This window comes from Myotis daubentonii, chromosome 1, assembly GCF_963259705.1.
Source record: "Myotis daubentonii chromosome 1, mMyoDau2.1, whole genome shotgun sequence".
In the NCBI taxonomy this organism is placed as follows: domain Eukaryota; kingdom Metazoa; phylum Chordata; class Mammalia; order Chiroptera; family Vespertilionidae; genus Myotis; species Myotis daubentonii.
This window is the reverse complement of record NC_081840.1, coordinates 1,968,399-2,039,128: the sequence shown is the minus strand read 5'-3', so window position 1 is coordinate 2,039,128 and position 70,730 is coordinate 1,968,399. Positions and strand designations below refer to the sequence as shown.

The window sequence follows — 70,730 nt, the reverse complement described above, 5'->3', positions numbered from 1 at the left end:
CGAGAAAGACGGCAGCAACAACAACGAATGACGCAGAACACCTCCCACTGTGCGCACGTGCCGGTGCTCCCAGCTCCCAGGCTCCCTCTCCGCTTCCCGAGGCAGCGGGGCGTGCTTCCCCTCCCGTAGGTGACACGCTGGAGCTCAGGGCGGGAGGGAGCTGCCCAGCAGGCATCAGCCCCGAGGCACCCGAGCTGGATGGAAACCGAGGTTGCCCGTCTCCCAGCACATCCTGGTCCCCTCACGCGCTGGAGGCTGAGCGTGAGGAGAAAGGCCTGTTAGGAATAAGGCCAGTGGTGGCCCGTTTTCAAGGCCAGGCATGTAACCCCGAGTGGAAAATCGCTGGTCGCCTGCTGTCATAGGGGCCCGCGGGCAGGACAAAGCTCATGCGCCTGGGGAGTCCGGGCAAGGCTGCTGGGCAGGGGCCGAGTGACAAAGGAACTGAAACTGGGAAGGGAAGGAGGATGCCCTGTAAGGAAATAATGGGACGTAGGGGGCCTCCGGGAAGAGGTACACCCCACAGGGCTCAGCCAGTGGGGAGCCGGGAGGGACCTGCGCGCTGGGGAGTAACATGCTGGTTGTCCCGGCTCTGGGCGGCCTGCCCACCAGGCTCCGATGTGGCGAGGCCGACATTCAGCACCTCGCTTCTGCTGTGCTCTGCCTCCGTGTCCACGCTTGTAAATTTTGGACCGGTGAGTGTGTGCCTCACAGACCCTCACTAGACTTCGGGGAGCAGGGAGGGGAGGAGCTCAGCCCCTCTACAGAGGAGGAAACTGAGGCCCTGGGAGGGGATCATGTGTCCGCGGTCACACGCCAGGTGACATCCGTGCAGCCGGCTCCTGCGTCAGTGCTCTCGGTGCTGCCCATCTTCATACTCTGTGTGCACGCACTTTCTGGCTGCGCCTCTGAGCTCAGAAACGGGACGTCCTGGGGGAGGTTGGGGGGGCCGGTGGACGGTGTGGAGCGCGGAAGGGACGATGGCGGCAGCATGTCCCGTGCTTTGTGGTTCATTTCCGTCCACGCGCTCCCTGGGCTTCCTATGACTGTTAAGTGGACAGCAGTTTGGAGCTGTACCAGCCCCTTATCAGCCTGTGCTATTCCGGAGAGGTGGCACGGGGTATTTGAAAAGACACAGCAGGTCAAGAACTTTTCATTAAAAAAAAAAAATCAGTCGAGAAAAATAATTGAATCCGAACGTCTGTCCCACATGTGGGCTGGGCACCAAACAGGCTTTTCACCGAATGTGGAAGCGCTCCACGCAGGCCAAGCCCCCTGGCACGGGCTGAGTGTGCGCCTCCTGGGGTCTGGCCTGGCCTTGCAGTGGGGCCGGACCAAGGCCGCCGGGCACCAGGCAGCGCCTTCAGCGGCAATGTGTCTGACGTACGGACTTGTCTCTTCCAGGGGACGGGAGCTCCTGGCGTTGGCTCAGGTCCGGGCGTGAGCTGACGCTCTGTCATACACGCTTCCTGTCTTTGTTTCTGTAAGATGACTGTCACAGCTCTGGGTGTCCATGCCATGTGCAAGCACAAAAGAAGGAGCAGGGAGGAAAAGGGGTCTCCATCAATCCTTGCTTCTCCCTCCTCCCAGCCTCAGCTATGTCCTCACACTGGCTTCTCTTGTGCTAGCAAAACAACGCCACCACCACCCTCCCCCCGCCCCCCTCCCCCCAGCACAAGGCCTCACCCCCACCCTGCTCTTAAACTGTTGGCTCTGTTGATGCTTCTAACATGAATTAAAAGTTCCTCCCAAGCGGGGCTACTCTCTGCTTCCCAAACACGCCACTCTGCTACTTCCTGGTTGTATCGGTTAGCTATTGCTGCGTAACGAGCTGCTCCAACATGCAGTGGCCTAAATCCACCAGCACAGATGGTTGCTCACAGGTCTTCAGGATAGTCGTGTGGCTCTTCCATTCAGGACCGGGCTCGGCTGGCCTTGGCTGAGCTTGCCAGTGGGGAGCTGGTCTAGAATAATTTGCATGGGATGAATGAATTCTTTTATGTGCTTCTCACATCCCTCCAACAGGTTAGCTAGAGCCTGTTTCCGTGGTGATGGAGGGGGTCTTACAAGCCCAAACATGTAAGAGAACAAGTAAAGCCATGTCCTTGCCATCGAGCCTCTGCTTATATCATATCACATTGGCCAAAGCAGGTCACGTGGCCAAAGTCCAGAGTGTGTGTGGAAGGGGGCTGCAGAATTACAGGCAGAGAGTGGGTGCAGGAGGCCAGTGACTGAGGTAACTGGTGCGGCTGCCGCTGGGTGGAGGACTTTGGGAGGGTAACTTAACCCCGCTGTGCTTCAGTTTCCTCGTCTGTAAAGTGGGAGTAATGACAGTACCTACCTCGTAGGGTCAATGCGTCGTTATGTGTAAAGTGCCTGCCTTTCCTCCCCCTCTCTCTCTGGGCTGGCACTGGCTCATCCCTCAGGTCTCAGGTGCTGGGTTGACGGAAGGAGGGAGGGCAGGGGGCGATGGAGATGATCACTGGACCAGCAGTCAGGATCCTGGTTCTAGATGCACCTCTGCCAATAACTCTCTGCCCTGCTCAACACTAGGGCCTCAGTCTCCTAATCTGTAAAATGGGATTAACACCTCCTTGCCTCATCTCTGCTCGTCCTTGTTCAGTTCATTACTCAGTGCCCCCCACAGCCCATCTACACCCACATGAGCCATGAGCAGAGGAGCTATGGGGGCTCATCCATCGGCCTCTGCCCTCGGCCTCCAGGCAGCTCCCTCGCCACATCCCAGCACATGGTGCCCCATTTTTGGATCGAAAGTAACTGTATCAGTTCCTGTTGCTGCTGTAACAAATTACCACAGATTTAGTGGTTTAAAACGGCACAAACTGATTCTCCGACAGTTGGGGGGAGGGGTCCGGGAGGGTCAGAAGTCTGACAGGAGTCATTCTGGGCTAAAATCAAGCATTTATTTGGAGGGTTCGGGGGAGAATCCTTTTCTTATCTTCTTCAACTTCTGGGGCCGCCCACACTGCTTGGCCTGTGGCCGCTTCCTTGCAACCTGCTTGGCTGAGGCAGGTTTTGGGGATGGACCGTGACCTACTGACTGTTGTGCCAACGCTGCCCACTGCCCACGGAGTGCCTCCTGCAGGCCAAGGGCTGCTCTCGCACCTTCCTCTGTTGCCATTTGATCTCCACGGCTCACGGCCTGTGGACGAGCGGTCTTATCCCTCGTTCACACATGAGAGAGAGAGACTCAGGGAGTGAGAGCCCCTCCCCAGGCCACGCAGACCCCTCCACGTGGCTGCAGACCCCACTCGTGGGCGTGGTCTGGCTGCCGTGCACAGCCCTTATGTTTCACTTGTTAGTCTCTGCAGGGCCAGTGTGGGAACCCTAACTGGAGGACACCAGACGATCCAGGCCAGTTTGCCCGACACACGCGTGCAGGCGAGGACGGAACCTGTGTGGAGAATGTAGCACGAGCGTCAGGACCCGGCACGAGGCCTCGTCTGTTTGCGTGTGTACGTTGCCCCTGAGCAGCCAGCTGGCTGGGCTGCTTTGAAGAGCTGTTCTGTCTTGATGGCTCCCGTAGTAGCAATGGCTACTCGCTCTACAGCGAAGTCTCTCCCGTAGGTGCCCACGGCTTCTCGTGTCTCCGTCTAGTGCCCGGCGTCCGAGGAGCTGTGCCCCCACAGCCTGACACTCGGCAGAGCTTGCAGAGGGAACAGCGAATCACGTTATCGTTGTAACCCTTGCATCATGGCACCTTTGCCCCGTGTTCTGTGGGTTCGGGGCAGGTCGCAGGTCACACCCACACTCCAGGGGAGGGGGCTGTGAACGTGAGGGGTGGGGATCACTGGGCGCCCATTTAGAAGCTGCCTCCACACTGTACAATCTGGGTTTCAGCTCCATTGCCCTCTGCCTTTGCATATGCTGTTCCCCTGCCTGGAATTCCAGCCCTCCACCTGTTCTCAGCTGAGGTCTGTGCTTAGATGTTATTTCTTTTGGGCTCAGCAGCACCCAAATTGGTGCTTTCTTCCATCGTAACACGTATCACCCTGCAGTGGAATTTTTCTATTTCATTGTCAATCCGCCCTTCCCTACCCCCTTCCCCTCAGCCCCCACCCCCCCACCTGCCACCAGGGCCTAATGTAGAATCTACACAGGACCTGGCACATTGTGGATGCTGAATAAACACTTATGAGCGAATGAAGCAATGGGCTCTAGCGTGTAACCCAGAATCCTGACTCCCAGGCCTGGTCCCTGCCCCCTGCCCCCTGCCCAGGGCCGGCTGCTGGATACCCGCTCCCCGAGCCCCAGGCTCCTCAGTAACCAGGCCCGTGCCCTATCTGAGTCCCCTGACCTTGAAATAACTTTCCCCTGAGTTACCAGGTGCACTTTCCTGAAACCTGGCTGTTCCTGCCTCCTCCGCCCCCTGCCTTGTAATGAGTTCCGTGGCCCTGCCAGGACTTGGAAGCTCATGACTAAGCCGGGAGCTGCCCATACTCCCCGAGCGCCAGATGGGAAGCATCAGCCCTGTCTCTGCTGAGAGCTGCCACGGGAGAGGCTCCTGGAGCTGCTGGCGGCCAGGGGAGGATGCAGGTGTGCGTCCGCAGGCCGAACTGCTTCCTGCGTTACCAGGGGACACCGGGTGTCCCTCGCAGACCCATGCCCAGAGGCAGGGGCGCTGCGCGCACGATGGTCGTGACCTTCTGTGCTACCTCTTCTCCTTGGGGTGGTTAGAGCCATGGAGGGGGGGGAGGGGAGGGCTCTGGACTGTCCAGACTGGGAGGCGCGGGAGCCAGGACGGCGCTGGGCGGGGTGGAGGCCGTCCCTGTGGCTTGGGAGGAGGCCGGGAAGGCCGGCCGAGCGAGTGCTGGGCAGCTGTCCTTCCCTTTTCCGTCACACCTGCCTCCTTCTACCAGCCGTCCCACCAGCCCGTCCTCCCAGATGGTCCTCCTCGCGCTCCTCCACCACGCGGACGCCGACCTGAGCTCTAGCCAGGGCGCCCACACCTCCCTGTGGCCTCTGCCTTCTGCTCGCAAATCCTCCCGCTCATTCTCCACACACGACCGGCCGAGCTGCTGAGTCCACAACCCACTCCTGCTTCTGCTGGGTCTCTCGGGCCCTTGGCGGCTCCTGTGGACTTGTCACCACCTCCTCCCCTTGGTGCTCTCCTCCTCATGCTTGTCCCCTCCAACACCCCAAGCCCACCCGCCCTGCACGGCCTCCCGGAGCAGCTTCCAGCCACAGCTGCTTCTGGGCACGTCCGCTCAGTGCCCCTGCAGAGAGGTCCTCCGAGACCAGTGGTCGGCAAACTGCGGCTCGCGAGCCACATGCGGCTCTTTGGCCCCTTGAGTGTGGCTCTTCCACAAAATACCACGTGTGGGCACATACAGTGTGATTGAAACTTCGTGGCTTATGCGCAGAAGTTGGAATTTTGTGGAAGAGCCACACTCAAGGGGCCAAAGAGCCGCATGTGGCTCTCGAGCCGCAGTTTGCCGACCACTGCCCTAGACCACACGGCCTCGTGTACCGGTGCCTCTGGTCCCCTGCCTGCTTTCTTTCCCGAACCCTGGCCACAGGCAGAATTCCACCAGCTGCTCTCTGTCTATCGCCCGCCGTCCCCACTGGCATGGCCGTTGATGAGAGGAGAGAGAAAGGTGACTCTTCCTGCACCACTGGCCCCCCGCCCCCAGGGCTGTGCCCAGCACAACGCAGAGGCCGGCACATCTTTACGGAACGAATTAGGAAAGCGGGTGATGGGAGGCCGAGGAGGGGACCAGGAAAGAGGTCAATTTGGCACCTCAGGGGGTGGACGAGGACACTATCTCTCCGAGATCCAGTAACAACCCTATATAATAAAAGGGTGATATGCAAATCGACCAAACGGCAGAACGACCAGAACACCTGCAGCCCCTCACCCCAGCTGGCCCCGCCCCCAAGTGGGCACTCCCACCCCTATCAGGGGCAGGGCAGCCAGCAAACCGTCCACAGCCCCTTGCCCCAGCTGGCCCACCCCCGATGGCCCCCACCGGGGCTGGACTGCACCAGTGCATGAATTCGTGCACCGGGCCTCTCGTAAGTACAATAACAAGGCCGCTGTTGTGTTTGGGTTGAGATTGTTCAATTTATCCATAGGGGCCGGTTTCAAAGCACTAACCCAGGAGACCCGCCGAGGAAGCTGCTCCCTCAGAGACCCCAAGGCGGAGGAGCTGCTGAGGCTGGGAACAGGGGGCCGGAACAAGAGGGAAGGAAGCGGAAAACAATGCCACACAAAGACAAACCCGCACGCCCCCACGGTAAGCGACTTCCTTGTTCACACTCTCAGTCATCCACGCCTGTCATGTTTTAGAGCTTGGAGCTACAGGAAAAGGAGTTCGCAAAACTTGAGTCTACACAGAACAGAGGGCACTGGCCTGTATTTTAAAGAGATGGAGACAGACCACGGACACAGCTGAGCAATCGCTCGCCTTCCTGGACGGAGGGTCAGGCGCTGAGGGAGAGTGAGCGGACGGAAGATCGTGTGCAAACACAGTCAGAATGGACGGAGACCTCGCACTTCACAGTCCCACAGCCCAGCTAACAGGTAGTTGTGTGCGTGTTTTTTATATCCTCACCCGAGGATTCGCTTATTGGTTCTAGAGCAGCGGTTCTCAACCTCCTGGCCCTTTAAATACAGTTCCTCATGCTGTGACCCAACCATAAAATTATTTTCGTTGCTACTTCATAACTGTCATGTTGCTACTGTTATGAATCGTCATGTAAATATCTGATATGCAGGATGGTCTTAGGCGACCCCTGTGAAAGGTCGTTCGACCGCCAAAGGGGTCGCGACCCAGAGGTTGAGAACCGCTGCTCTAGAGCGAGGAGCAGAGAGAGACAAGCACTGATGTGAGAGGGACAGGACCTGCTGCCTTCCACGTGTGCCCTGACCGGGAATCGAACCCACAGCCTTTGAGCGAACGGGACGATGCTCCAACCAACGGAGCCGCACGGGCAGGGCCCCGCTCACCAGTCTTGTCGCCCAGAAGGGCCAGCAGCTACTTCAGAGCAGAGGCAACATTTTTGCACGGGATAAACCCAGGTCCAAGAGATTGCCTCCTGGTTTAAAAAGCAATAACAAAAAACTACAGTTAATTCGTCTCCTAAAGAAAGATTTCTATTTCTGATTTATTTCCCTCCTGCAGGCAGCGCAGGGAGGGGAGGTCACAACACTGGCGCCCACCACGGTTCCTGGAGACCCAGGGTCCCCGAAGGAAACCGGGGCCCAGAGAAGCTGATTAGCGTGCGAGGCATCCCGAAGCTAGTGTGTGTCAGAACGCAAACTCGGCTTAAAAAAACAAAACCCACAAAAGAACAAATTCAGGCTCCAGCGTCCCCTCCATTTCAGCCCCAGAATGTCTCCTGGACAAGGCGGAGACCACAGGGCCAGAGGTTAAGTAGATGCTGCCCTTCGTTGGGCTGGAGCCGCTGGGAGCCCGTGCCCTGGGGACACAGGTGCGGCTGGACTTGGCCATGTGACTGTCAGCTCTGTCCGCCCCTGAGGCACGTGTGCCCTGCTGTGACTGTCAGCCCGCTTTCCACCCTCAGCACAGAGTCTGCAGGGTGCCCACCCGGGTTTGGGGATCAGACACCCTGGGGTTCAGATCCCAGTTCCTCCACTAACCTGCTCCGTGACCTCGGCCAGGTGACCTGGGGCGGGGTCTCAGCCCTGACGCCTCCTCTCAGTTCCCGTGGGGACCTCGCCAGGCGGTCGCCTCTCTCCCCTCGGCCCAGCCTTTGGGTTGATGCCCGCTCTGTGCAGAGACCCAGCGTTCGCATCGCATCCTGACAAGGCCACCGCGGCTGCAGGGAACGACCCACTTGCAGCCCATGGCGTCCTTCCGGGTCGTCCAGATGCATTCAATGAAGAGCCATTTGAAACCACAGCCCAGGAGCCCGAGGGGCGAGGCGGGGCGCCGTGCACGCATGCGCAGGCCGCTGCCTTCTGCAGGGAGGCTGAGCGCCAGGTGCACAAAGGGGCGCCGCCGCCAATCGGCTCTCACCACCCACCTGGGCAGGTGCGCGCCGAACCGGGCCAGCCAACGAGCAGCCCTTCCAGGAAGACACAGTTCGAGGCCCGGGCCCTCTGTGCGCACGCAGCGCCCAGGCCGCCGCCTGTGCCGTGAGCGCCTTTATTTCCAAGCGCGCTTCCCTCGAGGTCAGCAGGAAGGGGCGCGGAGTGAGTGCCACTCCCAGCGCACCTGTGGGTGCGGTTGCATTGGGCGGAGCTGTTTTGAACCAGGTACAGTGGGGCCTTGACTTACGAGTGTCCCGACTAACAAGTTTTTCGAGATACGAGCCGTCTCTCAGCCGATTTTTTGCTTTGAGTTGCTAGCTAAAATTCGGGTTACGAGCCAGCTTCAGATACCCCACCGCTAGTTGGCGCAGCGAACGCCACAGTGAACGCCACAACATCAGCCCAGCATCACGTGTCTCACTCGTTCACTTTTTGGCATACGAGTAATTTGAGTTACGAGCTCCGTCACGGAACGAATTAAACTCGTAAGTCAAGGCCCCACTGTATTCCCAGCCCTTCCTTTGGTCCCGCCCGACACTGGGAACACAGTGATGAATAGGAAATGGTAGCCGACCTGCCAGCTCATTTCTCTCCATGGCCTGAGGCCCGACCACGTGCCCGGCTTCACCAGTGTTCTTATTCCTCACGACAACCTCACCAGCTGGATGTCGCCTTGTGTCATAGCTGAGGAGTAGGAAACTCAGAGGTCAAGTACTGAGCTGAAGGCCAGGCAACCTGCCAGGGCTGACGCCAAGCTTCAGGGTCAGGGTGTTTCACAGCGAGCCCCACATTGTGCAAGTGCTCGGAGCTGCCTTCCGGCCGCGGAGCCTGGGCCAAGTAGGTGGGAAGACAGAAAGCCCTCAATCTTGTCCAGGCCAGCGAGCCCACGTGCCGAGACTCAGGGGTGGGGAACCTTTTTTTCTGCCCAGGACCATTTGGACATTTATAGCATCATTCTTGGGCCAGAGTTTAAATAGATGATGCCCTTTGTTATCAATTTAAAAATTGATACAAAAGTCTCGACTTAAAAAAATGAGCCTGCTCTATTTGGCCAGACATTTCATTAACCCACTCCTGATGCCTTGGCAGGGCCAGACCAAAGGATTTCACGGGCCTCAGCCCGCCGGCCAGACGCTCCCCACCCCTGCCCAGTCAAGGCCGAGGGAGAGAGGCTGTAACCGAAGTCTGTGCAGGACGGTGGGAGACCAGAGCCTGTCTGCCAGAGGCTGGACACGCGTGCTCCTGGTTTCCTAGCTCCTCTGCAAATGCAAGGGATTAATGTGGCCGGAGGGATGGTGCCACCGTCCCCTCCCCACCCGCTGCTGCTGGAGCCGAGAAGAAATCAATAATGGAGACTGACGTGTGCACGGGCAGGCTGGGCCCGGCGAGCGGAGGGATTGTTGCTTCCTCCATTTGGCTCTAGATGGTCCTGTCCTATGGGGGAAAATAGCTGTCCTTGGGAGAAATGCCAGTTATAGGTCTGCTAATAAAAGAACTGGCAGCTCACAGCCCTTGCCGATGAGGAAACTCCCACCGGAGAGGCCAAGCTCACTCTGGGCCAACAGACTGGAGCCCATCGGACCAACCGCACCCATCCCTCACCCCCTTCCCAGGCTTGTAAGATGGGGCAGCCCCCGGCTGGCTGAAGCCTGCACCCAGCTCTGAGAACAATCCGGCAGCAGCTGAGGACCCCGGAGGGACTGGTGAACTGACAGCAGCCATTGCCACCTGCAGCTGCTGCTTCCTGAGAGCACCTGCTGGTTCCGAGGCAGCTGGACCATGTGGAGACTCGAGGGATCTCACACCCAAGGCTCCCCCCCCAGGGCTTTGCACAAAGGGGAGCAGGTGGGGGTGCTAACAGCAAAGCCAAAGCCCCCAAAGGCAGACAGAACCTCCCGCAGCCTCTCTGGGCTGAGACAACGACTTGCCCGGCTCCTGAGAGCCTCGCAGTAGAAATAGGGCCGACAGGAGGCAAACAGACTGGTTCTTATTAGAACTGAAACCGAACCCTGACTCAGTCAGTTATTGGAGTTAAGCTGTTCAATACTTCACTCCACTCTATCTGCTCCGCAGAAGAGAGGGTTAACTCCGCCTGGCTGGAAAGAAGACATTATCTAGAGCAGTGGTTCTCAACCTTCCTAACGCCGCAACCCTTTCATACAGTTCCTCATGTTGTAGTGATCCCCAACCGTAAAATTATTTTCGTTGCTACTTCATAACTGTAATTTTGCTACCGTTACGAATCATAATGTAAATATCTGACATGCGGGATGTATTTTCATTGTTACAAATTGAACAAAATTCAAGCATAGTGATTAATCACAAAAACAATATGTAATTATATATGTGTTTTCCGATGGACTTAGGCAACCCCTGTGAAAGAGTTGTTCGACCCCCAAAGGGGTCACAACCCACAGGTTGAGAACCGCTCATCTAGAGCCTTTCCTGTACTTTTACCACAATATTTGCTATTTCTTTAAAAAATTACTCCAAAACAGACAAAGTACTAACTGAAAACCAAGAGAAAAAGCAGGCAACAGAAACAGACCTACTGCTAACCCAGAGTTTTCAGTGTGATCTGGTCCAAGTTTATCCAGGTATCAAAAATGTCATTTAGTGTGCCGCGCCAGCACAGCCAAGGGTGATCCCGAGTGGGGGGGTGAAAGGATTAAGGAAAGACAGACAAGAGAACGGAAGCCGGGTCTCGGTGGGACGCTGCTCCCTGATGAGGAGACAGCGCCAGCGCCCACACGCCGTGTCTTTATTTTATAGCAGATGCCACGAGGCAAAGCAGGGGCGTGATCAGGTTGTTTACAGCATTCTCATGAGTTCCAACCCCACTCAACTACATGCACCTGAACTCTATCACACAGGTACCTGGGGCCACGTGTTCGGACCATAGGTTCAAGCTCACAGCTATAGCCGTTGGCTATGATGGTGCTGGGAAGGCCCTGCCCTCCAGCTGGGACTTGCACGTGGCCACGAGAGGACTGTGCCTTCTCATTCGTCCGAGGCTTGAACCTGTCCAAACACTGTAGCCGCGCCCCCTCAATCCCCCTTTATTTTTTTTCTCCTTTATTTTGTTTTTAAACACGCCCATTTATATTATCCAAAAACTCTAAATAAATTACTCAGCATCATCAAAACATCAAAACAGACTTCTGGCTATTAACAAAACCACAAACACAGCAATGTTAACAAAAGAACAAAACTCTGGCTAATAACAAAGCAATACCAGTGCAAAACCAAACTACAAACATGTTAACGTTTTCAGGATATCTTAGAGTCCTTAGATTTAGCTCCGCAAGATTTTACAGAAAACTGACAGTTCACCAACGCTAGCATAGCTTCCACTTGCTTTCCTAACGTCTGCTTGGCCTCAGTCGCCATCTTCTCCAGCTGACTCCATGTTGATATCTCGCCGATGCCAAGATGTCGTTGATGCAAAACTAGTCCCCTGGATCAGGCTGTTTGGGCGGTTGACCTTGGCACTGAGTCCGCACCAGTCCCGGTCACATCAGCCCTGTCTGGTCCCTTCTCAGCCTCTTTCTTTAGCTGCTGCTGCATGGAAACGAGCAGCCCTCGGTAGCTGGAGACCTCCGAGTCTGGCGTGTCACCCAGACCCAAAGTCCCAGGGAGCTATCAGGTCTCACAAGCAAAGATAACCAAAGCCCGAAAACAATGCAACTGCCGCAAGAGCTTACAATCTAGGTCTAAAACAAAAATTACTTCCTTAACCATCAACCACAGCCATCTTTTACTTTATAGTGGCTTAAACAAAAGCTAGATTTCTACCTTATTTTGTACCTCCTAACTACTTATTTTCTACCGCTTATTTCTACCACTTATTTCTCTATTTCTACAGCTTATTTCCTACCACTTATTTTTTACAGCTTATTTCTTACCGCTTATTTTCTATTGATTTCTCTACCTCTAACTATGAGCTATGAGTAGGCTTGGCTGCCCTTGCCCGAACCTTCCTGGGTTGCAACCCCTGCTTATTTCTCTATTTCTACCGCTTATTTCTACATTTCTACCGCTTACTTCTCTATTTCTCTGTGCTAACAGCCATAAACACGGCTGAAGGTAGTAGCTTCCGCTCCTTGCTTTTCTGCTATTTGCTGGGCCTCAGTTGTTGGCGTCTTCTTTGCTGTCATCGGGGCAACTCTCAGTCCCTTGAACGGAGGGACAAGGGGCTTCTCCGGGTCCATGGTGGTGTCGCACACACCGTTCTGGCCCCCAAACTGGCTGCACTGCTCCTTCCGGAAACATACAAACACAACCTCTTCTCCCCCTGTTTGTTTTAGTCATTGCGATTTAAGAGTACGATTGGCTACCAAATCCTGAAGGGTCTTCCCCAGCCTGCCTCGCCTCATACAGAGACCACTGGAGTAGACACAGAGATCCCACTCTTGTTCTTGCTTGTTTCGAAGGCGACTGGAGAGGCTTACGAGTAGCAGTAAGTGGAGTCGGCAGCCTCTGGTCACTTTCTACCATTTGTCTTACATCTCCTGCCACATTCATCCATCTCCCCTCGGGAAGGGGCTCTAGGCAGTCCCGAATCATGGACCACAAACTGAAGACAGAACCAGGAATTTTCGCTGGGCCTTCAGCTATCTAGCAATCTCTAAGTTGCTTCCGCTTATTTCTACCTTAGAAATTAAAAATGCCGACTTTAAAAATGCTTCAATGAAGCACTGTCCCATGTTTTCCACCGAGGTAACTTACCACCCTCCGCTCCGTGGCTTACTTTTGCTTTTTAATCGTACTCTCTGCGCGCGCCTTGGAGCCTCCCTTGACCTGACCACGTTTTAATTCCCCCCAACTCAGGCCTGTTCGGACGCCACTTGTGCCGCACCAGCACAGCCTAGGCCAGCCGTGGGCAAACTACGGCCCGCGGGCCGGATCCGGCCCGTTCGGCTGTTCTATCCGGCCCGCGGAGCCGAAAGAGCGGAGGGTTCTCTTGCTCTCCCCTCCGCTCCTTCACCAGCAGCAGTGTTAACATGTATTAGTTCACACAAACACTCCATCCATGCTTTTGTTCCGGCCCTCCGGTCCAGTTTAAGAACCCATTGTGGCCCTCGAGTCAAAAAGTTTGCCCACCCCTGGCCCTCAAGAGCCGAACCTCCATCTCCAGAGACACCTCCAAGAACCAGTTCTCCCTGCAGCTGAGCTCTATGACCACCGAGGACACGGCCGTGTATTACTGTGCGAGACACAGTGAGGGCAAGTCAGTGTGAGCCCAGCCAGGGGTGGGCAAACTTTTTGACTCGAGGGCCGGAACAAAAGCATGGATGGAGTGTTTGTGTGAACTAATATAAATTCAAAGTAAACATCATGACATAAAAGAGTACGGTCCCTTTTTTTTTTTTTTTTTTTTTTAGTTTTATTCATTTCAAACGGGCATGATCCGGCCCACGGGCCGTAGTTTGCCCACGGCTGGCCTAGGGTGATCCCGAGTGGGGGTGATGAAAGGATTAAGGAGAGACAGACAAGAAAAAGGAAGCTGGGTCTCGGTGGGACACTCCTCCCTGATGAGGAGACAGAGCCCACAGCCGTGTCTTTATTTTATAGCAGATGCCACGAGGCAAAGTAGGGGCGTGATGTTTACAGCATTCTCGTGAGTTCCAACCTCACTCAACTACATGCACCTGAGCTCTATCACAAGGCACGTGGGGCCACGTGTTTGGACCACAGGTTCAAGCTCACAGCTATAGCTGTTGGCTATAATTGTGCTGGGAAGGCTCTGCCCTCCAGCTGGGACTTGCACGTGGCCACGAGAGGACTGTGCCCTCTCATTAGTCCGAGGCTTGAACCTGTTCAAAACACTGTAGCCGCACCCCATAATTTAGGCCAGTGGCCGGCAAACTGCGGCTCGCGAGCCACATGCGGCTCTTTCATAAAATACCGACTTCTGTGCATGGGCCACGAAGTTTCAATCGCACTGTATGTGCACGCCCGCACGTGGTATTTTGTGGAAGAGCCACACTGAAGGGGCCAAAGAGCCGCATGTGGCTCGCGAGCTGCGGTTTGCCAACCACGGATTTAGGACATTACAAACAATTCAAACAATATAATACATTTCCTAGCGACCTTCGAATAGGTTACCCAGAGTATTTTTGTTGGAAAACATTAAAAGTATTTCCCATTCCTACACTAAATTAGGCGTGCAAAAAATCCTGGACACAATATTTTAGTAAGTTTTCTCAAAGCGTAAGAGAAGTGTTCAGTGGGAAAGGAATAGATTCTCCAAACCATGTAGCCATGGGTGGGGTAGGACAACTGGAGAGTGAGCATCGCTTTCCCTGTTTAACGTGATTACAGTAGCCCCCCTTATCCATGAGAGATGTTGCAAGACCCCCCCAGTGGATGCCTGAAACTGTGGATAGTACCACACCCTATATCTACTATGATTTTCCTATACATGATGCCTTTTCTTCCTCCCATCCCGCTGGCCTGTCCGCAGTGGGCTCTTCCTGTATTCCTATATCTGCCCCGGCTTACCCCATCAGGGTGAGAAGGAAAATAGGGGGGCAACTTTGGCTGCTTACAGCCTAGTTCAATATCTAGTTAAATAGTAACCTTACTTCCCCATTCTAACTGACTGAGGGGAGCTGCAAAGCCCACCCCAAGAGGATACATATATCAAAACCTCCCCACCTTGGCAGTTCAGGCTTTGGGTCAAAATCCCCTGGCCTTGCCCTAACCGGTTTGGCTCAGTGGATAGAGCGTCGGCCTGCGGACTCAAGGGTCCTGGGTTCGATTCCGGTCAAGGGCATGTACCTTGGTTGCGGGCACATCCCCAGTGAGGAGTGTGCAGGAGGCAGCTGATTGATGTTTCTCTCTCATCGATGTTTCTAGCTCTCTGTCACTCTCCCTTCCTCTCTGTAAAAAATCAATAAAAAAATATATTAAAAAAAAAATCCCCTGGCCTAGCAGCGCTGCACCGTGAAGGACCTTTCCTGACTCCTCTGGTGCCGCTGTCGTCCTCTGGGGCCATTTGCCACAACAAGGGCACATCCCTCTGCGCTGGAATGTGCACCATGGGGGCTGCTGTCTGCCGCACCAGGCACAGGAACAAAGGCCAGTGGGACAGATGGATACCGGGAGCCGGACACAGGGCAGACTCTGGCAGCATCTGGGCCGCACCGCTCTGGGCAGGTAACCACGTCTCCGAGCCTGTGTCTTCACAAGGGCAGTCACTTCTTCGGAGGGCTAAGAGGAGAGTAATCTGCTCACCACATATCGCACTAACTCACACCCTGTCCATACTTTTTAGTCCAACTCCCTTCCTTGACTGAGGAGGTGGCTATACTACAGAAGGGGCCGGTATCAAGTTAGAAGGCCGTTGGGACGAAAACCCAACCTTGTGACTCTACAGCACCCCAGACCTTCGGACTCTCACCGCCAACCAGCGGGCAAATGACCTCCAGCCTCTCATACTGAAGTAACTGCGTACATTTAAAAATACTAAGGGGGCGGAGGCGGGCTGGAGGGGGCAATGGGGGAGAAAGGGGACACGTGTAATACTTTCAGCAATAAAGTATTATTTAAAAAATAATAAAAACTAAAAGTAAAAAAATTTTTAAAAATACTAAAAACTGGGATCAATGAAATTTAGGATGTGGTATTTACTCTTCTCTGTCTTGAAGGAAAGGATTATCCAGAAATAGGAGACTAGAGAGGCATCAGACACACATTTTATTCTGTTCTTTATGTGCAAAGACTTTTAAGTAGCTACAGAGCTTTCCTTCGCGTTTACCTTTTTCGTCTGTGGCACTAGCACCGGCATCACCTCATTCTCGGAGCCTGGAGCTGACAGGGTGGGGTGCTTGTCACCCTGTTAAACAGTCTCCAAGGAAAGTAGAAATGTTGTAAAAAGGCAGTTGTGACTTGGAGCAAACACCGACCTAGTTATTTGTGATTATATGTCATGTTTTTTTAAGGCCACCCCCTCAGTAAGCCAACGGTGCGTGCGTGTGCGGGTGTTGTTTGAAACAGAGCGAGTCGTATTGTTCCTCAGCTGCAGACCAATAGCCATTCTGCACCTCCTGTTTAGATTGTATTAATTAAAAGAACGGGTATTGTGTTTGCTTTGTCCCTCAATGTTTTTTTTGTGGTTATATTTTTTAAAGTAGTCACCTTTAAAAAGTGTTTTTGACTTTTCTCTCTAAGAGTGCTGCTAATGCCTGGCTGGCGTGGCTCAGTGGTTGAACATTGACCTATGAACCAGGAGGTCACGGTTCAATTCCCAGTCAGAGCACATGCCCAGGTTGCAGGCTTGATCCCCACTGTGGGCCGTGCAGGAGGCAGCTGATCAATGATCCTCTCTCATCATTGATGTTTCCATCACATTCTCCCTCTCCTTTCCTCTCTCAAATAATAAAAAACATAAATATATATTATAAAAGAATGCAGTTAATGATACTTTCCATGAAATATAGGAAGTATAAGGGAGGCATCTTGAAATGTGTTGCATCTACTGTGTGCCAGGCATTTTACGTCGGTTAGCTGAGTGAATATTCAAAGAACATTGCGAGGCAGGTCTGAACGTACCTACCTTATTACAGGGGAGGAAACGGAGGCTCTGAGATGTGAAACGCTGTGGGTCTGAGTTAAAAGTCCACTGGGATTCATCCAAATGTGTTTGTTTTCCAAGTCTGCCCAGCAATAGCGCGGTGACGGAGCCGGCCACGCTGCCTGCTCTAACCCTGGCCTGCTGCTTGCCAGCTACGTTAACTGTGGGCGAAGCACAGAATCTCTCCAAGCCTGTTTTCTTATGTGTAAAGGAGACACTATTACAGCGGTGCTCAACCTGTGGGTCGTGACCCCTTTGGGGGTCGAACGACCCTTTCACAGGGGTCGCCTAAGACCATCCTGCATCTCAGATATTTACATGATGATTCATAACAGTAGCAACATCAGTGATGAAGTAGCAATGAAAATAATTTTATGGTTGGGTCACAACATGAGGAACTGTATTAAAGGGTCGCGGCATTAGGAAGGATGAGAACCACTGCTCTATTACATAATCCCTCTTGGAGGGTAGATTCTTAGCAGGGCACCTCTTAGCCAAGTAGCTTATTCTCAGTCCTGGGCGACTGAGCCCTTCTCCTGGCCTTTGCTCACCCCTGGAGCACCTGCCTCGGGCCTGACTGTAGTAAGCGTTCTTCCGTGGGGTCCATTGATGCCAACTCCCCCCCCTTCCCCCTTCCTCCTAACTCCAACACTCTGAGGAGGTGCACTAGGAAGAAAGGAGGCAGAAAGAGAGAAACGGAGACCCACATTTGGTCACAGCAGCTCTGCCTCCCAGGGGAGACATCGAAGTGACATCGAATCAAGAAAAGCTAGCCCCGAGTTAAACAGAACTAGTTGTTTTGCATAATAAAGTAAAAATGTTAGCCTTTCCAGGATTAGTTTTCCCAAGGGGGAGGGGTCAGAGAGGGAGGGGCCCAGAAAGATGAGGTGACTGTTTCCCGGGAAGGGGGGGGGATGCTGCTGTGACTTTTTCAAAATGAGTGTCAAATACCCCACTTTCAGGCACAGTCTGAATGTTAGTTAACCCACAAACCTCCCCACCCTCAAACCTGACTCCATGCCCCGGAGTCTGTCACCTGCAGCCCCTGGCGAAGAAACCAGAGTGGCGCCCAGTGTGAGGTGGGTGATGTGTATGGAACACGGATGAGATGCATGGAGATCAACCAGAATCCACACTCAGTTAGCAGATGCCAAGCTTTGAGGGGAGGGGTGAGGTGGAGAACTGTGAGACCCCCCCTGAAATCCCGGGAGAGGCAGTGAAGGGTGATATGAGGTGGGTGAGGGGTGGTCAAGCTAAATTATATCCTGTCTAAAAGGATAGAGTGCCCCAGCTGATGTATAGATCACAGGACAAGGGATTTCACGATGAACCAGGGGGGATTATCAAGTGATGACAGAGTCTATTATTCTTCTACAAGATATGCTACAGCTGTGTCTCTTCCAAGGTGAAGGTTTCCTGTGGGTATTCATGGCCCTTGAGGGTTAGAGGATGAATAGAAATGAGACACTCAGTAGAATCCAAACAGAAAGGTGGGGTAGACATGGCTTCTTGTGTCCTTGGTTAGTGGGCTGATGAGACCGGTGTTGAGGGGAGGGAGGCACCATCACGTCAGAAAAGCACCAGGTAAGTTCCCTAGATTTCAGCATCCAACGTTGAGTTTATAAAAGTGTGATTACTGAGAAATGCAAAGGGCTCTCCCATATAACGGAAATGTTCAGTGTAGTAGTTTCAAGGGCTGTTGACTTTTCACCCCAAGACCATGATTGGTCATTATAGTAAAGGATTTGTGGGCACATTTCCTTGGAAAATGTTCTCACTTAAATTTGTAACTAGGAGGCTCACTCACCAACCCCAGGAGAATCTACTCACTGACACTGAATTCATTGGACTAGTTCAAGTTAACGCATCTGGTGTAAAGAGATAGGAAAAACATCTTTTAGAATTAGCATATCTCTAAATAAAGTTGCTTTATAAGCAAAATACAATGACATTAACGAAGTAACTTCAAAACACAAGAAGGATCAGGGCAAGGTGGTGTCAATGGCATTGTTTCCAACCCCCTGAAATCATTGCAAAAAACCACACAGATCTACTAGGAAAGTATCAAAATGATTTGAGAAAAAGCAATGGGTATAGAAGACAGGCAAAGAAGATCCAACATATGCATAATGGAAGCCAACCCCCCAAAAATACTTAAAAGTAAGATAGTGCAGAAGAACAAATATAAGCAACTATTATAGAAAACTTTCCTGAAAACAAAGAAACAAACAGAATGACTTGAATCTGTATATTTTAGGGGACACAACGTTCCTGGGACACATGACCAGAATAGTCAACTCCAAGGCACTGTCTACTAAAACTACTAGACCTAACAGAAGAGAAATCCTTTGGCCAAGTAACTTATACGGCATTGGAATGCTACAGAATACTTGGAAGCCGGAACATAGTGGAGTAAACGGAGGAAGAGCGACCCAAGAAAGAAGATGTGAGCCAACCATTTTTTTATCCAGCCCAGGTGGCCTTTTGACAACCCTGCCCAACTCGCTACCAGGTTCCCCGGTTCTGCTTCCTTTGAAGGATCTTGCACATTCCAAGTTCTTGTTCATCTTTTCCCACAATGAATGCTGCATGAGAGCAGGACCTTTGCTTTGTTTGCTGCTCTGTCTGTAGCACCCAGTGGTCAAAGGTTTCATAAACAAAAGAAATGTCACCAGGACTGTCTCAGTCAGTTCAGGCTGCTGCGACAGAACACAACAGACGGGGTGGCTTAAACAACAGGTACTTATTTCTCACGGTTCTGGAGGCTGGGAAGTTGCAGATCAGGGTGTCGGCAGATTGGGTGTTTGGTGAGGGCCGCCTCCCGGAGTAGAGACAACCACCTTCTCACTGGGTCCCCGTGCAGCCTTTCCTTGGTGCGTCTGTGTGCAGAGGGGTCTTTCTCTCTCCTCCTCTACTTAGGAGCACCGATACCATCACGGGAACCCCACCCTCCCGTCCTCATCTAACCCTAACCACCTGCCGAAGGCCCCACCTCCGATGCACACACTGGCAATCAGCGCAGCAACATGCGACGATGGGGTGCGGCTCAAACAAAAGCTTTCCTCTTCCTGCGCCTAACGCGAGGCACCTGGCTGAGCTCTGAGGCTCCCCCTGCTCCGACATCCTGATGTTCTGTCCCTGAAAGGGGTCTGTGTAGCAAGAGCCCCAACTAACCGCACTCTTACACTGCCAAGCGCCGTGCAGGCGATGGGGTTAAAACAATAGGGGCACAGACCTGTCATGTGTGGGGCCCAGTGCCCGCCCAGTGCTGGGTAGGAAGGCTGGGACCGACAATATAAAACCGGAGAAGTGGGGTTTTTCTCCTACAAAGCTCTTACCACATACTTGACAACCTACAGGAATCATTTCCCTCTCTGGGCTGAAGCTACGGACTGAAGGCAGGCATGTGTGGGAGGGGCAGTATTTCACACAGAATGGGCCCCATTTACTGGGAGGAATCCCTTTGTAACTGACTTTTCTCTTCTTTTAAAGACAGAGAGGAAGACAGGAGAGAGAGAGAGAAACATCAATCAGCTGCCCCTGCACGCCCCCTACTGGGAGTTGAGCCCACAGCCTGGGCATGTGCCCTGACCAGGAATCAAACCTCTTGGTACATGGGACAGATGCTCAACCAACTGAGCCACACCGGCCAGGCAGGAGGCATCCCTTTGTGATACCCAGGGACTGCTTACCTGCTCAGAGGCGGGGCAGCTGATCCTGAGGAGGAAGCAGGAGGGACCGAGCACAGGGTGGGCTGGGCTGTGACTACAGGTCATGGGAAGTGGGAAAGCGACTGTGGTTGGTCTTGGGTGGCTGGGGACCGTTTCAAGGCAGAGAGACTCCTGCCGGGATTGCGAGCGCCCATGTCAGGACAGCCTGGTGGGTGCCAGCGCAGGAGGAGACCGCTGGCTGGGCAGCGGGGGTCTTGAACACCAGGACTTGCTGGCCAAGACTCTGAAGTGACTTATTCCAGGGGCTCTCAACTCCAGGAACCCTGGAGTTCTGGACATTTGAATCACGTGGAAACACTTCCAGCCCCATCTCCAAAGTGAACGGAATGCGCTTCTCTCGTGGGCCCCGCCCCCTTGCCCACGCCATTTGGTGGCTGAGTTCTCCCTTCTCGCCACCGGAACCTCCGGCCGGACAAAAGCTGCTTCCGCACAAAGTCAGGTGAGTTGTCTTACATTTAATCGATCAGTATTACAAAGTGTTCATGCTACATACAACCTCATTAACATCCAGGGGTGTGGGTGCCTATAAAAGGGGGGACTCCTGACCTCTGTCCTACAGGGGGGCTCGCTGGCCTGGCCTCCTGCGAGGTCAGGGGCTGTGGACGCTTGACCCGCAAGCTTCCGAGTGCTGAGCACGGACCCGGCTGCTCCAGGCCTTCCCGTGAGCTGCGCGTGAGCCTGCGTGGCAGGTGGGACTTTGCAGGCATGGCCGCGAGCAGGCACACGCCACGGGAGAGCTGCCTCAGGGGCTCGGGGCCTGGCCTGGGCTCAGGCGTGTAGGCCCCGCTGCCTGGCAGCCAGAGGCGCACAGAGCGGAGGGAGGAGAACGAGAAGTATCCCCGTGGGTAGCACAGAACATGAGTGACTAGGGAGGGAGGGACACAGAGAGAGCGCGCGCGGCCACAAACCAGCAGGCAGCTCAGAGACCAGGGACAGGTAGGGCCTGGGCACTTGGAGCCGGGCGCTCTCGCGGGCCAATCTGCCAGAGGCCGAGGAGGGGGCTGCAGGCAGGTTCCCGTGGGCCCTGGGCGGGCTCATCCCCTGCCGGCCGCGCCCTCCGGCGGGGGTGGCAGACAGAACAACAGGGCTGGTAAAAAGGAACACAGAAGCATGGACGTCCCCACTGCAGGCCAGCGGGACTGCGGCTCAGGGCACAGGAACAGGAACCGCAGGACCTGCGCCAAAGCAAGGACAGAAGAAGACAGTCAAAGGCAAAGCGACCATCTGGTGGGGGTGATGCAAGAGGGGGGGCAGCAGGCTGGAGGGCAGGTGGGGGCGGAGCTGCTGGGGGGAGTCTGGCTGGGAGCCTGGTGGGCAGGGCTGGTCCCCGGAGGTGAGGCCGGGGTCTGAGCCCGGGCGGATCATACAGGGGCAGGCGGCTTGGTGTCAGACCTGGATGTGGAACCTGCTTCTGTGACCTGGACAAGCCACGTCCCTCCTCCAAACGCAGCTGTGCAGCCTCTACCCCCCAGCTCAGCTGTGATGGTTGGGCGACAGTGCGGGCACTACCTGTGAGGTGCTCTGCAGGTGTGTGCCCGTTGCTAAGGGGGCTGCCGAAAAGTTACTGGCTCCCAAGGGAATAAGGGAGAGAGCAAGGGTCCCCAGCCCCGGGGGCCCTCGGAGGGCAGCAGAGTTGGGGTGGAGGAGGGGTGCCCCTCCTTTCTGACCGGCCGCTCTGACTCAGGTGTCGGGCCCCACAGGTGCTCACCACGCGCGGCTTGCGCTACGGGTCTGGCAGCTGCTCAAGGACCATGTCCTCGACGCCACTGATCTACGGAGAGAGAAGGGAATCAGAGACGCGGTGGGTCCCCTCCACCCCTGGCTCCCGGCCGCCCGCCCCGGGCAGCAGGCAGGCACCTCAAGGGGGTCCCAGGCACCCCTCCCACCAACCTCCACCCCGGGATGCCCACCAGGAGGCCCTCTAGGGCGGGGGGGAGTTCAGCTAGAGACCCAGAAGGTAGTCTGGCCACTCAGTTCTAACCTCTCTCTAATCTGATCCTTTAAAAATCTGCAGTTGTAAATTCCCTCCCCCCCCTTTTTTTTTGTTTTGGTTCTTGGTGCAGAGGCCAGGCATGGGGACCGGGAGCAGGGCCACGGGAGAGGAGCGAGGTCCCGGGCGGGGCACACACTTGCCTCGATGTGGTACACGATGCGCCAGAAGCTGGAGTCGGAGGCGCGGTACCGCCTGCCAGGGTAGAGCTGCCACATGAGGGGCAGCATGCTGGGGGGCAGCCGGCTGGGCTGCATGGCCTCCCCGCGGGAGACCTCGATCTGGCGCATGAGGACTTGGAGGCTGCTTTCTGTCTGGAGAGAAGACGGGGCACACCTTTGAGGCGCCTCCAGGCACAGCTGGCCCCCGAGGTGCTGGGAATCAGGCTCTAGAAGCCCCACCCCTTCAGCCCCACATGTCCGCTCAGGCACCTGGCTGGGCCAGGGCGGCCAGGATCCTCACGGGTAAGACACCCAGACAGGGCCACAGAGGCCCACTTCTTCCCGGCAAACCTTGAGTTGCCAGGGCGTGCCATGGGGCCTTGAGCTGCCTTCCCTTTGTGGTTTGTTGCCTGTTTCAGCTGATGTGGACTTCCTGTGATTTTTCTTTGTCATACGTCTCCTTTTATTTTTTAAAAAGTATATTTTATTGATTTTTTATAGAGAGGAAGGGAGAGATAGAGAGTTAGAAACATCGATGAGAGAGAAACATCGATCAGCTGCCTCCTGCACATCTCCTACTGGGGATGTGCCCGCAACCAAGGTACATGCCCTTGACCGGAATCGAACCTGGGACCCTTCAGTCTGCGGGCCAGCACTCTATCCACTGAGCCAAACCGGTTAGGGCCATATGTCTCCTTTTAAACAAGAGCCCCCAGACCCCAGGATCCGGGACAGACCACTTTTCGCCACCCCAGCACTGCCCCTTGATCATCACCTCTCACCTGGACCACTGCAGGGACTTCCTAACTTGCCACCTGTCGGACGTGTGCCCCACAATATCAGTCCCTGGCACAGCAGCCGGAGGGGGGGATGTGAGGCATCCAAAAAACACATCATGTTTCTCCCTGCTCCACGCTCTCCAATGCTCCCCCATTGCAGGCAGGATGAACTGGAATCCTGACTGTGGTCCCCAGGCCCACGGAGCCAGGCCCGTCTCCCTCCTCTCCGACTGTCTGTCCACCACCTCCTTCCTGTCCCAGCCACTCAGGCCTCCTCACTGTTTCTGGGACATGCCACACTTCAGGGAGCACTTGCACCCGCTATCCTCTGCCAGGAACATTCTCCTCTGATCTATGCAGGCAAGGGTGGGGAACGTGCCCTGACCGGGAAACGAACCTGTGCCCTGGCCCTGCCAAGGCAGCAGGGGTGAGGTAATTAAATGTCTGACCACATATCGCAGGCTCTTTTTAAAGTTGATAATTTTGCATGGCCTGCAAATGATGTTATAAATATCCAAATGGCCGTTGGCAGAAAAATAGTTCCCCACCCCTGGCTTACACCTTTCTTTTAGGCAGGGATCTGCTGAAATGCATCCTTATATATAAAATTGCCTAAGCGACAGGCGGATAGGCCAGTAGCTATGATGCACACTGACCACCAGGGGGCAGACGCTCAATGCAGGAGTTGCCGAGCTGCGGTCACTTGGCAATAGTGGTTCGCACCCGGAACCAGAGAGGAGGGAGCCCGATTCTGGGGTGTGTCACCTGAGAACCGCCCTCTCACAATTCAGGACCCCTCGGGGGATGTCAGAGAGCCAGTTTGGGCCCGATCCCCGCAGGCCAGGCTGAGAGACCCCACCAGTGCATGAATCCGTGCACTGGGCCTCTAGTGTCTTCTCAAGACAGATTTCAGCAAAACCCAACTCTATGATATACACAAGGGGCACCTCAAACAGAGTTCTGAAAGGGTTAAATACGGTGATGGGCAAATGCATGACAGGCAGATGCAAATGCAGACTGTGGAGGGTCTTGCTGAAGACCCACACCCGCTGGCTGTTGCCTCTCATCTCACTTCAGTTCCCCCGCACACTTACACCAGCCTCCATGACCTGGGGCCCTTCTAACCATCAGGACGATGCCAGCTTCACATGGAGGGGGCTTCTGTCACACTCACTGCAACCCCCTCAGCCCAGCATCATGCTTGCACAGGCACTAGGTACTCTTGCCCAGCCAGCATGGCTCAGTGGTTGAGGGTTGACCTATGAACCAGGGGGTCACGGGTTCGTTTCCCGGTCAGGGCACATGCCCAGGTTTGCAGGCTCCATTCCCAATAGGGGGCCTGCAGGAGGCAGCCGATCCATGATCCTCTCTCATCATTGATGTTTCTATCTCTCTCTCCCTTCCTCTCTGAAATCAATAAAAATATATTTTAAAACACAAAAAGTCCTAGGCACTCTTTTTTGTTCAATGACTATTTTTTTCCAAAGTGGAAATAGCTTTTTAAACTTTTCTGTCTATGAAATAATTGAAAACTCACTGTTAAGAAGTAATTCAGCTCATCCTGCAAGGTGTGAGTGTGGAAATCACTATTCTTACTACATTCTTCGTGTGTAGTCTCCCATGTCCTTCCACCATTTTCAGTTTGCTTATCCATCTTTTGCTTGTTGCTTTAAGTAAACTTTTACATGTTAAGAATACTGGGGACCCCATCCTTTGGCCAACCCATTAGCAACTCCTGACCCCATGGTTTGCTAACGGGGGGCTTTTGTGCAGAATTGATAATGATTATGCAAAAAACTCTGCTTTGTGGTTTTGGTGCCATGTTGAGGATATTCCCCAGCTAGAGATTTTAAAAGATAATTCACTTAAATTTTCTTCAAATAGTTGCATTTAAAAAAGTAAATATTTAGCTTGATTTTTTAAAGTATGTATATGTATATTTTGCAAATTTAAATGACACTAAAGATGCAAATTTAGATTGTGGTCAAGAGCCTGAAGTGCCAACCCCATTACCTAACTAGCAAGCAGTACTTCTTTGGACAAATTTACATTCTTATGCCTCAGTTTCCTCCTCTGTAACATGGGGACACAGTCACTATCAATGCCTTTTTGCTGCTTGCTATAACATTACATAAATGCCCCAATATTATACATTTGAATTTTGCTTTTATACATTTTTACTTCAGTTTACATATGGAAAGTTTCAGCATTTTTCACCTAAGTTTCTTTGAGAAAACACATACTGATGGAAAGTATTGTAAGAGAGACTCCTTTTGTTTGGTAATTCTCACCTGAGGACATTTTTTCCAGAGTGGAAGCGGGAGGGGGGAGGAGGGAAGTGGGAGAGGGGAGGGGAGAGAGAAACATGATTGGTTCCTCCCACACCCCCCACACCCCCAGCCCTGCAACCCAGGTAACCTGCCTTGATCAGGAATTGAACCTGAGACCCTTTGGTGTGCAGGCTGACGCCTTAATCCAGCGGTTCTCAACCTGTGGGTCGCGACCCCTTTGGGGGTTGAACGACCCTTTCACAGGGGTCCCCTAAAACCATCCTGCATATCAGATATTTACATCACGATTCATAACAGTAGCAACATGACAGTTATGAAGTAGCAACGAAAATAATTTTGTGGTTGGATCACAACATGAGGAACTGTATTTAAAGGGCCAGGAGGTTGAGAACCACTGCTCTAATCACTTCGCCACACCGGCCGGGTAGGAGATGTATTTCTTTAACAAAAGTTAACATGAACTGAAGTTCCATCTTAAGTCATCACACATAAAACGTTGATTCAGGACGGGCGGTTAGACTGCTATACTATCTGCACACGTTCGTGGGGTCTTTCTCCCCAAAGCGTCAAGGAGGAATGAAATACCCCAAACTCTAGGGCAGTGGTTCCCTAACTTGGTTGACCATATCTGCCCAGGGTCCCTTTAAAACACAGATTTCTGGGGCTCCCCGAGGAGGCTCCAATGACGGACCACGTGTGCGAATCACTTTAGAGCAGCGGTTCTCAACCTTTGCCATCTCCCGGCCCACGCACTGCTTACTGAAATTCTGCAGCACACTACAAAACATTTTTTGCCGACCTGACACACACACACAAATAATAAAGGCACAATCTTGATTCTTTCGCACCGGACGGCTGTGGTTGAGTTGGCTGTTGTCAGCGTTTTGACAATCTGAGGGCAAAGAGGTCCGCGCCCCTGACAGACGGGCCAGGGGCGCGCGCTCTAACCACTCCTGCGGCCCACCCGGTGCCGCGGCACACCGGCTGGGAACCGCTGCTTTAGGGCTGTCATTCCCATTTTACAGGTTCGGACTCCGAAGCCCAGGACATTCCTCTTTCACTCAAGATCACAGTCACACGCTTCAGAGGCGCGGGGCCCCATCCTCTGGCCCGCACCCCGTTTCCCACGCCCCTCTCCCGCCGGGAGAGCGCCTCACCCCGCGAGCGCTGCTCAAACTGGTTTCACCTGGGAGCCGCGGCGCCGGGCAGTCGGCCTTCCAGTCCCGTCTCCACGCCCCGCTGCACCCAGGGGCTCCCGGGGACCCGGAACCGCCTGGGGCGTCCCTGGCACCCAGGGCCTGGCAGGGGTGCTGACACCCCGCTGCCCTGCCTGGCGGGGCCCCCAAACGGCCTTACCTCCATGATGATGGGCAGCCAGGTGCGGTCATTCTCGTCCACATACACGTTGGGCCGCCAGATCCACAGGTGGTCGGGGTGCAGGCTCCTGCACGCGGTGAACGGGCACTCGCTCAAGGCAGTTCTGCCGCTCATGGCACCTCCGCGGTGTGGGAGCGGGTGTGGGAGCGGGAGCGGGAGCAGGAGCGCAGCCTCGCAAAGCCTCTTGCTTGAGGACTGGATGGCGGGCCGAGGCTTTATAGCGGGCGGGGCTCGGGCGCCCCCCAGCGGCGGGGCGAGAGGCGGGCGGGGCGCGGGCAGTTAAGGCAGAGCGCAGGCGGGGCGCCGGGGTGCAGGCACTATGGGGCGACCAGCGGGTCCTGAGCGCTGCGCCCAGGCCTGACTTGCGCACGGGGACCCCGGCAGCATCCAGGAGCACAGAGCGAGCCCCCAGACCAGGGCGTCCTCAGGCCCCCACCCTCCCTGATGGCGCGGTACCCCGGCCTGTGGCCTTGGCCCTTCTTCTTTCCGAGGTGCCCCCGTCATCCGCCTCTGGGACCCCACTCTCTGAGTCAGCCACTGTGTGTGGCCCGTCAAGCCACACCCCAGACCGGGACTCGAGCCTCTGCTTGCAACTCCCAGTCCACGCCACGCGCCCCACCTCTTCGGGGACAGGACGGACCTGGGCCAGCCTGCACCGGCCGGGTTCAGGACGTCACCTCCAGCCTCGGGTGTGGGCGTCAGAGGCCATTTCCTCGGCCAATGCACCCCGAAGCCCCCTCCCACACAGAGGGCATGCCTCTTCCGCCCGATGCTGGGGTCACCCCAGAGCCATTGTGAAACCGGGGTGAGGAAACATGGCCTGCTCTTCATAGACTTTGAATTCATGAGTGAAAACATTGCACAAAATAAACACTTCAAAGGAAACCCTCCTCTCGCCCCAAGACCAGCGGGTTTGAGAAGTCCCAGGGTTACCGGGCCAAGCTGTCGCCCTGTGAATTACAGCAAACAAGGAAAACAATGTTCCTTCGTTAGGCAGTGACGCGGGCTCGTTAAGGCAATTAAGGAAATGAAGAACAAGGAGAACCTTGTCAAACCGGCTCCGGCCGCATCGCCCACACCAGCGCTGGGAGCTGTGGTGCCTCAACTTCCAGCTCTTTCCTGTCACTCCCACAGGCCCCAGGAAAAGAATCCGTGGTCTGTGGAATCGGTGGTCTGTGGGAAGGCGGTGGAAGGGAAAAGGAGCCGAAGAGCTGGCCTCGGGCAGCAGAGGCCCGCCGGGCCAGTTCCCACGAAGGCTCTGCGTGATGGAGATGGAATTGGATTCACCAGGGACGTAAAATTGGAGACAAAAGCCAAGTAACGTTTGGGGGGTGGGGGGGAGGAGGCACCAGCCCCGCAGAGCCCAGGGGTGTTAGGACTTAATAACATTCCGGTTGGTGGCTTTCACGCTGGTTTCCTCGTTGATTGTTCTTAATTCCAGACCCAGAGAGCCGCTGCCTAACTGCTCTGTGGGGCAGGTCTCAGCCCTGAGCTCTGAGAACGCAGCACCAAGTCCAGCTTAAACCCCACTGCTGGGATGGCCAAGGGAGGGGGCACCCAGGAGCCATGGGGCCGCCGGCCCAGCACATCCGTGGCCCCGGGACCGAGTGCCGCCACCGGGGCTGCGGATCTCATCGGCACCCGACCTGCTCTTCTAAAGAGGCCACAGAGGAGCAAGCAGGGGGACAGGAACCAGACCCGTTGGGCGGGCCGCGCTCCTGCGTGTTCTGGGAACGTGGCCCCGCCTTTGGAAAAACAATATTCTCGGCGGTTTCACACGAGGGCAGGAGAATGCGTTGTTCTTGGGGGGGACTTAGGAAATCCTGTGAGAGGGGCTTCCAGGAACTGCCAAGTGAGGGATGACGGGGTTCGCTGGGCAGCTTCTGTGGAGGCCGGAGCCTTCTCCATGGGAATCCCACGAGAGGGGAAGCAGGGCGCTGTGACCGCAGACAGGGCCTCTCCAGCAGGCTGTCCGCCGACACTGGCTGCCTGAGGGCAATCAAGTGGCTGTTTCCTGTGGGAAGTACCGCAAAGCAGTTCTCTGGACTCATGCACAGAACCCTTAACTGGTACCTTCATGCCCTGCCTTGGACCCAGTGTGGATCTGACCCAGGAAACCTGCCCTCCGTGGCCATCTCATTGCCACACATTCGTCATGAGTGGCCCAGCCCAGTGCTCCGAGCCTGGATCTAGCTCAGTGATGGCGAACCTATGACACGTGTGTCAGAGGTGACACGCGAACTCATTTTTTTGGTTGATTTTTCTGTGTTAAATGGCATTTAAATATATAACATAAATATCAAAAATACAAGTCTTTGTTTTACTATGGTTGCAAATATCAAAAAATTTCTCTATGTGACACGGCACCAGAGTTAAGTTAGGGTTTTTCAAAATGCTGACACGCTGCGCTCAAAAGGTTCGCCATCACTGAGTCCTAACCCTCGATCGTCGTCAGGGCGCTGCAAGGGCCTGCAAAGGCGCCGGTGTGTCTGGCTCCACAACAGCCCAAACCGTTGAGCTGGTGGGTGGCACCCTGGCTGCTCATTAGGGTCAGCTGGGAGCCCATCGGAAACACCTGTGCCCGGGCCCACCCAGACCAGCGAGCCCTGAATCTCTGGGTTGGAGGTGAGGTGTGGGCATCACTTTTTTTTTTTTTTTAAGGGGCTCCTCAGTACTTTAATGAGCAGCCTGGCTGAGGACCGTTTCTCTAAGATTTGAATCACTGTTCTTGAGGCGGGAACAAGATTTATAAAACGAAATAACCGCGGAATGTTGGAGCTATTCTCCTGCTGTCAGGTCTCACTGTAAACTTCCCTCACCCCGAGCCCGCACGTCCGTTGTCGCTTCGTCCCCTCTGCTCCACGTTTCATTTGCTGCTTCCAGCCTTCTGCGTGCAGAGACCCATAGAACCAGGGTCATTAGGACTGTGAGGGTCCGAGATCTTGCCGACATAGGAACTCTGATATGGAGATGCGGAGGCAACCAGGCGGCCGCCTAGGGTGGTTTTTAATTATTCCTCGGTCTGGGCCAGAGTGGAGATAATTAAGGCTGGTGATCAGGTGAGCTCAGGGTAGAAGGGACGTTACAGCCTTTCTCCAAAGGGATGGAAGTTCCTCTCTCGATTAAGAGAGAATCTGGGACACGGATATTCTCAGAGAACTCGGAGACTGATCCTGGCTTTGCCCGCTGCGTCGCTACTATCTCTCTCTCTTTAAACTTAATGAAGTTTCCATGTTTATATCCTAGGTCAGACCCTGGTTGTGGTAGGGGCAGAAATAGAATACTGGGGACCAGCTAATTGTAGGAAATATCAATCCTGCTCTGTTAACCGTGATGGTTGTGTTCTGATTAAAGAAAGCACATTCCAGCCTGCCTGGCAGTTACACGCGGGACCTGGGAGCTCACCTCCGGAGGCCGCCCTGCCTCCCCGTTGGGAGCTGCCTGTTACCAGGGAAAGATGAACAACTTTGTTGCAGAACCAGAATCGCCAGCCCTTTGAAGACCCCCAGCCCCTGCGTACCCGCGGGCCTTTGCAAATCCCCAGCCCCCATTCCCTGTAAACTGCGCATTTGGCACACCCTTGAGCCTACTTCCCCAATATATTAGTAAGCAGATGTTTGTGGCTGACCTGCTGCTCTCACACTGCAGGCAGGATTGGGATAAACGCTCTTATAGGATTAAACCCTGTCTCTGCTTCATTGGCTCAAGTAATGACAGGCAGTGCGGACCCACGGGTTGTCTGGTTATAGCGGTATCTTAATTTTTCCAAATATTTCAGCCAATCTCCCAAACACTACTGAGGGCATGATCTGTCCACATAAGATTTCTGACACCACCACTATTGAATACCAAGTCCCCATGTGGAAATGGATCTGTTCTGGGCTCCATTCTGAGCCATTTGCTTGCCATTATGCTAAAACCATACTGTAAAAGAATTATGAGTTTGAATTTGAAATACTTGGTGGGGTAGGTCCTCTCTTTTTGTTCCTTTTCAAAATTGTACTCTTTGCATCTCTGAATTTTTTGTTAATACTTTAGGGATTTGTGGCATTTCATTGAATTTGTATAGTTTAGGAAAACCCTTTTATCCTATATAATAAAAGCCTAATATGCAAATTGACCAAAGGCGGAACAACCTGCAGAATGACCCGTGGCTATGATGTGCACTGACCACCAGGGGCCAGACGCTCAATGTAGGAGCTGCCCCTAGTCCGCGGGCCCCAGGCCAGCCAAGGCGGGTGCCAGCAGGGGCCCCCTGATAGCCCCACCAGTCGCCCCACCGAGGGAGGCAGTGGCCAGGGGCGGGGCTGGCAAGCGGGTGGTGCCAGGCTGGCCTAGGCGGATGCCAGGGGAGGCTCCCCAATCACCCTGCTAGTCACCCCATAGATCTGCCCTGATCGCCGACCAGGCCTAGGGACCCTACCCATGCATGAATTTTACTCACTGGGCCTCTAGTGCTTTAATAAAATTTTATAACTTTCCCCATAAAAGCGTTGCATATTTTGTTCACCTTACTTCTGGGCATTTTTATAGTTTTGCTGCTTTTGTAAATGGTATTTTTTTAATGCTACTTTCTGGCATTAAAAAAAGCTATTGGATGTTGGTGTTGGCTGTATAGCCCGCATCCTTGCTAACTTCTATTAGTTTTAATGGTTGGTTTACCTGCAAACGAGATAGTTTTTTCCCTCTTCCCTCCCAATCTTTATGCTTCCCCTTGTCTGTCTATTTGTCTGTATCTTTTCCTCGGTCTCTTAACTCTGTCTTTTTGTCTATGGCCTTTGGAAGTTTGTTAAAATGCATTGACTTGCAGGAGTGAGAGAAGGTGGGTTTTCCTGCCTTGTTCCTGTCTTCAATGAGAATTCTTCCAAAGTTTCACCAGTAGGCGTGAAGGTATTAGCAGGAAGTTTTGGTAGCTGGGCTTTATCAGTTAAGGAACGTGCTACTTCTTAAGATTTAAAAAATATATATATATGTTTTTATTGATTACAGAGAGAGGAAGGGAGAGGGACAGAGGTATAGAAACATCCATGATGAGAGAGAACCATTGATTGACTGCCTCCTGCAGGCCCCCTACTGGCAATCGAGCCCACAACCTGGGCTTGTGCTCTGACTGGGAATTGAACCGTGGTTCAATTCCCTGGTTCATAGGTCGACACTCAAACACTGAGCCACACCGGCTGGGCAAGAATTTTTGTTTCCTGTGAGTATGTGTTGCACTTTATTGGGTGCCGTTTCTGCATTTATTGGAATGACCTATATTTGCGGTGAAGCAGAGCCTGTAGGTGGCTGGCCCAGCACCCAGTCCCCTGTCTTCCTGGTGCAGAGATCTCATTTGTAGGGACTCTGCTTCCCATTTCTCCAAGTATCTGGGGACAGGGTGGCCCTGCCCCGGCCATGGGTCAAGCCTGACTTCTCGAAGGCAGTTCTTGGCTTGGGGCAGCCACATGCCTCAGTGCTGGCCCAGGAGACCTAAGCTGGTTTTTCTTTAGATCTAAAAAATCCTCAGTAGTATTTCTTCAAAGGGTGCCTGTTCTCATTTCCTTTATTTTCTCCTTTTGGGATTCTTATGAAATAGTGTTGATATTTCTGCGTTCATCCTCCATGTCTTAGCCTATTTTTATTCTTTCCTTCTCTTTAGCTGATACATCCGGGGAGACTTCCTTAGACTAATCTTTCAGCTCAGTAATTTACTCTTGACTGGTATCCATTATGCAACTTAGCTTATCTACTGAGTTTTTCATTTCAGGAGTTATATTTTTATTTCCGTAATTTTTGTTGGAGATAGGCAAGTGAGGAACACAATTTTAAAACGATTGAAAGAAAAACATAAGAATATTTCTATGATTCCTAAACGAAAATGAAAATAATGATAAATTGGAAAACTTGTTTAGCAAAACACAATAAACAGTTGAAGAGACAAGCTACATTTTCTCTCTCTCTTCTCAAACTCTAGATATTTTGCAACGACATTTTCAAACTGACTCAAGGTTTATGAAGAGAAATGGTCAAAAATAAAAAAATCCAATCAAAGGAGAAAGAGCAGCGTCGTACGCTCACAGGGGAGTGCCATCCGAAGGCGGCGACAGGGACAAGGTGGGAGTCCATTCCCTGGGATGGTCACACCTGGGAGGAGGAGGAGTGGGGTGGCCACCGACAAAAGAATGAACTAGGATGTGGCAGCAGGGGCATTTGGTGCCACTGACCGGAAGCGCTGACCCCCACCCCGGGCGGAGGGGGAAATGACATCTGCCCTCTGGATGAATGGCACTCAGGACAGGCGTTGGGACAGGGCGCTGGCGGAGTGACCTGGAAGGAGGACTAGAGAGTCCACACATAGCAGAAGGACCTCACCCGCTGGATGCCAGCGAAGCTCATCCCTGGAAGAGAGGAGCAGTAAGCCCAGCAGAAGGGCCCCCAACTCCCAGGTAGGTGAGCGAAGGCAGGACAGCTGCCGCCTCCCAGGGGCCCCTTCCTTAGACAAACTCACAGGGAAGAATCCCCGAAGGACCCCAGTTCTTCACCTGCCTGTCTCCCACAAAATCACGGAAATGAAAGTATAAACACAGGTTCCATGAGAGAAAGGCAACACCCAGAACTTCCTCCCGAGGGAAGGGCTCTGGAGCTGCGGGACCACATTAACTCGGCAGGTGGCTGTGCCTGGAGGGAGCGAGGCTGCTGCATGGCGATGACGCAGGGGACCGCGCGTATAGAAAGAGCCTCATCCTGGGGAAGCAGTTCTGTAGGGGTGAGCACAGGCGCTGCGATCAGCTTGCCCGGATTCACATCCTGTCACCTACTTCCCAGGCCTGTAACCTTGGGCGGGTCACTTGCCTTCTCTGTGTCTCGAGTTTGTTGCTTGTAAGTCAGGGATAACAATATTACATCCACTTCATAGGCTTTTATGAGATTAAACTAGAGGCCCGGTGCTTGAAAATTCATGCACTGGAGGGGAGGTCCCTCAGCCCCGGTCTGCCCCCTCTCACAGTTCAGGAGCCCTCAGGGGCGGGAGGCGACCCAGTGATCAGGGGAAGGCGATGCCCCCATCACACCTCTGCTGCTGCCACTGCCAGCAGTGCAAGCCTCAGTTGGCCCTGGTTACCTGAGCCTCGGGTGGCCCTGGGCGGCTGGGGGGCTGAGAGGACTGGGGGACTCCAGAGGCAGACGCACAACAAGGCTGGGGGTGGGGGGCAGGCCCAGCCTTGCCATGCACCTGCCACCCCACAGGGCTGAGGAGATTGGGCGCTGCCATCTTGTGGCTGTGGGCCCCACCATCTTTGAGGGTGTGGCAGTCAATTAACATATTCCCTCCTTATTGGCTGTGGGTGCTGCCATCTTTGAGGGCAGAGCAGCAATTAGCATATTCCCTCTTTATAGGCTGTGGGCGCCACCATCTTTGCAACTGGGTGAAGGTCAATTAGCACATTCCCTCTTTATTAGATAGGATAGGTAACATGTGTAATGCGTTTTAAATAGCACTGGTCTGCCCTACCTGGATTGGCTCAGTGGATAGAGCATTGGCCTGCGGACTGAAGGGTCCCAGGTTTGATTCCGATCAAGGGCATGTACCTTGGTTGTGGGCACATCCCCAGTAGAGGGTGTGTAGGAGGCAGGTGATCAATGTTTCTCTCTCTTCGATGTTTTTAACTCTCTATCTCTCCCCCTTCCTCTCTGTAAAAAATAAAAAATAATACACACACACACACACACACACACATATGCATATATATATATATATATAGCACTGGTCATACATAAGTACTCAATGTTTGCTTTTATTGTCTCAGAAACAAAAAATAAAATTGTACCAGGGACGGTCAGAAAGGTGGAAAAGTGTGCAGTTAAGAGGCATGGAGGATAAGTTTACAATTCCAAGATCTATTTAACAAGAATTCTAGAAGCAGAGAAAAGAGACGAAAGGGGAGGCAATATTTGAAAAAACACTTGAGAAATTTCCATAACTAAAAAAGATTGATGTCATCAGAATAGAATAAGGGGAAAGATGACTAAGCACACTGTAATCTATACTAATAAAAGGGTAATATGCTAATTAGACTGGACATCTTCCAGACGTCCTTCCGGACAAAGCCACGGTGGCGGGGGCTGAGGCAGAGGTGGTTAGCGGCAATCAGGCTGGCAAGGGAGCAGTTAGGGGGCAATCAGGCCGGCAGGCAGAGGCAGTTAGGGGCGATCAGACAGGCAGGCAGGTGAGCGGTTGGGAGCCAGTGTTCCCAGATTGCGAAAGTGATGTCCGACTGCTGGTCGGACATCCCCCAAGGGGTCCCAGATTGGAGAGGGTGCAGGCCCGGCTGACCCCCCACCCCCCACCCCACCATGTACGGATTTCATGCACCGGGCCTCTAGTAGAATATAAAAGATAAACGTTTTTGGATTTTTTTTAAATAAGGAAAAAGAAACCAGGATGTAAATTTCTCATTGATAGCATTGGCTACAATACAAAAGTGTTTGTATATAATAATGTGTTTAAACTAGAATTATGTATCCAGCTTTAAACTATCATTGAAACGTGAGGATAAAATGTGAGCAACTCTCTTTCCCTAGACTCCACCTGCCATAAAGAGGATGCTCTCTAGCAGGAAGGGAAAAACTCCAGAAGAAATAGATGAGCTACAAGCAGCAAAAACCCCCCAAGATTAAATTGTTTAAAAACAGTTTTTAAAAAGTGTTTTAAAATGTGGAATAAAGTTCCAGATAATGCCAACATAGAATAGAGGTGTGGATCAAAAGAATGAAGAAATGTAAGTAAATTCCAAGGGTGTTTTTTTTTTAAGGTGAGAATAAATAAACTAATTAACTTTAGATTGTTTTATGAAAAAAATACCTTTAAATGTGTAGGTAAGTTCAGGCAAACCAATAGAAGGTCAGAGGATAGTGCAGAGCTATCTATTTTTGGATAGTCTGAATGGAAAAATGAAAAAAAAGAGAATGAAGAGTTCAATGAGAAATAAACCGTGTAATACTCATGCGGCAATGAAGCTCTGGTTCATACCCACGTCCTATTCTCATTGTCCTGATCTCAGGACACTAGATAGGGTGAAGTAGATAAAGAGCACCTGAACAATCCTTCAGCTGAAAACAATGAAAATTATAGACAAAATGTGTCTTTAAAACCTTTTTTAATGCGTCACGGAGCTGACAGTAAAGTAATAAATACATCAGAAGCCAAAGCAAGTGAGAGCAGGCATTCAAAGAAGCGATGGGCCGCCCAAGTGGTTTTCACCCCGGGGACAGAGTCTGAAGTCTGGTGGTCTTGAGCTTCCAATTTACGTTTGGACATTTCTTAGCAATACACTTCACAAATATTTGCCCTTAACTTTCCTGGTTCCACCTCTGGATGGAGTGACTCCTCTAAGAGCACCTTCACGAAGGCCCTTCTGTGGTAAACTCTCTAAGGATGAGCTGTCCAAGACGTAGGCACTGTTTGTATGTGGTCATTGAGCACTTGAAGTATGGCTGGTCTAGACAAGACGTGCTTACCCTTTTCCCCGTACTTGCACTTTGTAAATTTCTGCTTTTAATCTCGGTCAACAAAAGAGTCGTGGATTTGTTAGGACTCTGTGTGTGATGCGCAAGCGAATGGGCTCTGAGCAGGGCCTGCAGGCTCCCTAAGAGCAGAGACATGAGCCGTCATATGTAGACATTAAATTACCCAAAACTACACAGAGAGCTTTTCAGCGACTCTTGAATTCTGGGGAGTTTTCTAGATAATTGAGCCTGCTGCTCAAGTGAGCTCTGGGCAGGGTGAGGTCAAGGTACCACTTCGTAAAGGAGGAAATAATTTTTACGTTTAATGAAGAACCTGAGGTCAGGATAATCAGGGCGGAACGTGGGCATTATCCGTAGCTCCACGGCCTCAGGGGTATCACAGGGCTTTCTCCTCATCTACCTTTTTATTTCTATTTTTTCATTTTTCCATTCTGTCTTCTTTCACATCGTGTGTCCTCTACTTAACCATTCCACCCATAACAATAGAAAACAAACTTTAAAAGCCTCAGGCCAGCAAAACACCATTTGGTCACATCCTTAGGAACGCTTCCCCTCGAGTCATAGAAAAGCAACTCATCAATCAGCTCTTTGTTTATTTCGGGGGAAGCAGCCCAGGCAGAAACACCAGGCGCCCCCCTCTCCCCCCCAGATGTTTGACTCTGTTCAGGGCCTGGGATGAAGGATGAAAGGAGTAAGTGTGGGCAGGGGTGATGTGATGGTTCATTTTGGCAGGGACAAGGGATGCCCAGATAGGTGTCTGCGTATGATTTCTGAGCGTGTCCCTGCAGGTGTTTCCTGAAGAGATTGGTGTTGGAATCGGGGAACTGAGTAAAGCAGGTGGGTGGGCCTCATCCAATCAGTTGAGGGCCTGAAGAGAACAGAAAGGCAGGGAAGGGGCATTCCTCTCTCTGCCTGACTGTGAGCTGGGACATCCATCTCCTCCTTGCTCCCGGCCCTCAGGTCTTCAGACCTGGACTGGAAACTATACCATTGGCTCCCAGCTCTCAGGTCTTTGACCTTCACCACTACCCTTCCTGGGTCTCCAGCCTGCAGACCACAGGTCAGACCATGGGATTTCTCAGCTCCATGATTGTAAATATATATATATATATATATGTGATATATGTATAAATTGATAAATATATATCAATTGATCAATCTATAGAGAGATGGCTACCTTCTGTTCGTTCTGTTTCTCTGAAGAACCCTTACTCATACAAATGCAATATTGGGGGTGGGGGCAGGATGCAGGGGTCCAACCCTCAGTGCCCCTGGCCAGGAGGCATGCTGAGATCTGGAAACAGGCCTGCAAGGATGGAAGGAAGCTGTGTGATCTTGAGCAAATGGCTTCATCTCGCTGAGTCCAGTTGCCTTATCTGTAAGTCGGGGACCATCGAGCCCAGCTCCTCCGGCTGGTGTGAGAGTTACACTGTGTCCCGCTGTGAGCCCCGCGCCTCCAGGCCGTGTGGCCCACCAGGGAAATAAGGCACAGGCTCTGTGAAGCTAATCGCCCATCTCACTGGATATAAAAGCAACACACACGAGATTCAATGTGATGGCCAAATGCAAGCAATAAATAGGAAGTGAAGTTTAAAAGATATTATAAAGTAGCACAAAATGAAATACAGGAGTAGAACAAAATATGAGCAAGATCTGATGTAGAAATCTGCAAAACCTACAGATGGAAGTGAAAGGAAACCTAAAGAGATGCATCGAAATATTCGATATCATAAAGGTGTCGCCCAAAGCCATCCAAGTCCAGATCATAGCAAGGTGTGTGTGTGTGTGTGTGTGTGTGTGTGTGTGTGTGTGTTTACAGAAACTAGACAAGAGGATTTTTTTATCCTCACCTGAGAATATGTTTTATTGATTTCAGAGAGAGAGGCAGAGGGAAAGATAGAGAAGAAAGAGAGAAAGAGAAAGAGAGAGAGAGAAAGAAACATTGGTGTGAGAGAGAATTATCCACCCATTGCCATCCATATGCACTCCATCCCGGGACCAAACTCTCTGGTGTACTGACGACGCTCGAGCCAATTGAACCTCCAGGCCAGGGCTGGACAAGCAGCTTCGAAAGTTCACGTGGACGGGCCACCTTGAAGAAAAAGAGCAGAGCTGACGGGCGAGCAGGTAGAAAGCTACCATGGTGGCGACGGTGTGGTGGGTGCCAGGTAGGAAAGTTTAGCAGTGGGCTGGCACAGAGAGCCCAGAGAACAGGTCACAAAGGGGTCACTGAGCCTCGGGACAGACCGTCTTCTCCACGGTGGTGTCCGGTGAAGGAGACAGAACCGAAAGGAGTCTCAATCCGTTCCTCACACAGTGTTCACAGTGTCCCCAGATGGGTTGAGAGGAGAAAGGTAAGCAATAAAGCTGTTAAAGGGAAATGTGGGAGAACGTCTTTATGACTCCGAAGTAGGCAGGTTTATTAAGTGGAACATGAAGTCACTAATGATGAAGGAAAAGGTAATACATTTATACTGTGTTACAGATACAGGGGTCTGCTGGTGATGACACACGAGTGAAAGAGCGGAAAGGCAATCACAAAGCAGGAGAAGCATTTCCAGTACATTTATCTGAGAAAGGACTCTTATTCGGCATCTATAAAGAGCTCCTACAAATCTGTGTGGAAAAGAGGCGGTCCGATAGGTGAGTGGTAAAATACTTCAACAGGGGCTTCACCAAAGGGGTTATTCAAATGGCCAATAGCTACATGGGAATAAACTCAACTTCCTGAGGCGTCAGGGAAATGCAAACTAAAACCAATATTAGACATCACGATGTCATTACCAGAGTGGGTGAAAGGAAGAAGACAGACAAGGCCAAGTGCTGGTGAGGCTGTAAGATGCTGGCTCGCCATGCCCTGGCGGGAGGACTGTGCATGCACACAGCCACTTTGGAAAACTGTTTGGTAATTTCTACTAAAGCTGAAGACAGGTATGCCATGGCCCAACAGCCCCATTCCCAGGTACATACCCACAGAAATGGGTATGTGTCCCCCAGAAGACATGCACCAGAATGTTCATTTCAGCAAGTTCAAAACAGGCTCACACTGGAAAGCACTCAAAAGGCCACCAACGGTCGAATGGTACTCACTCCCACCAATGGTCAAATGGTACTCGTTCCCACCAGTGGTCGAATGGCACTCGTTCCCACCAATGGTCGAATGGCACTCGTTCCCACCAATGGTCGAATGGTACTCACTCCCACCAATGGTCGAATGGTACTCGTTCCCACCAGTGGTCCAATGGTACTCGTTCCCACCAGTGGTCGAATGGTACTCGTTCCCACCAATGGTCGAATGGTACTCACTCCCACCAATGGTCGAATGGTACTCACTCCCACCAGTGGTCGAATGGTACTCACTCCCACCTATGGTCGAATGGCACTCGTTCTCACCAGTGGTCGAATGGCACTCGTTCTCACCAGTGGTCGAATGGCACTCGTTCCCACCAGTGGTCGAATGGCACTCGTTCCCACCAGTGGTCGAATGGTACTCGTTCCCACCAGTGGTCGAATGGCACTCGTTCCCACCAGTGGTCGAATGGCACTCGTTCCCACCAGTGGTCGAATGGTACTCGTTCCCACCAATGGTCGAATGGTACTCACTCCCACCAATGGTCGAATGGTACTCGTTCCCACCAGTGGTCGAATGGTACTCGTTCCCACCAGTGGTCGAATGGTACTCGTTCTCACCAGTGGTCGAATGGCACTCGTTCTCACCAGTGGTCGAATGGCACTCGTTCTCACCAGTGGTCGAATGGCACTCGTTCCCACCAGTGGTCGAATGGCACTCGTTCCCACCAGTGGTCGAATGGTACTCGTTCCCACCAGTGGTCGAATGGTACTCGTTCCCACCAGTGGTCGAATGGTACTCGTTCCCACCAGTGGTCCAATGGTACTCGTTCCCACCAGTGGTCGAATGGTACTCGTTCCCACCAGTGGTCTAATGGTACTCACTCCCACCTATGGTCGAATGGTACTCGTTCTCACCAGTGGTCGAATGGTACTCGTTCCCACCAGTGGTCGAATGGTACTCATTCCCACCAGTGGTCGAATGGTACTCGTTCCCACCAATGGTCGAATGGTACTCGTTCCCACCAATGGTCGAATGGTACTCGTTCCCACCAATGGTCAAATGCTATTCATTCCCACCAATGGTTGAATGGCACTCACTCCACTGTGGGATAGTCTCACAGTGGTATACAGCTTAGCAATGGATAAACTACAACCATATACAACAAAACAGATATAAGGTTGAGAGAAAATAATAGCCCTGGACAAAGTCACGTACGTAATGTGGGCAAAGAAGTCAGACTTAAAGGGGTACGCACTGCATGACTCCACTGACGATTGCATTTATGGAAAGTACAAAAAGAGGCAAAGCTTCAGTGTTCGAGGTCAGGAGAGGGGTTACCTCGGGGGCAGGGGTCGTGGGAAGGGCGTATGAGGAGAGATCCTGGGGGGGGGGAGGGTGCACACGTTCTCCTTTTTGAGCTGCGCGCTAGCTGCACTGCTGTGTTCAGTTTGAGTTCATTCAACATGCCCTGTGCTCCCGGCACTGCACTTGCTGTATGTGTGGTAGACTTCAGTTAGCAGGTATTTATTTTAAATAGAACGAGCACTAATGGCCATCAAGTGTTAACCAATAAAGAGAGAGGAGTCAATGGATGCTGACAGATAAGAACCAAAGGGTTGGCACAGGCTTAGGTGCAATGGAGCTGGGCGGTAGGAGTGGCCAGTGCAGCCTGGCAGGGCCCCAGGGGTCTCCTTAGGGGAGTGGCCTCAGGGACAGGCAGGCTTTGGATGAAAAGAAATGGTTTTCTGGGTCTAGGTGAAAATAAGTTTTGAGAAGTGGGTCGATGATGAAAACCTGTTCTTTCCACTCAGAGAAGCCTTCCAGGCCAGCCCGGGGTAACACTCCCAGAGGAAGACTCAGAGGGAAGGCCCGCAGGGCAGGGTGGGAATGAGGAGAAGCAGAGGTAACCGTGTGATCCTCTGCTTCGAGGAGCCTCAGTCTCTGCATCAGTAACATGGAGAAAGAATGCCCCTTCAGAGGACTGTGGGTTAAATATGATGGTTGGCATCAAAATATTAAGTTAAAAAAAAAGGTTTTTATTAGTTCCTATATAAACAGTATATTATAGTTTGGGTTTAAACATAGACAAGCCTTTTCTGGACCTCCCTCCCTCCCTCCAGATGCCGTGGGTGACAGTGATGAGTATATAAACAGCCGACTGCAGCCTTCCTGTCCTTCACATTGGAACTGCTGCTCATCAGCGCGGAGGCTGAGGGCACTGGTACCCGGTGATTCACAGGGAGGGCCGGGGCTTGTCTAAGCTCGTTATGCAGTTTATTCATTTAATTCCCTGTGGCTGCTCCCTGCCCTGCCTGGATGAAGCAGCACTTTCATTTGAGGACAAGAAGCCAGCTCACAGTGGGCTCTTGAGTCCCCCGACGCCAATTGTGCTTGGTTCATCAGACTCGGCGAGCTTACTCCCTCCCCCTGAACCCTGGAGGTGCAAGGTCATAAGTTGCAGGACGCCCAGGAAACAAGAGATGGAATGTGAATGCAAAATGTCTATTGCCAAATATTTTTGCATCTTGGGATTTTACCACCTCTTGCCTGGGCATCTTGTAGCAGTCGCCTAAATTACCTTCCTGCCTCTAGACTTTCCTTATCACACTGCAGCCAGAGTGAGGGCAAAGAGCAAGCTGCAGAGCAGACCGTGCACGATTCTGCGAGATCTCGCCCTGTTGAGTGCCGGAAGAAGGGAGACCGTGGAGATGGCTGCTGCGTGCTGGGGGAGGAATGATGGTGGCAAGGCAGAGGCTGCTGGATGGTGAGAAATGAACTGTTGAAAAAGCTACTAAGGAAATAGAGTCAACAGGAAATCATCCAGTAGAATCAACAGGAAGTAAGGTAGGATCAACAGGAAGTAGGATAGAATCAACAGGAAGTCCAACTGAACCAGGAGCCCATCCAGTAGAATCAACAGGAAGTAAGGTAGGATCAACAGGAAGTAGGATAGAATCAACAGGAAGTCCAACTGAACCAGGAGCCCATCCAGTAGAATCAACAGGAAGTAAGGTAGGATCAACAGGAAGTAGGATAGAACCAACAGGAAGTCCAACTGAACCAGGAGCCCATCCAGTAGAATCAACAGGAAGTAAGGTAGGATCAACAGGAAGTAGGGTAGAATCAACAGGAAGTTCAATTGAATCAGGAGACCATCCAGTAGAATCAACAGGAAGTAAGGTAGGATCAATAGGAAGTAACGAAAAATCAAACAGCGAGTAAAGTTAAATCTACAGAAAAAAGTCATCTATCTGGTTGTGTGTATGGGTGAGGTGGGAGGAGTAAAGAAGGAAGAATCTTTCCTCGGTGTCTTTCCTGAAACTAGTGTGGGTGGGGCTGCCATTCACTGTGATGGGGAAACAGGAAGAGGAGCAGGTTACCTTATCCTGCCCTCCCCCCAGATACAACCTACGAGAACGGCTCCTAGTGAGGTTCTTCATTGAAAAAATGGGGTGCCAGAGAGCAGGAATGAGGGCCTGGGGGAGCGGAGCAGGAAGGCGAGAACCCAATGCAAGGAGGGGCAATGCAAGTAAGTTGGCCACCATGGTGAATGACAGGTTGTGTGACTTTCTGAATCACTTTATAAAATGCTTCTCAGGACTGTCCCCCTGGGTAAAGAAAATGGGGTGTTTTAAGGGAGGGAAATCAGCTTCTAGCCCATTGGTCAAGAGCGGCAAATAGGGCGTTAACTTCCTACGTTTCTGGTTACACAAGTATGACCGCCCAGGAGTGGGACACCCAAGAGAGAAGCCTGGGACAGGGCACAAGAGTGACGTGACCCAAACACCTTCCCCACCTCTGCACTGTGAGTGGGTGGCTACTCCAGGAGCGGGGTGACCAGCAGCGCCCGGCTCACTGGCATTCCAGAGCCATCCCTGAGTGAGTCAGGCACCACTCAACATCACCTCCTTCCACATCTGCACACATCTGGCCAGAGCTGAGCAGAGCTGGTCCTCTCAGCAGTATGTCCCATCATGGACGGCGTGCGGGAGGACCCCACCCCCACCCCCACCTGTTCAGAAGTGAGTGTATTAAAACAGAAAATACACGTCCCTGTGCTCGAGGGGCCCACAGTCTCATGGGAATGACGAAGACACAGTTGAGGTGCACGGCCAGGTGCTGAGTACGCTGCCGCCGATCAGTCGGCGTCTGTTTGCTTAGTGTCAGGCACTGCTCTAAACTAAGAGGTTGACCATGACTTTGCTCATTTCATCCTCACAGCAATGCCGCAGAGAGGTCCCGTTAGTGTCCCCACTTCACAGAGAAGGGAATGGTGATTGTCCATCGTAAGGTAGTAAGTGGCAAAGCTAAGATGCAAACATGTCCCTCCCTTTAGATTTCTCTAAGGAAGTGGGTGCTGAGTCTGATGGGAGGAGGGGACAGAGCAGCATGAGTTGGTTGGAATAACATCCCGTTGTATTTTTGCACGGGAGCTTACCTCCGTGGTTTAATCAATTCTGAAAGCACAGGGTAGAATGAACCAGTATTGTCTTCATTCTATTGTAGAGGAAACAGGCGTAACGTCTGTCCCCTGATCACCCGGAGGGTCCGCGGTGCGGCCGTGGCAGGACATGGGCCGATGAGGGCCCGGACAGCACCCTCCTCACCCCTGCGCTGGGAGCGGGTGGCTGCTCAGGAGCCGGGTGGCCAGCGGCGCCCAGGCTCACTGGCATTCCAGAGCTGTCCCCGGGTGAGCCAGGCGCCACCAAACAGACTCAATTTTACCTGCGGTCATTTCCTCCTTCCACAAAGATTTATTTGGGGCTACAGAAAAAATGGATTCCTCAAAGCTGAAAGGAAATGCTACTTGCAGTCATGCCCGCTGATTCCAGACACAGAGGGAAATATCCTTCCCTCTGGGCCACACCTCCGGGTCTCTCTCCCAGAGAGCCAGGCACAGGGCTGTGAGCCACCCGGTCATGGCGGGAGAAGACATCTGTGTGCCTTTTGGTTTGAGTAAGGAAAGAGAGTTTTCCTAGATGAATGGAGGGGCCTGGATTCTCATTGTCCCAAGACCATGAATGAGCTAAGCTCGCGGCACTTACCGAGAGAGTGTGTGTGCATAATGCCCTGACCCCGCCCCTGAGGACCTGGCTGAGTTCTGTCTCTTCCACCTCTTCAGCGACCTTACCTCCCAGCCCCGAGCCCCAGTCCTCAGGCCAATGTCATGGCTTAGGGCAGCGGTTCTTAACCTGTGGGTCGCCACCCCTTTGGGGGTCGAATGACCCTTTCACAGGGATCGCCTAAGACCATCAGAAAACACATATATAATTACATATTGTTTTTGTGATTAATCACTATGCTTTAATTATGTTCAATGTGTAACAATGAAAATACATCCTGCATATCAGGCATTTACATTACGATTCATAACAGTAGCAACATTAGTTATGAAGTAGCAACGAAAATAATTTTATGCTTGGGGGTCACCACCACATGAGGAACTGTATTAAAGGGCCACGGCGTTAGGAAGGTTGAGAACCGCTGGCTTAGGGTGTGGACTATAGAGGCTGCTCAGTGGGAGTTTGAATCCTGGGCCACGGAGTGACCTTGACCAGTCACCTCGCCTCTCGGTGCTCAGGCTCCTCCCCTGTGGGAAGCACGTGGCGATAAGGCAGGTGGAGAGGACACATCTGCCGCCTCTTCCCAGATTCGGAGGTGATTCTTCCCTGGAAGCATTTGGCGCGAGCTTGACTGCGGTCCTCGGACCGCGGTCCTCTAGTGTGACAATCAGGGTTCAGGCTGGAGCCAGGTCCCCGGACACCCAGGCCTGCCGCGGGGGAGCCAGAGCGGGTTCCTCTGCTTGCACTGGACCCGGCCAGGGGCTGGGAGGTCGGGAGGGGGACCCCGGCGCTTTCGCCTGGACTCGGGATGCGTGAGAGCGAAGCTTTTGGAGTCACACCTATTGACTGCTCTTTGGGGGCCTTGGGCAACAGGCCCTCCTAGGCCTCAGGCTCCGCACTGCGACTTGGAGACCATCCCCAAAGTTCTTGTTGTAGCCCCTGAGCCTGACCACTGTCTCCCATGCAGCCTTCCAGTAGCTGGTAGATCCCCAGGGCTGTCCTTGGTCTTTTATTCCAAAAGCGCGAAGCACAGCGGCCAGCTCCTCAATGCAGCATTCATGGCTGCAGCGAGGACCCAGGGCGTCGCATGGCTGTGCTAAACAAAGCAGCATCCTGTCTGGGAAAGACTTCGTAGGGGAGCCACAAAAGGAGAAGCGCCCTGGGAGGGCGCGGAATGTGCCTTCCTAATTAAATCTAGGGGAGGCTCCTTACGGGGAAAAGCCGACACAGTGTATCTCTGAAATTAATTATGATCGCTGACTCAACAATGAGTGAGCATATCTTCCTCCGCTGTGCCTCTGACTCAGATAATTCTTTTTTTAATTCAGTTTCTCATTCTCTCTCACCCCTCCCCCGCCCTCCCCACGGGGGAGGTGCTCTTTGATCCCCGTTTTATAGAGGAAGAAGCAGGTGGACCGTGATTACGGGGATTATTTAATGTCATAAACAGTAAATGGCAGAGGCTAGCTAGACTGAAACTCAGTTTTTATTCCAGAACTAGAGGCCCGTTGTATGAAGAGATTCGTGCAATAGGCCTTCCCTTCCCCTGGCTACCGGCACCGGTTTTCCTCCAGCACCTGGGACCCAGGCCTTTGCTCTGGCCAGAGCCTTCAGTCTCCGCAGCTCCGGATGGAGACTTCAGTCTCCACGTATGCAAATTAACTGCCATCTTTTTTTGGGTTAATTTGCATACTCTCCTGATTGGCTGGTGAGCGTAGCGGAGGGACGGTTAATTTTACATGTTTGCCTATTATTAGGTAAGAATCTTTACACCACACAGCAGTCTGCTAGGGAGGCCCTTGCCCTTTCTTTAGATGGAGTGGCTGGCATTTCTCATTCTTGTACAATGTGTCTGAAACTCGTCCTTTTTTAGGTTGGCAGTGACCAGGGCATTTGCTGGGCAGTCAGCTCCTCGACAAGTCTCCCAGCTCCCTCTTCATCAGATCGCCACCTGTAAACCTCTCCTGTCAAGAAAGTCAGCGGCGACCACTGCAGGCACAGATACAAATACATTCGTATAGCAAATACATTAGTACAGCACTCATCCAGGTGTTGTGATAAAGGCCTCTGTAAGCAACACTGGCCAGTTTTCTCAGTGGTTAGAGCCTCAGGGGTTTGATATCTGGTTAAGAGCGCATACCTTGCTTGTAGATCTGACCCCCAGCCTGGTCAGAGCACATGCAGGAGGCATCTAATCAATGTGAGAGAGATACAATGGATGTGAGAGAGTCACATGGATGTTTCTCTCTCTCTCTCTCTCTCTCTCTCTCTCTCTCTCTCTCAAAAAATCAATGGAAAAAGTATCCTCAGGTGAGGGTTAACCAAAGTAAAAAAAAGGTCTCGGTAAGGGTATTGGGGCTGCAAATGAGATCAGTTCCTCTTGAGGGGATGGCGGGCACACATCTGGTGTTGGGACAGGTGACACAAGTTGCTGTAGCACACAATGCCCCACATTTCTATTGTTTAGCACAACACACGCTGACATGTCACCGCAAAGTGGGCATTCTCCTGTGGGAAACTCCCCATCCATTCCCCCGTGGGTAACTCCCCATCCATTCTCCCGTGGGTAACTCCCCATCCATTCCCCCGTGGGTAACTCCCCATCCATTCTCCCGTGGGAAACTCCCCATCCATTCTCCCGTGGGAAACTCTCCCCATCCATTCGATGACCAGTGTCCCTTCCATATTGTGACCGTGCCATCCCCTAGGGTCTCGGAGTCCTCTGCCAGGAGAAAGGAGAAAGGGGAGAGGTTCTCAGGGGCCAGGCTGGGAGTGACTCCCATTGCTCTGGCTCACCCTGGCCCCTTGTCTGGAATGCAGAGACCCAGGCATGCCCAGCCACCAAGGACGCTGGGAAAGGGAGTCCATCTGTGTGCACAGGAGGAAAGGAGGCAGGCACAGAGCTGGCCAGTGTCTACCATGTGCTCCACACCCAGCGTATCCTGTTCCCAGCAGGCCCGTGTCCCACCAGAGGGTTCGACCCCCGAGGGCGGAGCAGCTCCTCATTTGGAATTCCATGCTGGAGCAGGGGGTCTCGGGGCAGAAAGTGCCAGCACGGTTCTGTTGGCAGATTGGTGAATGCCTAAACCAGGGCTTGAGTTAGATCTTATTTGAATTAATATAATTTTGAACTAACACCGTGATTTGCAAATGCAATGCTTAGTCATGTATTTGAAGAGTGTTCATTTGGCAAAGAAAAAACCTTGGAATATGAAGGATCTTTATCCCTTGGAAGCCTAGCTGTCTGACCTTCAAACCAAGTCTCCGCAGAGTCAGTCATGGGATGGCAGGTGAGGCAGACAGCGGGCAGCGGGCAGTGCGCAGGTCTCCGCCCACTGAGTCCCAGTAGCACCCCTCCCCCAGCTCTGACGACGTAAGCTGTGTCCAGATGTTGGCAATGCCCCTGGGGGTAAACACAGATCCAGGGAGTTCCCGGATCTTCCTGGTTGAGAACTGTGACCTCGAGAGCTCCCGGGGGAGAGTGTGGACATGAGGGCCACGGCTCCTCTCTCTCCTGCTCTCCGTAAGGAGCGGCACTCGAATCACCAGGCACGTTTCTGACAAGGCGTCTGCATGTGCCTCAGTTGTGTTTAAGGAAAAACGTGGCTGTGAATTCTATCTGAGCTGTCACCATCCCACAGAGCAAAAGGTTGGGCTGGAAGGATGGGGCCCAGGCCAGTCTTGGCAACTCACTGGGCATTTTCTTGGCTCCTCTGTAATTCTCCTCTAGCTGTTTCTCTCCCCCCTGTGACTAGTCCAGCCGTGGGCAAACTATGGCCCGCGGGCCGGATCCGGCCCGTTCGGCTGTTCTATCCGGCCCGCGGAGCCGAAAGAGCGGAGGGTTCGCTTGCTCTCCTCTCCACTCCTTCACCAGCAGCAGTGTTAACATGTATTAGTTCACACAAACACTCCATCCATGCTTTTGTTCCGGCCCTCCGGTCCAGTTTAAGAACCCATTGTGGCCCTCGAGTCACAAAGTTTGCCCACCCCTGGTCTAGTCTATGATCTGGGCTTCCTGTATTTGGTGACAGCCATGCTCAGATGTGAGGAAGAATTAGGAATTTGTCAAGTGAAGATGTGCCGGGGTTCCTGTTCCAGCATTAAAAAGGGTTCAGGAAATCTGAAGAAGGCTGTGTGCAGATTAAATAGGAGGCTAGAGACAAAAGATAATTTTGAAAGACATGGGGGGGGGGTCAGAGGAGCCTTGCTGAAGGAGCTAAAATCTCTTCATCCCCAGGACCCCATGCTTTTTATTTACACAATTTGTCCTGAGGCGAGGCAGAGATATACACTTCAAAGGGTCAGGGTTTGGTACAGAGTCCATGGTCAGAATGGGGGAATTAGCCTACGGCTGTTCAGGTGTTTGGCCAGTAGGAGGCAATCACATGCAGATAAGGATGCCCTGAGCTGTCTGGCAGCAAACAATCAATTTGACGCCTCCTATTCAGGTTTGGGGAAATGCCATCAGCCATTCCCAGATGCAGCCCTGCTGTCATGCTGGAACTGGTTTCTGGCCAAGATGGACTGAAAGGACAGGGAGCACAGCATGAGCCTCAGCAGGAGGGGGGGACAGGGTGACAAAGGTAGGGACGGACATGTGTCTGCCGTTTCCACAGCCTGGGAGCCGAGGCACAGGGTGGCAGGAGTAAGACTAGGATGACCCGTTCGGTGGACATGGTGGGACCTTGGCTCTGGGGCTCTGACTATTCTGTAGACTCAAGTTCTCAAACACGTTTCTTGGAAAACTAGTCCCGTGACAGGCTCTTTAGGAACATGTCCTGAGGCCACGTGCGTGTGGGTAACGTTTTAGAAATTCCCTACAAAAAGTAGGGCATCAGGGACTGGAAAGTCCTACAATGAAGAAAACTGTTCAGTGTATTGGCTTGCTAACAATTTTTAATCTGAAAAGCCTGTCTTTAAAACTTTGGCAGACACTATTTATGGGCAAGCCAGAGCCTTTGGAAGGTTTGTGAAGGAGAGTGACGCGGTAGGCTGTACCGTCACCCATGGGGGGCGGGGGATGTGAAGGAAAGGAAGCTGCATGTGGGGGACCAGTGAGGAGAGGGTCACAGGCACTGGGGGGAGAGACGTTTAAGAGGCACAACACCCTGGAGAGAATGAGGAAGGGGATGGTGTCAGAGATCGAGGAGGCAGAATAATCTGAGCCATTGGGCGTGATGGGTAAGAGGAGAAAGTCCAGGCTGACTTCCAGATGAAACCACGCGGATGTCACCCACCAAGGGGGAGCGCTGTTTGACATGTTGAGGCTGAGGAGCCCATGACACGTCCCAGGGAAAGGAGCTGGTGCGCACACATATGAGTCTGGCTCATGGAGGAAGTTCGGGCTGATGATACAGTCTTTGGAATTGTCACTATTGAGTTGGTAATTTGAACAATGGCACTGAGCAAGAGCCGCCAGGCATGGGCGGGTGTGAAGTTAAAAGAGCCATGGGCCAGACCAAATGTTAGGAATAACATTGAATGAATGGAAAGAGGAGTAGGGGCTTACGTAGGAGTGTAGAATCCTGGGAAAGAATGGAAGTGGCATGAGATAAACCAGAAGGTGCAGTGCTGTGGAGACCAGATTGGGAGACTCAGGATAAAACCCAGTGGTCAGTGGAGTCGAATCTAGGGGCCGGGCTCAGTGAGAGGAGGCAGGCAGTGTGCCTGTGGGTTCTCGGAAGCTCACTGTTGGGAGCTCACTGGTGCCCTCATGAGAACAGCTCCAGCAGAGGGGCGGGGAGTAAGCCCATCCGTTTAATGGGCTCAGAAATGAGTGGAGGAACGGCGGTCAGTGAGGGGCACTGAAGGCAACTTCTTTGACAACTGGAAAGCGAAAACAGGGGAGAGACTGGGTGACAGCTGAAGTGCAAGGGACTGAACATGAGGCCTGTTGGAAAGAGGAGGTTAAAGATGCAGGAAAAGACAGGGCGTTCATGGAGCAAGGAGAGAGGTGTGGACTGGAAAGAGAGCTGAAAAAGTAGATGAAAAATGTTTTGACGATGGTGGGTGGCCTGTTGGAGTGAAGACCATGCTTTCAGCACCCGTCAATGCAGCTGCACGCTTTCCTCCTGCTCAGCGATGTAGCATAGGAACAGAGAAGGTGGGATTGCATCAGTGGAGTTTTGCCCGCTGCGTGCGTGCAGCGTTAGAGGTACAGGGGAATCGAGGATTGGGGTGAAAGAGGGACTTAGTCCCGTGTGGAGTAGAGCCCGGGAAGGAGTGAAAAAATGGGCACAAGGGAGCCCAGGGACGGGGAAAATAGAGGCTGAGGAAGAAAGAATGCCCCCGAGGCCTCCAGGGAATCGAGGACTGGAGGAATGGGAAGGTTCGACCTCGGTGGGGAAGACTAGAAGCTATGCCTCCCAAAGGCCGAAGGTCCCAGGCTGAGGACTAAGAGGAGTGGCCCTGGGTGGGTGTTGGGGTGTCAGTGACATTGGGGGCGAGGCGTAAATGAATTGGAGGCCCGCATGCCGTGTCGCTGGGCCTGCTGCAGGGCAAGGATCATTCCCAAGGACCCCCTGGGTCTGAGATGGGACACATTAACACGGGATGGACCAGCATCTCCAGTGCTGGACACACACCTCCTGGGCATTCCACCTGCAGGCCCCACAGGTACTCATGCCCAGAGGGACAGAGGCTGTACCCGTTGGGTTTCCCCCAGCAGGTTTCTCTGCCTGGGTTCCCTCTCCCAATTGACGGCCCCACCATCTACTAGTAACTCGGTCAGGCATCACTGACCCCAACATATCTCACACCCCGCGCTCTCCTCCATCCTCCCCATCTCTGTTATCTTCTGCTCACACCCCGCTGTGCTCGGTGAGGATAAGGACAGCCTACCGGGCTTTCTAGCCAGGAAAAGCGGCCCCTCCCCTTTAATTCAGCCGCTCTGCTGATATCCTTAAAGGGCTACTCGGAGCCTGTCATTCATTGTCCAGTAGTGGAAATGCGAACCCTCCTTCAGGCCTCACAGCCCTTCCAGTTCTACCTGCAACCTCGTTTCAGCTCCATTTTCTTTTCTTTTCTTTTGAAAAAAATATATTTTATTGATTTTTTACAGAGAGGAAGGGAGAGGGATAGAGAGTTAGAAACATCGATGAGAGAGAAACATCGACCAGCTGCCTCCTGCACACCCCCTACTGGGGATATGCATGCAACCTAGGTACATGCCCTTGACCAGAATCGAACCCGGGACCTTTCAGTCCGCAGGCCGACGCTCTATCCACTGAACCATACCGGTTAGGGCTCAGCTCCGTTTTCTGTGCCTTCCCTCCTGCCTCCCTAAGTTCCAGCCAGACGACTCTCCTGTTCATGGCCCGTGAGCGCTCTACCTCTCTCTCTTTTCCCTTCTGGCCGTTCCCTCTGCTTAGAAAGCCCTGCATCTCCCTCAATGTGGCTTTCAAATTCCTAGCCCCCCTCAAAAACAGGACCAAACATCACCCCGTCCATAATCTGGTCCCCTTTTCTCTTCAACAGAAAGACTCCTTCTGTGGATTCTCAGAGAACTGGGATTAAACCTCTCGTTACGGTTGCCGTTTGCATTTGTCTGGGCTTCTGGGCAACACCAGGCCGAGGTGGCCATCCTGTTCGGCAGGGATGCAGCGGGAGGTGAGGACCAGGTCTTGGTCTTATTGTTCCGCATAGCCCCGTCCCTCCAGCACACCTGGGCATGATGCGAACTTTGGGATGGGTCAGAGCCCTGGGGGGAATCTAGGCCCCACCACTTGGGACTCAGGGATCCTCCTCCCTACAGCAGCGGGCCTGATGCTGACCTCACAGCATCGCCGTGAGAACGAAGGAGGCAACAAAGGAAAGCATGAGCGCTCGCTGGCACATTTACGGAAACCCTTTCTTTCTCCCCAAATCACAGCTTTGAATATTTAAAGGAGAAACGCAGGGAGTGACTCTGATGTCCCCCACGGCCCTGTTCCCAAGGTGACCTGTGAACGGGGCAGGGGAAATGCAAGGGGGTGGGACCCGGGAGGCTTTCTCCTCCTCTCCTGTTTGTTTTATTTTGAAATTTTCCCTTAATGAACATCTCTCACTGCGTAGGTTAGAAACACTGTTGTAAGGTAATCTGTGCACAGTCCGCATTTATGTTGAGAAACGCTATCTATCACTGCCCACTCCAGCAACGTTCTGGGCTGGCCCCTGCGTGTCCCCCCTCGCCCCCCCCCCACCCCCCGGAGGCTGCCAGCTCCGCTCTGTGAATGCTGCGTCTCTGAGCAACCCCGGGCTCCCAGATTCCCCACGGAAGTCCCGCCCCCCGCCCCCACTCATTTTCCTCTCGTTTGTCTCCAGGGCCACTGCTGCAATGAGAAGTGTTCATTGTTATTCTCCGCCCGGGTTTGAAGGGCATGTTTAAAATTTCTTTCCTGCTGGGGCGGGTGATGGATGAGATGCACTAAAGTGGTATTTCCTGCCTGGATCATGCTCCCCTTGAGATGGGAGAGCCTTCCTGCCAGGGATCCCGAGAGAGGCAGGGCCACCCCAAGTCCCACAGGATGAGAGGTGCTGGGCAGGAGGGGACCAGTGTGACTCCAAGTGTGGAGCAGCGCAGGGACCACTGGGTGCAGAGCCAGCCCCGCTGCAGGCCCCGCCCTGCTGGGTCCTTGTGTCTGGTGAGGGCCACTTTCTGTCATCGTGCTGCCTCCTCAGGTGCAGGACAGATGAGGGAGCTCTCTGGGGTCCCTTTCCAAGGGCCCTAATCCCGTTCCTGAAGGCTTCACCCTCATGACCTCATCGCCTGCCAGAGGCCCCGCCTCCCGCATCATCACACCGGGGATTGGGTTTCCACAAACGCACCTTGTGGGACAGACAGCCTCAGCCCGCAGCAGGTGTGTTTAGGCGCAGCTCATATGCACAGAAGTCGCCACAGTTCACCGAGCTCTTCCCTGCCCGTCATCTCTTTCGATGCTCACACCTATCCTGCGATGCGGGTATTATTCTCCATGATTGACAGACGGAGCTCAGAAAGATCAAGTGGCAAGTCCGTGGTCACACTCGACTTGTCTAGCGGGACTGGGACTTCCATGCATGCCCACTGCCGTGTGTTATAAGTTTGAGGCTAACTCACTAATGACACCCCCTTCGCTGTCCAAAAGACGAGGTGGATGGACCATCAAGATGTCACAAATGCTGGTTAGAGGATATGGCTTATGTCCTTGGGTAAGTGGCTTAGAATTGAACTGACCACTCATTCCGAGCAGCTAAAGTGGACAGGGCACTGGGCCATGTGGAGAGGGGTGAGCCAGGACACGGAGGACACGCTCTGTGGGCGGGCTAATCCCAGGATGGAGACTGGAGCAGCGCCCCCGAGCCTGCCTGGTTTAGTCTTCCGCATGTGCCAATCAGAAGGGCCACTTCAGCCCCTGGTGACATTGAGGAAAGGAGGCAGGGAGAGGCCACTAACACAGCCCTCTCCACACGGAAGGAAATGGGAAGCATTGGGAGTTACATGAATCATGTTCTCCCCTCAACAGTGGAAATATCAAGAGTAAGGAACAAGGGTTCCCACGTGACAGTAAGGACCACCGAGAATGCGGGACTCACTGTCAATGCCAGATAGTGTCAAAGGAAACATTTATTGTGCTTGACTTGGAAGGGACACATTCCTAGGAATAGGGGGGTAAGAGGGTGGGGGGCACACTTCCCCTAAAGCGCCCTTGAAACCCGTTTTGAAGTTTCCTCTCTGAGCATCTGCCCAGGGGAGAATGTGGCACAGAGTCAGGCAAAATGTTCTAGTACCTGATTAAACGTGTTAAAGTAAAACAAAAGCCTTCCTGTAGCTAGCAGGAAGTCATCAGAGACAATAACGGCTTATTAAATTGGACGGGCAGGGCTACAGAATAGGGGGAAATTCTTAGAGAGGGGTTTTTGATGAAATGCTTGTCTGCAATGTCAGAATGTGTCAGAATTTCAGCCTGAGATAGGAACGTCCATAGCGTGGGAAGGAACATTCTACGCCTAAGAATACGTTAGGTTAAATTTAACCAATAGTAATTGGAGGGGGACGCCAAAACCGTTCCTAGGTCCTTAGGACTTTTTAAAAAATCAGCTTTGTTGAGATATAATTTACCTACTGTAAAATGTACCAGTTTTAAGTGTATAATTTTCATGGGTTTAGACAAAGGGAAATAGCCATGTAATCCCTGGTAATAATATGCACTAGAAAACTATCTAATTCTTCACGTAGCAGTTTATGGAGCCATTCCTTGTGCTCTAGGGCTTGCTGGCTACCATTGAACCGATTTCATATAGAATTATATTTTGATTAAGGAAGGGAGCGATTAAAAATTTCCCTCGCAGTCAGCATGTTCTTTTAAATTGAAGCCACGTAGTCGAAGCAGCACCATCGGCTGCAAAGGAAAGTTCTTCAAAAGGGGAGGAAAAAAACCAGTCACTTGACAGCAAAATGTATAAACCTGAGTTCACAAAAGAGCTGGGGATACTGGCTCAGAGCTGCTGTCCTCAGCTCTGGAGCGCTCCCCGCACCCACTGCCTCCTCCTGGCAGCCTGTCCCGCACTCCCGCTCAGCTCAGCTGCATTTACATAACATTTTACAGTTACTGCTTTCACAACCATTTTACAGTTTAGAAAGTGCTATCGCATCCATTAACTTATTTAATCTCTTCCTGCTTGCCCCGAAGCTAAACAGGCCCTCCAATGAATTCACTCAGCGTTGGATCAAATCAAGATTCCCCTCTGTTTCCCAGCCCCTCCCTGGCCAAGCCTGGCTCCCTGCGTGGCAGGGGGATGGCTCCCCTGCTATGGGGCCGGGCAGTAATTGGTGGCAATCCATCACTCCCCACGTTCTGTCCCCGGCAAACGCTGGGTGTCAGCGGCTGATGAGCGGGCAGTCTGAGCCAACACTAATTTGGAACTCCGGGCCCCAGAGCCAAGTCCCTGCTGCTCTGGCTGGGATTTGGGGGGTGAGGGTGGGAGCTGTGATAGACCAACGCAGGAGAAGGATCCGGAGGGAGTCCCAGGAGAAAGTCTCGTTGAGACTAGCTGTGGGATGAGGGGAGTCCTTGGGTGAGTAAAGGGTGAAGGTGAACCTCCCTTCCATCTGTGGGAACGCCCTTTGCAGGCCCAGGACCTGAACACGGCTGGAATGAACGGTGAATGATGCCCGTCCCCATGGCAACGCCCACGTCCCTGGCCCCTAAGCTAACCAGGTGGCCATGTTTATTTTTAAGGTCATTTGGGGCAATGACTTAGGAATCAGAGGACCTGTGTCCCAGGACCAACTCTGGCGTTAAATTTCCGTCAGCCCTTGAGCAAGCCTCCTGCCTTCTCTGCTCTTCAGTCATCTTGTCTGTACAAAAGGGAGCCGATGAGATGATGCCGAGCGTCTTTAGAGCTGGAATCCCAGGACCCCATGGATGCTGGGCCGGGGAGGAGGTGTCTAGGAGTAGCAGCGGTCGTGTGCGTGGAGGGCTGAGGAAGGAGCCGGGTGTGCTGGGTGGTCACAGGGGTCTCAGCAAAGCGGGACCCCAGCTTCTTCTCCCCTCTGGGTGACCCTGTTCGCTCTTTCTCCGCGCTTCCTCCCCCGGCAATCTCTGATCCCTGGCATCCAGAAGCCTGAGGAATTGCAGTTTGTCATGTGACACAGCAGTGTAGGTGGCAAAGGCTTCGCGCAGACAGGTGTTGACTCACACGCCGGCTCCACCCCTCACTCACTTGGCGGGTAGGCTCCGCTTTCTGATGCAGGCCTGCAGGGAGGGATGGCGGCCCCTGCGTCCAGAGGTGTCTGGGAAGATGAGACCCGACAACAGGCGCAAAGCACCCTACGTAGAAGCTCCTCAGTGAAGGACAGCTGTTATTAAATACCAATACTATGTAAGTAGTGAAGGCATTAGACACACTGATGTCTCCCCCAGCCTATGGCATAGCGGCTGCCGTGAACAATTGCAAAAAGGTGTCTGGGCCAAGTATTCTGGAAGCCCTCCCTCCCTACCACCCTGTGGGGAGAAGGGGCTTGGAGCAAGAGGCCTGGGCTGGCCCCGGACCCGCTCGCCAGCGGAGGGCCTGGCGCCTTCTGAGCCAGCGTTGCTCGTTGGCTCGTTGGCTCATCCACTCAGCAGGTTTTCCTTGGGCTGCCTGTGTACAGGGCGCACTGTGCCCAAGGAGCTATGCCCCCCCAGCTCTGCCTGCCCCGGGTTTGCCGTGGGACTGAGGAGAGGATGTCAGGGGAGCAGTTGGTGGGATTTAAGGCACCTTGCGAGCATCGGTCATTTGTTATTACTATTCATAATGTGTTACGATGACAACGCACAAAGCCAGGCGTGTAAACGTGTAAGGGAGACAGGAAAAGCCTGAGGCCACTGTGGGAGGGCCTTATTGGGGGATCCAGCTTCCATGGGCTGGTGGAGAGGAAATAAGCAGCTGAATTGCACCTTCCGGAAGGGCAGGACCAGGTCCTTGAGCCCACTCATCCCGGTGCTTACACCAGAGAGGGTCTCAGAGGCAGAAGGGAGGGAAAGTGATGGGGACAGTAGCTGCTCCAGTGAGGGGGGCGGCAGCTGCTCCAGCTGAGTCCATCAGCTGCCTGCGCCTCAACAATCAGTGAACCCAATTATCTCACATGTGAGGTTCCCTCCGGCAATGTTCCCGGTGTGGGCGCCAGCACCTGAAGAGGGTGACTGCAGGGAGGAATGAAGAGGGTGGTTGAAGAGGATGCTTGAGCTGTATCGGGCCAGGGCTGGACAAGTGAGAGCAATGGAGGGCGGGCAGCGGTGTGGTGGCATTCCACAAGGAGGCGACTGTAATGGTGGGCCAGGGCACCTAGCCTAAGACCAGGGGCTGCTTGCTGAGGAAGTGCGGCCCGTGGAGTGGAGCGTGCAGGGAGCTGGAGGAGCAGTGGCCGTGGGGACTGGAGTAAGTGGCCTGTGGTCAGGTTTCCAAGGTGATGCAATGACTGGTGTTGACAACATCTGGCGTGAGACAAGGGGAGCAGGTGGGTTCATTGGGGCAAGAAGGCTGTTGGAGGCAAGGAGTCAGGAACTGGTGGGCGATAGAGCCGAGTTATCCACACACCGAGGCTGAGACTGGGGTTGGAGAGGAAGGTGACGAATCAGGAGTTCAAGTTCGCAAGATCAGCGACGATGGCAGGGGAGGCACAGCTGATCAGCATGGACATCCGCAGGGAGGGAGGGGAGCTGATCTGGAAAAGGCACTTCCCAGGAAGCAAGGGGCACAGGCCCCATTCCTGGTGGGATAGGAAGGTGCCGGAGGAGTGGTTCTGACCAACGGGAAGGAGAGAAGACAGATTCAGCCATATAGTGTGCTGCCTGTGGTCAGGCTGAGGTCAGGGGGACGCTGATGAGGGACACACATAAAACACACACACTCAGCACACACGGGGTCCTTTGGGGAAACGGTTGTGACTGGGCCTGGGGAGGGAATGCACGAGATGAACCTGCAGCCTCTGGGGCGTCAGAAAGTCAGAAAGCGCTGAAGAGAGACCCACGATGGTGGGGGTCCTCCCAGGGCCTGCAGCCAACAGAGAGAGCCCGTGGCCAGAGCTGGAACAGGCACATGGAGGCGTACGGGTTTATGATCCAAGTAGAAAATTAATACCCACCAGCCCATAAAGACGTAACCGCACGAGGGAATAAATAAACAAGCGGGGCACAGGAGACACCGCACGCAGAAGACTTCCAAAGCGTTTCTGCACACGGCCCACCCTCGGGAAGGTGGAGCACAGCTCCCGCTCCTGGCGCGTGGGCAGCTGGGGACCTCAGAAAGCTGGCAGGATCGGCCTCCCCACAAGGCGGCACTTTGGCATAAGGATCGTTTTGAGCTGAAGGCAATTGAGAAGAAGCAGCTACCAGCAACCCCCCTGGCTTCCCTCTTGGTGCCGAAAAGCAAAGCATAACGTTGTGAAGGGGCCCCGCTCCCTTCTCTACCGGGATGGACAGAGTTCATCACAGAAGACAACTCTGGACTCAGCCCCCAGGGGGCACCAGAGGAATCTAGGTGACACCGGACCAACTAGCCCATAGCACCCCCAAATATTTGCCTTCCTACACGTTGCCATGCCCAGATCTCAAAGTCCCTTTCCTTCGTCTTGTCACTTCTCTACAGAATAGATCGTTCTGCCTAGATGCTGTGGGAGCCCGTGCTCTCCACCCCGTCCACTCACTCACGCTGCGCACTCCCACTTATTTGTGCACCGCCCACGTCTTAATCAGCCTCTTCATCTTACTCTTAACCTGCCCCTTGCCCGTCTAATTTGTGGGACCCCAGCCAATAAGCCGAAGAAGGGGAGAGGTTTTCCTCTCTCCCACCCCCTCCAAAGAGTTCCGCATGGAGAGGCTTAACGGCATGACCTCAGCCAAGTGATCAAGGTCAACATCAACAGGGATGAGTGCTTCCCTGCCCTGATACGATGTGATTGTCTCTGTGGTCTTTCTCCCCCCAAACCCACACGCCCAGCCCAGTCATGAGGAGATCCGTAGACGAAGCCCAACCGAGGAACGTCCCTCAGTAGGACCTGCCTCCTCACGGCTGGCAAGGTCGTCGGGAAGACTCGAGGGGTGGAGCCTTGAGAAACCATCACAGCCGAGAGGAGCCACAGGAGGAGCCGAAGGAGACAGGGCCGCTCCGTGCAGCGTGGGGGTCCTGGCTGGGGTTCTGGGACAGAGGGAGGCCGTCCGGCTGAGTGCTGAGGAAGTCAGGACAAAGCTGTGCTCATGAACTGTGACAAATGCACCAGGCTGATGTGAGGTGTTAATAATAGAGGAAACCGGGCACCGGGTATTCGGGAACGCCATGTCCTATCATCACAACTGCTCTGTAAGTCTCAAACTCTTCTGACGTTCACTTTAAACTGCAGCAGACTGGGTTCATTCAGCACCAGGACAAGCAGCTCTGCACACTTCCTTAGGGTCGATGGTCTCCTGGTTCTAAAATAATAACGCTTCATTATGAAGACCATCATTTCGAAAAGATGACATTTTCAGCCACTTATTTCCGAGGGCAGGGATGAATACAGTACGTATAGAAAGATGCTGAGGACACCTCTAGCCCTAATGATGGCAAAAGGGCCGTTGGCGTTTGAGATCATGTTAGCCACAATCATTGGAAACCCAGGCGTGGCCAGCAGAGAGCCCCGGGTTTAAAACTCACCTATTGGCCGTGCGGTTCTGTGCAAGTCCTCTCAACCTCTCGGGGCCTCGACTTCTCCATCTGCAGCATGGGGATGAATCGCCTGCTTTGCCCTCAGGGCGTCTGTGAATATTATAGGGGATAAGCATGTGGGACATCGTGCAAAAGCTGTGAAGCTCCTGGCCCCGCTCTGTGCTCCACAGATGGCCACTCCCCAGCGAGTCCGGCACCGTTGGAGTCGTTGGCTGCGCCGGCTTCCGTGAGCACGCAGATCGTCCGAGGATCTGAGTGACGTGCAGATTCCGATGGAGCAGGTCGGTGTAGACGCTGCACCTCTCCCAGGCTCCCGGGACCCACGGTGAGCAGGGAGGACCTAAGCAGCGGGTCCTGGCCGAGACCACACGGCGTCCTTGGGCACGTGGCCTTCCCTTGCGGAGGCTTACTCTGCCCTCAGTGAGACAAAGCAAAGAAATGACACATAGAAACGAAGGGTTCCTTTCCCGCGAGTGAGGACTTGCCTCCGTGTGAGCAACTGGTCTACCCTGAGCTGCCTGGTTGCCTCGCTGCACACTCAGGGTCTGGAGGCTCCGGCAGCGGCCACACGTGCCCGCTCCCTCCCTCAGTTTCTCGGGAGGCAACCCTGCTCCGGCCTCCCCGGTTGCTAAGGTGCGTAAGGATCATAGCGGGGACCTCGAAGGCTCAAGGGAAGATAAACCCCCTGATTTTACAGATAAAACGAAACGGAACACATCACATGATCCCTGTCTGAACTCCCTTCCGCGTGGTTCGTTTGGACACGCAGGAAACACATCGCCAGCAGCCCCTCAAACCAGCTGCTTCCAGGCGGGGGGATGGATCGTGGTTTAATGGAGGCAGCCATCTGCTAGAGGGCAAGAAGCCCAATGCAGCGAGATACGAGTCAGACAGAACTAGCCACTGAGTCATTAGAGGCCCGTGGCTGCTGGGAGAGACGTGGAGTTCTCACCACGTGAGCAGCCTTCCTGCACGCAAAGAGGAGCCCGCCCTGACGCGGACGCTGCGGCCCCAGCAGGAGGGGTCAGAATCCGGCGTTCATGGGAATAAACAACTGCTTCCGGGGAGACCCACGGGTCCCGAGTGATGAGCACCCCTTCTGTGCATCTGACACGTCACCATTTGCCACATGCGTCCCCCCCAGGAAGACCCTGAGTCCCCTGCCATTGCCCCCAGGGGCAGGGGTGGGATCATTGCCACAGGGGTGGCGACTCACTCTAGTGCCCGCAGCCAGGGAGGAGCCAAGTCAAGCCCAGAACCCAGGTCAGGGCCTCCAAATGCTGCCACGGTGGCTGCCTCCAACTTAGGGGAGTGTCCCCAAGGTGCGTGTGTGTGTCACCCTGAATTATGGAGAGAATCTAATTACAGAGGGCCTGCCTCTGCAAGTTCAGATGCCCTCTGCCTCTTGCAGAAGTGGGAGGGAAGACCCCAAGACACCCCCCCCTCCCCCGCCGCCGAGCAGCCTGAAGGTGTTCTACATACAGCATCCCGGCCGGGCAGAGGACCAGCCGGCCGGGAAACTGTGACCACCTTTCACGGCTGTATTGGCAGAGCCTGTAGCTCTGTGCCTTGCACTGGCAGGCACTCAAGTCCCTGAGAGCCTTGCTGGTGCGTGTCCCAGCGGGTGAGTAAAAAGACAGGATTCCTTGTCTCGTGGTGCGTGGGGAGCCGTCAGGAGACAGTGTCACGACGATGCTCAGCACACATGGCAGGGGCCCAAGGAACGTGGCAGGTGCCGCTTACTCGGGATGCGGACACCCATCGCGCGCGTGCTGAGGGCCTTCGGTGAGCCGGCTGCCCTGGGGGCTGGAGAAGCCACACCCAGGAAAGGAGAAGCCACGCTTCCTCCCCTGAGCGCTCCCCGGGACGATGCCGAACCGGCCAGGTGGGTGCTCAACAGCCATCCCACGTGGCTGATAACCTGGGAGGTAAGAGTGCTGTGGGCCCTGGGGGCCGAGTCAAACCCAGGCTGGGGCTGGGCACCCCGAGAGACATCCCAGGGGGAGCGGCCCTGAAGCTGAGATCTCGATGTGTGAGGAGAAGCTCAGGACCTGAAGACAACGCGCTCAACTCCTGGTCTTGTTTCTTCTTCCACTCCTGCTGGGAGAACGGAACTCCCTTTCCTGGAGCGACTGAACTGCAGACACTCGACGTTCCTGATAAAATCCCAGGGCCCACTCAGGCTCACAGCGATGTGCAGTCGCACCCAGTTTTAACGTGTATTTGCCCGCGTCTCTGTGCCACGCGGAGGGAGAAGGAGCCCGGGGGAGGCCTCTCTCCACACATCAAATTGCACCCCCAATGGATTAGCCTAGGGCGTGGACATGAGAAAATCAGCAGGATGCTGCGAGGCTGGAAAGGCAGATGCGTCAGGCGTAGGGGAGGACAGGCGGGTGGTGCACAGCAGGAACAGAGAAAGCCGAGGGAGCAGGGGCCGAAGGGCTGCCAGCAAATGGAAAGGTTCTACCCGTGGTGGCGGGTGGGCAAGGGAGACATCAGGCAGGACACATATTCGAGCAAACACTACTAGATTATATAAAGAATTCACACCCGTTAATGAGAAAAACACTGGCGCTCCCCTCTGGGGTGGGGCGGGGGGGAGGTGAGGGGAGCAGGCTTTCGGTCTTGCTGGGTGTGGTGCGGGCCGTGGGAGTGGGGAGCAGAGCCAAGCGAAGGCTCCTGGGTAGAAAGCTGTACCAAGACCTGGGACTCAGAGCAGAGTTTTTGCTTCACCCAATAGGTTGGTCAGCAGGACAGAAAGTGAGGAGGCTGTGACCAGAGGGGTAGAAGGGGTTCAAGAGCTCTGGGCCAGACCGTGGCTCAGAGTGTGGCTGACCTGGGCTGAGGCGGGCAGGAGTGAAGGCCATGCCCATGATGGCAGCAGGAGGGAGAAAGAACTAGGGGACGCTGGGACCATGGCAGATGAGAGGTCAAGCGTGTAAAGGCATTCAGGATCCATTATGGACTGAATGCGGGTGTCCCCGCCACACCAGTTTATGCGTGAAGCCCTAATCTCTAATGTGGCCGCATTTGGAGATGGGGGTCTGAAGAAGTACTTTATGTGAAATGAGGCTATAGGAGTAGGGCTTTGATCCAAAGGAATGTTGTCCTTATAGGAAGAGACACCAGAGAGTTCTCCCCGCCCCCCTCCCCCCATGCACACAGAGAAAGGGCCAGGTGAGGACACAGCAGGAAGGCGGCCACCTGCAAACCAGGAGGAGAGCCCTCCCCAGAAGGTGACTCTGCTGGCACCAGCCTCCAACAGTGAGAACATGGATTTCTGTCGTTTGAACCTCCCAGTCTGTGGTATTTATTACAGCATCCCAAAGTGACTAATACCCGTTCCTATTTTAAAGCAAACCAACGTGTGCAGGCTGAGTCAGCCCGTGGGCCGCGAGTTTGCAATCTGTTAGTCAAAGTCATTCAAGGTGTGCCGCTCAGGGATCAAAGTTCTCCAGGAATTAAAGGGGGATGCATATCCAGGGATTGGGAGATGATAACAGGAAGAAAAGGCACCAGGACCGCGTGGTCTGATCCTTAAAGAGCTGAGTCTGTACGTGAAGTTGAGGAAATATTGGTCTAGAAGGGGAGGTGGGGAGTGAGAATGCTCAGCCTGCCCTTCCTGCCCATGACTGGAGGATAAATAAATATATGAACCATGTACAGTAGTGTCTTGTATGTTTTTTAAAATGTGCACACACAGTGCCATATGACACATACCCTTGGGCAAGTTTTAAAAATTAACACACGTACACACAAAACCACTGCCAGGCCCAGGTGGTTTTACAGGGGAATGTTTCCAACATTCAATAGATGTGCGGCCTGGGGACTCCCTGGTTTACACGGGACCTGCCTGCCTCGCCTCTGCGCCACCCAGGCCTCTTGTGCACTGCGCCTTCTCCGACATTAGAGGAGTCCCCGGCTGCCGAAAAAGCGACACTCGAACCCTGTTCCGGTCCAACTGCACCTATGGCGCTCCTCTCCCCGGACCGGCCTGCCTGCGTCCCTGCCTGGTGGGGGCATGTGAAGAACCAGAGCCCCTTCCCACAGACCCCCTTGCCCTCCACCCTGCCCCATGAGCAGCACCGAGACTCCTGGCCAGGGGCATGAGGGGAAGCGTAGAGGACAGTTCTCGTTGAGCCCTGGGTGTGATGAGGGCGGGCAGCTCCAGAAAGGCTGCCCCAGTCCTCGTGTTTGGAGGCAGCTGAGCCGTGCCCCCCCCCCCACCCCACCCCAGGAAGAGCAGGCCATCTAATCGAGTGTCTGACTAGGAGTCCTCCTGCCTTGGGACTCGTTGCTGGAGCAGAGCTGTCCCAGCAGGACACCTGTCAGGGAAGGTGAGTGACACTTCCCTTCTTGCTCACCTCCTCCGGGCTCTTCCTAATGGAGCCAGAGACGGGCTGACAGGGGCTGACACCCTGTCAGACTCGCTGAAGGAGCCTGGCACAGGGAGCCCCGGGAAGTCATGGTATTTTTAGGCCCAGCGTGGGGAACCTGGTTATTTTTCCCCTGTTGCGGTATATTTCTGATAACCTCTGTTCAGGCTGAAGGACTTCGTGGATCTGCCTCTGTCGACAAGTAGGATGTCAGAGTCCCAGGGGCACTCAGGCCAGCGTCCCCCAGGATCGGGCATTCCAGTGAGAAAGGGCTCGCCCTCCAGGTGAGAGGGGTCCCTCGGTGCCAGCCTTGCCCACCTCCCCTCCCCCCAGACTAATGTCCATGTGGCCAAGAGCGATCTTTCAAAACACAAAGCTGGCCTTGGCACAGCCCTGCTTAAACTTTTCAAAAGCACCTTCCTGCTATCTTTCCTGTGTTTTAGACAAGACCCCGAATTACCTGGGCTCGGCGCCTCTTCATAGGAGTGCACTAACCAAGCCTCCCTGTGCTCGCCCTCGCTGGCCCCCGCAGGAACCCCGTCTCTGCGCCTCCCCACCTGGCTCTCCAGGCTCAGCTTGGAGGCCACCGCTCCTGGGAGTGTCCTGACCATGGTCCCCGTGATGAGTCGATGCTGTCCCTGCTTCTGTACGACACGCACAGTCCCTACACAGCGCTGGGATTTGACATGTCCGTTTCAGGTCTGTCTTCCGCTCTCAGCTCCGAGCCCCCGAAGGCCAGGGCTTGGCCATTGAGCTCCAGGATTCCTCCTGCCTGTGTGCTCGGCTGACACTCAGAGGAAGCTTGGCCAATCAATGGAGTGAGTGATGAAGTGATGCCACTGAGCGAGGCCGCACCTGCATCTTCAAAATGCAGAAATGGCTGCAGGTGTGGCTCAGTGGTTGAGCTTCAACCCATAAACCAAGAGGTCACCGGTTCGATTCACAGTCAGGGCACATGCCTGGGTTGCGGGCTTGATCCCCAGTAGGGAGCCTACAGGAGGCAGCCAATCCATATTTCTCTCTCATCGATGTTTCTGTCTCTCTAGCCTTCTCCCTTCCTCTCTCTCTCAAAAATAAATAGGTAAATAATGTGTGTTGCGTTAAGATACTGACTCTGTGGTGATTTTTAATGCAGCAAAAGTTGATACATACCTGTGTCTGTGTGGGCAAAGGACATGAGAGCAAGGAGACAGCCTGAGCAATGGCCCCGGAAGCCCCTGTCTTGCCCATGGCTTGCCTTACGGGATTGTCTTAACGAAGTGAGGCTGAGGCCATTTGTGCTTCCTAAGCAAGGGATTTGCAGAACATGAGTCCGGCTCACGTGGCCGACCCATAACGTTTGTCGAGAAATACAGCAGGATATGAGGTTAGAATGACAGGCTGTGGCGAAATTGTGAAGGGCCCACAATACCCACCTAAGCACTGTGAACTATATTGGGAGGCAATGGGGAGCCGTTGAGGGTCCGGAAGCCTGGCAGTCACTTTATTAGAGTTGCTCCACTGAACACTAATCCGATGCTGTGTGCAGCGCAGGTGGGGGGGGGGGGGGCGGACTTGGAGACAGCTGAGAAATCCCAGGGAGACGCGGCAAGAAACAAGCAGCGCCCCCGAACACACCATGAAAGAGCCCTCGTTTGTGTGTCACGTTCCTAGAGGCTCCCCCGCCCCCCGCCCCCGTGTGCGAGGCAACAGCTCTATCAGGCATTTATTTGACATCAACCTATTTCTGCTCCCCACACTGTGACAAGCTCATATTGGAACTGAGAATAATCACAGGCTTGACTGTGGAAATGGAAGGAAATGTACGCAAGATGGAGAAAGCAGGCGAGAGGGCTGATTCTTCTCTCTGCTTTCTGAGGAGACCAATTTGTAAAGGTGCCAAGGGTGCCAGGGTCCCCTCACTCTGCCTCTCAGCCTCCCAGCATCCTGGTTCTCACTGGAGGACCCCCAGCTCCCTAGGGGCCCTTGAAAGAGGATTGAAGGGTGGTCAAAGCCAACCAATATATTTTTAAAAAACCCATAAATATCCCTGCAGTTACTCAGTGTTACAACAAAGCAACACAGACAAGGCGTCTTTGGTAGGGGCGGGGCGTATGAGCAGTGAGGGCAGGGGGCAGTTCCGGACCGCCAATTAGAACGCCTGGCTGGGACCGTGTGCTTTTAATTAACAAAAATGGGGAAAGCAACTGATTACCACTTTAGATTTGGAGTCTACATGGTGGTGGCAGCCTCATGTGAAGGTCAGTCCCGGGAGGCAGTCCTGGCGGTGCTGGTGGTCAGCTGTGGGGCTCTGCATAGGGATTTCTTCGTGAGACTCTCTTTATTTTTTCTTTTTTCTTTTCTTTTTTTTTTCTCTTTATTTTTTCAATAGCAAGATGGGGCCAATGGCCGTTGCCTTTCAGAATTTTTATGTGGGATCAAAAGACATAATGCATGGAAGGTTCCTGGCACTCCATAAATGGTAGCTATTTTTAAAATAATTGGAAAAGAGATTTATAAAGTATTTTGGCAAAAAGGTATTGGAATGGAGGGAACTGTCCATGGTTCTGAAAGGTTGATGGCCATCATTCTCGCGTCCTCATGCCAGGGGCACTGGTTCAACTGCATTCACTTCTCTCCTGGACTCATTCGTCAGCCTCTCAGCCAAATGTCCTCGTGCTTTTTTCACCCTGAAATAATCCTCCCTCTACCCTTTTGCTGGAGTGACCGCTTAAAGGCTCGGATCTAGTCATCTCATGCCCTTGGCAAGGTCCAAGTTCCTTCCAGGGCACACAGGACTCTTCAAAATAGAGCACCTCCCTACCTCTCCATCTTTATCGCCCCCCAATTCCCATGATGCCCTCTGTGCTCAAGTCTCATTGAGCCTCTCACCATCTGTTTCCCAGATTCTGCCCTTCAATAGCTTCCTGCTTTGCCCATGCTGTTCCCTCTGCTCAGAATGCTCTTCCTCCTTCTTCATGTGGCAACTCCAACTAATCCCCAAGTGTCCATTCAAATCCAACCTTTTCCGTGGCCCGTTTTCTTCATCCCTCCCCAAAGATTTAACTTCCCTCCCCCCACTCCCCCCCTGCATCTGCTACATACCTCAGACTTGATCCCATTTCCATGATACCTCTTAATAGTTCTGTCTCTTGCAACAGACTCTGAATTCTTTGAAGGTCAAAGGTGATATATTCTTTATCTTTTTGTCCCCAACACAGGGCGGGTATTTAGTACCAGTCAATGAATGAATGAGCGAAGTTAAGCCATCCCCTGGCCCCGCCTCACCTTTGCCCACTGGAGCCCAACTCATTCTTCACAGCTTCCTGCAGTGTCTCCAAATGAATCGACCTCCCTTTGGCACCTGCTATTGAATGTTGGCTCATCACATACCCATTTATTTCATGTACACACCTTCTCTTCCATTCAGCGTTCTTTATAAATGTGTGTAAAAAAGGAGAAAGTCATTCACAACCAACTTCAAATAGAAACATAGTGGTTGAGCCCTAGCGGGTTTGGCTCAGTGGATAGAGCATCAGCCTGTGGACTGAAGGTCCCGGGTTCGATTCTGGTCAAAGACATGTACCTGGGTTGCAGGCTCGATCCCCAGCGCTGGTCCGGGCTCACGTGGGAAGTAACCAATCGATGTCTCTCTCACATCAATGTTTCTCTCGGTCTCTCCCTCTCCCTTCCACTCTCTCTCTAAAAATCAATGGAAAAATATCCTCTGGTGAGGATTAGCAAAAAAAAAAAAGAGAGAAAGAAAAAGAGCCAATGTGATCACAACCCGGGTGCTGTCACGTTACAGGGGTGGACACCGAAACCAGGGAGAAGCGACTCCCATCTCGCACAGTGGCAGGAGCAGAGGCTGGATTAGGGCCTCCAGGGCCACGCTCTCCCCCTCCCCCCAGGCTTGCAGAACATGGAGTGGATGCCTCAGCCTAACTGCTTGTGCTATTTGGATATAGTTTTATTATTGTGAATAAGAGCTCTTTAAAAGTATAGACCTCATCAGAACCCATGGCAGGACCCCTGGGGAGCACTGTCCCTGGCTGAGCTGGGCACAATGCAGCATATGGACGCTCATAGCCAAGACCAGGAGGCACAAAACACAACACAACCTCCCACCCCCACCCCACACCCCCTGCAGGCGTGGAGCGGAGCAGGGAACCTGAAGTCAGAGATGCACGCTTTGGCTTTTATTCAGCGGATTCCTGGTGTGTGAACAGGGGATGCACTCAGCTCCCCCAGCGCCTGCTTTGAAATGCAAGAACTCGTGATTGGAAATTCCTCTGCTGACTGCACCCAGCCAGGGCTTTTAGGCAGCTGCTCCTTACCAAGCAGTGCATGCAAGTTCCAAGATAATAATCCGTGTGCGGGATGTGCAAAGAATTGTTGAATTAAAGACCAAAACTCATCACCTTTCCCCGCACACCTGCAGCCAGAGGCACGTCCTCCCCTTAGGGCCTGAACAAGAACTGTGCTTGCTCTCAACTCCTCCCTCTCGGCGCCCACACAAGCCCCGCCATTCCACGCCCCCAATCCCGCGCCCCTCTGGCGCCTCCCATTCTGACTCCTCACTCTCTTGCCGTGGGGGGGGGGGGGCAGTGGCCCCATCTCCAGCTCGGGCCCCTGCAATGCAGGCTCCAATCCAGCTTCCGGAGATTTCCACACGCAGGCCCCCCCTGGCATCTCGTCAAACGGCAGCTCTGGCTGAGCAGGCATGTGGGATGCAGTGTGTGCCACGCTCCTGCTGGTGCAGGTCTGGGTGAGCTGATGGAAGGCAAGACAGGCGGTTGATGGGAGAAGAGCAAGGCCTGGGCCATTGGAGGAGGAAAGAGCCTCCGTGCACTTGGGAGTGCTCCAGGCCCCCGAGCTGGTCGCCTCCGGCTGCGGCAGTGAATGGGGCCCAGGTGAGGGGGACATGGCACTGTGTCCTGGGTCTCCTGTGCCCCCGGAGCCATCACCCACTGTGCAATGACCTTCTTTGTGTCGACCTGGGTCTGCAGGCTGTGAAAGGCCTCCGCGTGTCTGCTTGCTTTTCGGGGTAAATAAGCACATCACCTTAACCTTCCTTCTCGGGCTCTGATGCAAATTAAATAATTTCCTTTCTGGAAAAAATTTGCAGACTTAGTCGCCATTCGGTAAATGCTTGCTAAATCACTTAATGAAACAGACAAGACATCTTTATCCTTTAGGTACCGACTAGAAGGAGCCTGGGTTTGGAGTGGGAGTGACCTGAATTTATAGCATGCCTGCCATTTAGTGACTGTGTCCACCAGGATGACTTGAATGGTTTCCATTGAATTGAAAAGAAAGAAAATGGATTATTGGACAAAACAAGAATTCTAGAGGGAGGGCAGGCCTTGGAGGGGGTGGTTCCCCAGCCACCAATGTCGTCAGAGGCCCATCCTTTTCCGGCCCTCCGCCAAACACGGGCCCACCCTGTGGGGGCTCCCTCGGGCCCACCAGAGGGCTGCCCGCAGGCACGGGGGCCACAGGCTGGGCACCAGCATCAGCTCAGGGGACCCCCACTGTGACCCGGTGGGACACTGGCCTCGCCCTCGAACCCCAAGGTATTGCTTTGCTTAGAGACAACGGAACTGAGATGTGGATGCGGGAGGCGGCCACTTCCCCTGGGGTTAACCTGGGCACCGTCAGGGTCCTTCTCAGAAGGAGAGGGTAGAAATGGATGCTGAGCGGGTGCCCCACAGCTTGGCCAACTGTCACTGCGAGTAACTGTGATTCCTTTCCCCCGAGATTCACTTTTCTAATTTGTGAAACACAGAGCAAATCGATTGGACAGTTTCTCACGGGTTTGTAATGATCACATGAGATTATGTGCATAAAGCACTTTGCCGTGGACCTCGGATGTAGAAGGTGGGACATAAAGGCGCAGATGTTTCCGTTATTACTTAGGCGCTGAGTGACAGCTCCCGGAGCACTTAGAGCTCCTGAGTCTCCACATGGGGAAATCAAGGCTCAGAGCGAGGAGGGACTGTGCGTAGGCTGCACGGCGGGTAGGACGCAGGTGACCCCAAACTCCCAGACTCCTGCCTCTTGGTGACAGGATCTACCCTCTCCAGCTCCGCCTCCTGCCAGGGACCCCAGAAGGGAGTGTGAGGCCAGCGAAGGGTGGGAGGCAGAGAAGCCGCAGGGACGCCACTTCCTGTTTTGACCCCGGGGGGCTACAGCGAGGCAGACACACATGCCAACCACCTGGCCTAGCAGCTTACAGCATCTCAGCCCCCGAAGTCCCAGCACGCCCCCCCCCCCCCCGGCCCGCCCAGGGAGAACACCTCCCAGAGCATCTCGCTGCTGCCTCCGTGCTCTGCTGCAGAAGTGGCTCTCGGGGAGCCACGGCCAGTAAACCGCCTCTGGAAAGTGCTGCTGGGGCGGGAGAGGCACTGTGCCCGGGAGGACATGCTGACATGGGGCTTCCTCCGGCAGTGAGAACGCCAGCCGGACACCCCTGCCGGGGGTGCTCATCTCCTCTAATTAAAGTTTCCCGCCCGGGCTGCTTCCGTGTGGGGCTGAGTCTGCACTTTCAGATTCGACCCCCTCTTGATACCTGCGCCCCCTTGCCCTCCACCCAGAGTCGCTGTCTACACACACCGAACTCCGAGGCATGCAGGTGGAAAAGCAAGTGGGGATTCAGTCTCGCAACCCG

The 70,730-nt window shown here is 53.5% G+C and overlaps 1 protein-coding gene across 1 annotated transcript; it reads right to left on the bottom strand.

Moving 5' to 3' along the window:
- Positions 1-22,244: 22,244 nt before the first annotated feature.
- On the bottom strand, positions 22,245-27,048 carry LOC132222865 (T-cell leukemia/lymphoma protein 1A-like). The gene is made up of 3 exons (XM_059678178.1): positions 26,901-27,048; positions 22,457-22,627; positions 22,245-22,265 (listed from the first exon to the last, which is right to left on the bottom strand). The coding sequence occupies exons 1-3, from the start codon at positions 27,033-27,035 to the stop codon at positions 22,245-22,247; spliced, it is 327 nt and encodes a 108-aa protein (XP_059534161.1). The 5' UTR covers positions 27,036-27,048.
- Positions 27,049-70,730: the final 43,682 nt, after the last annotated feature.

What these genes read in the sequence shown, in the direction of transcription:
- LOC132222865 (XM_059678178.1), bottom strand. Translation starts at nt 27,035, where the DNA reads ATGAGCGGCAGAACTGCCTTGAGCGAGTGCCCGTTCACCGCGTGCAGG. An exon ending in GGCTGCCCATCATCATGGAG is followed by an intron (nt 22,628 to 26,900) that starts GTAAGGCCGTTT and finishes TCTTCTCTCCAG; the next exon opens with ACAGAAAGCAGCCTCCAAGT. An exon ending in GCATCGTGTACCACATCGAG is followed by an intron (nt 22,266 to 22,456) that starts GCAAGTGTGTGC and finishes CTGGGTCTCTAG; the next exon opens with CTGAACTCCCCCCCGCCCTA.